This window comes from Taudactylus pleione, unplaced genomic scaffold (assembly GCF_031769625.1).
Source record: "Taudactylus pleione unplaced genomic scaffold, aTauple2 ptg000094l, whole genome shotgun sequence".
Taxonomy (NCBI): domain Eukaryota; kingdom Metazoa; phylum Chordata; class Amphibia; order Anura; family Myobatrachidae; genus Taudactylus; species Taudactylus pleione.
The window spans coordinates 166,736-238,824 of NW_028284496.1; the positions used below are offsets into that span (position 1 = coordinate 166,736).

Genomic DNA, 72,089 nt, shown 5'->3' on the forward strand with positions numbered 1-72,089 from the left:
TTTACTGAGAAGGGAAAGCCCTCATAACCAAGACTCCACCTGATACCCTGCACACCTCCTTCTGACTTATATAACCTTGCCTAAACCTATTCATCCCCACTCCAGGCTGTTATAAACGGGCAGAAGCGAGTGGTTTTGTAATCTGCAAACTGCTGTATCTCCTATAATTTCCCCTGTATAAACTATTATGACCATAAGATTTCCCATAGTTGCTATGAGAATCCCCCATAAACTTCCGACCAATCTTTCTTACTGATAAATGCCCCATGCTTATTCCAAGTTCAATCATGTTCTTGCTTTACAGATCCACATGTTCTCGTGCTTCTTATTGACTAAGCTATGTCAATTAACATCTGATCTCACAATGATGTACATGGTAACTCACTGAAAAAGCAACATTTGCATGGATGTAATTTTCTACATCATTTATTTATTATATAAATGGAGGAATGCACTTACAGTCAACACAGTATAATTACCGTATAAATATACTGTATAGCCTAAAGGCTTTAATTTTAACTGTTTTAAACTTTGACTTAACTGTTTTACTGTAAATCAACTAGACCCACTGAAGAGAAAATGTGAATACTTTCTGAACAGTTTTATATTGTCTTGTGTTAACTGGCTCCACCCATCCACTGCTCTGCCAAGCCTCACCCCTTCCCTATACACTGCCCCTCCCTGTCTTGCTGCTTGGTCTTGCCAACCCCCCACACGCAATCAGTACTGCACCCCACCAACATCCTCATTACCACTCCCATGCTCACACAGTTCCCTGTGACTAGTCCTCCTCTTAGGGGCATATTCAATCAGGGGCCTGGTTTAGCGAGGTAAAAAACCTTGCGCCCCTCGAGACCAATTTTGGTTTACCATGGGTATGCTTGCTCCCGATACCCGTGGTAACCAAGTAATAAAAGTGGTCATGGGGTTTTCAGAGCTGAAAACCCCACCAAGGCTCCCAGTGGCCGCCTTTTCATCTTACCATTGGGGAGGGGGCTTCTGGGAGTTCCAGGGGCTCCTGGGAGGCTCCGGGGGCTGGTGGGAGGTGCAAGGGCTACTGGGAGATGTAGTTCTCAAAGCATTGGCTATACACTGACGTGGAGGGGTCACTCACACCGGGGGTCACTCTCACACACACTCATGCACACACACACTCATACAAACAAACACTCACATACTCACCCTGCTGCAGAAGACCCGGCTTCCGACGCTTGATGCAGAAGACACCGATTCTAAAGGTGAGTAATTAAGGACTAATTAAGCTAATTGGAAACTTCAAATTGCTTAATTAGTCCTCATTGGGGGTGCCGCCAGGGTCCCAGAACAAGTTCCATTGATTTTTCCTAATATTAAGGATTTTAGGAAAAATCAGACTTGTTATGGAGGTGCGAGAAAAATTTTCTAGAAATCACTGTTTCCCATTTTCAGTCACCTAATTGAATAGCAAAGCCCAGCAGCTGTGGGAAAACCTCTCTGTGCTGCAGGGTTTTTTAAAAAGCCCGCCCGCAATTGGATTCCCTCCATAGGCTAGTTCTGTACCATTTCCCTAGCAGTGGGAACCATTGAGGCTGATGCCCAAGTCCCCCTGTGCTTGCATGTTGGAGATGGGAGAGACCTTACTGAATTATTTTATGGATATAGACAGTCATCATGCAGAAAAGTGAGCTGTAACCAAATACTGTAATAGTAAATCACTGAAAGTACAGTTAATCAGGAGCAAAGTAAAATATACCACCAGTATTGTAATATTCCACATTTATCCCACATCTCCCATCCTCAGACATGTAATTAAGAGAATCACTGTCTCTCACTCCTGCATACTGATGGATGGGTTTCTTCTTGCCAGATTCCTTCATGCAACTTGCTCAGCAATAAACAAAGTAAGTCTATAAATATTAAATAACTTGTCTTAACATCCAAATATATTTGAGATAATAGACCATGATAGGACACTTATGAAAATATTTGATGATAATATTACAATTGAACAGTGTCATAAATATTTTGGTGAATTGACCATCAGGAGATGCTCTCGACCCCTACCTTCAGTGTTGTGCATCAATTATCCAAACTACATTAAAAAATCTGTCAATAGTCCAGACTGTCTTCCTTAAATCAGAGCCGCAACTAGGGGGGGCTAAGGGGGCACGTGACCTGGGTGCCGGACTAGAGGGGGTGCCAGGGAGAGGCTGCCGGGAGGCTAGGTTGCTGCTCTTGTGATTTTGGAGCCACATTCCGGCCTTGAGAGGCATAGAGACACTGTCAGTCTAATGTGGTGCCGGTCACAAGCCAATCAGTGCTTGCGGACTGGCAGCCAATTAGCAGAGGCTGTCAATCCGTGAGCTCCAATTGGTTCATTCCCCTGCGTGTGGCAGCCCCGATCATCACCACCCCGAGCTCACCCACCACACAGCCCTGGCAGGTAAGAGAAGGGAGATGGGGTCTTAGTGCGGCTTAATGTAAAAGAGGCCTTATTGTGGTATAATGTGTAAGGAGCCTTAGTGTGGCATAATATAAAGGGGGCCTTACTGTGGCGTAATGTAAAGGGGACCTTACTGTGGCATAATGTATATGGGTCATTACTGTGGCCTAAATGTATAATAAACATTACTGTGGCATAATGTATAAGGGGCATTACTGTGGCTTAGTGTATAAGGGGCATTACTGTGGCATAATGTGTTGTTTAGGGGCATTACTGTGGCAGAATGTGTTGTAAGGGACATCACTGTGTTGCATAATGTGTTGTAAGCAGGGTCGAATTATAGGTGGGGAGGACGGTGCGGTCATCCTGGGGGCCCCACACATAGAGGGCCCCCATACACTGACACACTCACCCACTACAATGGAGGCCAATTCCGGGATCTGGGGGATCCCAGGATTTTAGGCCAAAAACACTGGGTTTGACCTGCGCATTGCGCAGTTTGGCCAGGCAGGGTTAAGCACTTTGCTTAGAGCGTGCTGCCCGGTCCTCGGCGGCAAACATGCAGTGCGGTGTGCAGGCTGTGTGTGGCTGAGTGGGTGTGACTTCAGAGGTCACGCAGCACACTGTGCAGCCCTACTACGGCCCGCCCCCTCAGCGGCTGCAGAGGTGAGAAGCACTGCAGATGGACTGGGAGTGGGGACTTAGGGGGCCCGAGATGGAATACCGCGGCCGCCTCCTTAGCTGGACTCCGGACTGTCGCCATCGCTACCACTGCTGTGTGAAGAGGATGAAGGAAAGGATTGACGAGCAGAACGTTCTGTGGCCTGCACTGCCTGGAGTTTAATGTTGTTTTTTTATTAGTGTGGTGCTGGCTGGGGCTGCCATAAAAGTAGTTTTATTTCTGTGGGGGGCCCTAAAATTTAGATTTTTTTTTTTTGGTCCTGTGGGCCCCCACAAGTTTGTTGCCCAGGGGCCCCCACAGACCTTAAACCGGCCCTGGTTGTAAGGGACATTACGGTGGCATAATGTGTTAAATGAGTTATAAGGGTCATTAATGTGTGGCATAATGTGTTATAAGGGGTTTTACTGTGTCACAAAACCACACACCCTTTTCATCCAAATGATGTATTTTTTTTAATTTTTTTGGGGGGGGCGCCAAATTATGGCCTTGCCCCGGGTGACAAAAATCCTAGTTTTGGCCCTGCTTAAACTGTCATCAACAGAGAGTAGAGCAGTATATCTTCAAAACAAATACCATAATTTTAAAGAAGCATTAAAACTAGAGATGAATGGTTCGGTCTTGGTTCAGATCTTCCCGCCAAGTTTGGATCTCAGAACGAGGCAAAACTTAATCTTTCATGGACATCTCAGCACAGTTCTTGGCGAACTTGACAGGAGAATCCAAGCCAAAACCAAACCACTCATCTCTAATTCAATTAGAATACAATTTGTCAGGTTTACAGAAGCAAGTAAAAACACCACTAGCGCTCAGAATTTGAGATACCGTTATTTAACATTGTATACATTTGATATGAAGCTTATTACAAACAAGGGGTATATCTATAATGGGTGCAGGGTGTGCAGTGCACATGGGCCCCTGGGTCCAGGGGGGGCCCACTCCACGCACCCTGCACCCATATTATCTACTGTATAACTTATCTCTCCGAGGGCCAGCCTCGGGTCTCTTAGCACTTCTCAAAAAGCCGGAAAATGGCAGCCGTGGCCATTTTTCTGGCGTTTTGTGCATGCGCTGTGAGGAAATCGTCAGGAAAGTGGTGGCCGCACCATTTCCCCGGTGATCTGCACATGCGCAGTAGAGTCTGAGCACACTCTAGTGTCCAGAGTCTACTGATTCTGCGGTGGCCGGCCAGCCGCGTCAGTCGATTGTCAGCCGCCGGGGTGAGAGGATGCACACGGGGTCCCTCCTCTCTAAAGACACCCCTGCTACAAACTATTATTCCCTGCTATTAATTCAAGATTAGGATAAACTTATTACACTGTTTATTGGGTTACTGGAATGTCAGTTCTGATTACCCCAAGTTAAAATAAACAACATTGCAAAAGGTGGGAGTTCATGAACATTAATCCAAAAATAGTCAATGTCACTTTTCTTTTATTTTCCTCTTTAGTTTTTGTTTTTGTTTCTTCGTTTTCATTTTTACCTCGGTTATTGTTTTTTTTTTTCCCTTCAGACTGACCTCCCTTCTCCTTTGTTCCTTTTTTCAATCTATTTGTTAAGCTCAGCTAATAATATTATATTGTTATATGTTTGGAACAAGAAAAGAAAAATAACATCAAAATTCACATTTATTCATATATATGTTATATCACTAATAATTTTGTCAATTCTTGAGATGTTTCAATAAAATGCTTTTTAAAAAAAAATACAAAAATAGTCATATTAATTTCTAAATAACCAAACATTGGCCCTCATTCAGAGCCGTTCGCTATTTGCGGTCGTTCGTTTAAAAACAAGGGGTGGCTATTCAAATGATCCGTACGCACATTGCAGTCTGTTCACACCTCTAAGTCTGAACGAACGAGCAAAACATACGCTCGTTTATTTGTTAAAAACTCCCCCTGGCCGCTCGCATCCTACGTCATGTCCGCTATTTATTAGATTAATCGAGTACATCGACAAGGGTATGAACTGCTCGCTATTCTTGTGGTTGGTGTTTGCTACCACAAATTTGCGAGCAGTTCTGGCTCTAAAATAACCCAGTGACGTGATCAATGACGCTGCTGTTTTAAATATACACACCCATAAAACGCCCGTTTTGACCTTTAAGCACGCCTGCGTTCGGATCTCCACTCCCCATTTTCAAGCACCTTCCCCTGTTACCACCCACATACGCCTCATTCTGTCACTCAAAATAGCAGGCACTCGCTATATAGCGTACAAACGATTTTCGGCCGCACTGACTGGTTCGCGCATGCGTACTAAAAAGCGTACGCATGCGCAGATGTGCAAACATCGCTCGGAACGAGCGTACTGCCGCTAACGAGCGGCTCTGAATGAGGGCCATTGTTTTAATAAACTATGTAGATGTAGTAATACATTGTAAAGTCTATTATGAAACTTAAAATACAATAAAACATACATTAGTAGAATATACTACAAAACTGTTTAGACACAGCCACCTTGTGATCACAAATGTTATAAGCAGTAAGGGACATATTTATTAAAAGGAAATTTTGTGGGAAATCTCCCAAAAAACAACAGTTAAGTAAGAACTTTATCTCCAGGTTCTACGAAGGGGCAAAAGCAGCAGTATTCTCACTATCTGCTGCAATCCCTCCATTGTAATTCGTAATGAAGCCCCGATAGGTTTCTATGGTGGTTGATAAGTTGTGAAATTTACCAAGCACAGGAAAGTGTAGCAATCACTTTACTTTTTACGCATTGCGGGTGTAGGCTCATATTGGAGCCCGCGTCCCTGCATGTGGTTTTTGGTAAGTTCCATCTTATTGCCGCACTATACAGCAATAAGAAATTATAATTATCAGGACCAATTCCTGAATATAGGTAAATAAGCCCAGAAAAGAGTACATAGAATGTTTTTAAATATTATCACAAAATAATTTTTTTCTGTAAGACACAGATTATATAGAAAAATTCAAGCCCCTAGTTATAAATGTAAATGTGTGACAATTCAAATGAAACCCTATTTTACAGTATACACAAATCTTATTAATAAATCAATCTGACCGTTGCCTCTAGAGATGTTCGGTTTGGTTCTCCACAAATCCGTATCCACCTGAATTTTGAGAATCCAGATAAATCCAAGTACGGTTCTGAATCTGGAGGAGATCCAGATAAATCCGAATTTCGGTTCTGATCTCCTGAGGATATCCGGATAAATCCGAGTTGCGGTTTTGATCTCCTGAGGTTATCCGGATAAATCCGAGTTGCGATTTTGATCTTTTCGCGGTTCGGAATTCAGATTTTAAATCCTAATTTTGGGGTTTGGATTGTGTAAATTACATGATATTAGCTGTTTTAAAAAAAACATTTTATCAATTAAAAAAAAAACAGATCCAAAATCAAAACACAAAGATGAATCCATACACAAAACCAAAACAGGGGGGTCAGCGCACTTCTCCAGTTGCCTCACATGTTTACTCTGTGCTGTTGGATGGCACTTCTCCATCCAATATCTAATTTTAAGTTAGTGGCTTCCTATGTTCCATTAGGTCCTTCACCATAATCATACAAGGTGGAAAGATGCCCCCACCACACATCCTTTATGATAAGCATAGTCATCTCCAGAAATACTCTAAATAACTATAAACATAACCAATGAGCAGGTGATGAAGGCTGGATATAATTAGGTTTGATGCTCGTAAAATGGGATCGGTATGAAAGACTGCCGGACCTACAGTACTGTAGATCTGGCGGTACAAATCCCGAAGTCAGAAGACTGGCAGCAGTGAAGATCTCGACAGGTAAGTTTATTAACTATGGAAAGGGAAAACGAGCGCTTGTTAAAACTAGATCAGGGAAAACAAAAAAAAATGAAACAATAAAAAAAAAAAAATGATATGGACAAACAAACAAACAAATGAACAAACATAAAACACTGAAACCATATGTTTAAGCTCTTTTAGGAAAAATTGATGGCAGGTCCAAGCAAGCGTGCAGTGGTATGTTAAATCCAATGCGACCTAGCTGTCCCTACCTTAATCTGTGGCTTCTAGTGCTGGCAGCGTGTTGAATTGCCTGCACTGCACAGGAAGCTGCACAAAGTGTAAGTGGGGTAGCGGTGGTTGTGAGCAGCGGCACAGGATGACGTCAACAAGTCAGGAAGATCGTCAAGTTGTAGTCCAGTAATGCTCCACTGTTCTTCCTCCACACTATCTCCGGGGTCCAACGCGTTTCGTACCTGCCTAGGTACTTTTTCAAGGATAGTTTCCTTCTCTCTGGACCCCTGAGATAGCCCACTTACACTTCGTGCAGCTTCCTGTGCAGTGCAGGCAATTCAACACGCTGCCAGCACTAGAAGCCACAGATTAAGGTAGGGACAGCTAGGTCGCATTGGATTTAACATACCACTGCACGCTTGCTTGGACCTGCCATCAATTTTTCCTAAAAGAGCTTAAACATATGGTTTCAGTGTTTTATGTTTGTTCATTTGTTTGTTTGTTTGTCCATATAATTTTTTTATTTTTTTATTGTTTCATTTTTTTTGTTTTCCCTGATCTAGTTTTAACAAGCGCTCGTTTTCCCTTTCCATACTTGATGTTTTTTAATTGAGCAGCTGTATAGACATACCTAGTGCAGTTCATTTATTTTTATTCTTGACAAGTTTATTAACTATGCCGAACCTTCCCCCCCTAACCCTAACCCTCTCTTACTAACCTCCCCCTAGTGCCTAACCCTACCCTCCCCCTAAGTGCCTAAACCTAACCCCCGTCGGCTTCCTGACTGCATACCTCGTAAAATGCACATTAAAAACTCCACAATAAAAATATTTTAGATATTTTAGCATACATTTGTTTTTGATAAATGGTTAATATACACTGACTTCCTGTCATTGATTCTATGGCCCTGTTTGCAGGTCTGGTAAGTTTTGGTGCATGGGGCAAGTATAAGTAAGTGAACAACAGTGGCACCATCTACATTTTTAGAATAACAATGACCTGTAGTTCCAATGCAAAACCTGGACACTTTTTCAAAACTTGACCCATATATAACAGCTCATCTAGAAACAAAAACAAACTTCTACATGTTCCAGTTGTTTTACAGTACGTTCCGAAGTGGCAAAACTGATACTGATATTCTTTGTTTTAAAGTAAGTTTATATCTCAGGCATAAATATCCAACAGTTAAAGATCCAGATTATCAAAAGCAACTGTAGCCGTATTACTCAGTAAAATATTTAGCAATTTCCTCAAAATTCATTTAGCAGTGTTCAGAATATATTGTGTGTAACCACTGTATAAATCATGTATACAAAGATTTTCATTGCAAGTGTCTAGGCTCAGTCAGGTGAAGTGAGACTCTTGTCTGAAAGATATCTAGACTTTCCCTGGCTGTAATTGGTTCTACCATGGTCCTCACTAAATGCGCTTTCAAAGGCAGAAAGTATGGACCTGCGCAATGATTCTTTGAAGTCCCTTCCGAAGAAGACATAAAGGAATGGGTTTAAGCAACTGTTGAAGAAAGCCAAGCTGGTAGCTAGAGGACTTCCAATGAGAACGGCAGATTTCAATCCCTTGTTGTCCCAGTGGTGCATGATGACCTCCAGTACAGAAAGGACGTGATATGGAAACCAGCACAGAAAAAAAGAAGCTATGACAGTGGCCATGACCCTGAAGGGCCGGCTGGACCATGAAAATTTACCTCTTCTCAACTTCAAAGCCATCAAAGAATAAAAAACAAGGATAAGCCCAAAAGGGAGCAAGAATCCAAAAAGAAAGCGCACAGATATCATCACCTGATGCCTCATGGACCTGAGGGCTACGACCTCCATGTCTTCAAAGTCACTTGAGAAGGCATAATTATTATAGCAATGTGTCACGTTGGTCTCAGTATCTCTAATAGTGTCTCTAAATGCCATGTATGGTGAGCAGAGGCAAAAAGCAGCCAGCCAGATGGAAACCGCAATTATTGAGGCCAGTTTGGGGGTCCTATGGTTTTGGGCCCACACAGGTCTCACTACAGAGACGCAGCGGTCAGCACTTATAATGGTCAGCAGGAAGACACTGGCAAACAAGTTGAGGAAAGCCACCGTACTGTTTAATTTGCACAGTAGGACACCAAAGTGCCAATCAAATCCAAGTGCTGTGTATGTAATACTTAAAGGTAAGAAAAAAGTAAAGATGAAGTCTGCAATGGCAAGGTTTGAAAACCACACAGTGTTGACGGTTCTCTTCATCCTAAAACCAGCAATCCAAATCACCAGGCCATTCCCGATTGTTCCCAGCAGAAAAGCTATGCTATAAATTATAATGGACAGATAACGGAGTGCGGTATCCAGCTCTGAGTTTATCTCCTCGGTTGGTACATATTCTTCCTCCTCCCATTGCAGTCCCAGAGGGTCTGGTGAGTGTAGAGATGAGGTAGAGGTTTCCATGTCCTGAAAAAACATTGTGCACTAAGAATTAGTTATTGCTGAGAAGAAAAAAGAACGATCATAGACTTTGGCCTAATGTAGATCATAATTTGGGCCACACCACTACCATAAATGACATAAAAGTAATCATAGTAGTTAACATATGTACAGTAAAACTGGTTCTTCTAAAGGGATGTAATCCCATATGCGATCAGGATGCCAGCGGTCAGAATCCCGACAGCAGTCTGAATCCCAGCTCCAGAGTCCCGACCATTGACATCACGACGGTGAGTATTAGGGTTAGGTTTAAGGTTAGGGTAAGGCACTAGGGGGAGGGTTAGGGTTAAGCTGCAGGGGGAGGGAGGATTAGAGTTAGGCTGTGGTTGGGTTAGGGTGAGGGTAAGAGTTAGTATATTTACAAAATTCTGTTTGGATTCTGATTGGTGAGATGCCGCTGTCGGTATTCTGACTGTCAGCATCCTGACTGCCGGGATCCCTTACCCAACCTGTCGGCATCCTGACTGCCGGAATCCCATACCCAACCCCTTCTAAAGCAATCAAAGTACTGTAAGAAAATCGGGTGCCGCTCCCGGGAGGGAGCAGGTAGGTCCGCTTAGCAGGGGGACGAGGCCAGCAAAAAAAGGGGGCGTGTCCGGGGACATGGCAAACAATTTAGGGGTGGAGCCACATACTCGTGTCATTTTGGCCCCGCCCCGGTACAGAATGCTGATATTTCCGCCATTGTGGAGCAGGGGGCGATGTCATGATGACGCGATTCAGTGAGAATCGCGTCATCATTCCCACTGCTGCCGGTGTTTGGGGATGCATTGTGGGGGGAACTGGAGGGGCCATGAGGCTTGCCTACTTTCCGGGGGGCCGGGAGCAGCAAATGCAGCATGGAGCAGGGGCGTATCTATAATGGGTGCAGGGTGTGTGGGGGACACGGGCCCCTGGGTCCAGGGGGATCGCACCGCACACCCTGCACCCATAATATTACTTACCTCTCCGGAATCCCACGTCGGAGCGGGGGTCTCACCGCGGCCATTTTCCCATCATTTGCGCATGCGCAGTACAGGGAAAATGGCCACCGTGGCCATTTTCCTGGTGACCTGTGCATACTCTATAGACTCTGGGCTCACTCTAGTGCCCAGAGTCTATAACTCTGGTGCTGGCCGCGCACAGCTCAGTCCGCTGCCGTCCGCTGGATGGAGAGGAGGGGGCCTGTGTTGGAGACTGCACACGGGCCCCCTCCTCTCTAGAAACGCCCCTGGCATGGAGGTGTCTGGCATTTGCATCTGAGATGGATGGATTTGCACAGCAGCTTGTGTGCGGCTCTGCAAATCTGTCCATTTCTGTATCAGTCCTAGTGTTTGTTATAGTTACAGCTTTAAAGGTCCAGACACGTGGACCATTGGCTCTGCTCTGCCAAAACAGATTCTGAGTTGGGAACTAAGAACAAAAATGCAAGTAAATTTGCACCTGGAGCAAACCATGTTGCAATGCAAAGGGTGCAAATACTGGCTGCTTTTGCATGTACCCCGCCAATGCTGGACAGCTTTATTTTTGCAATCAATTTAGATAAGCTTGGACAAGCCCCTCTCAAACCTCAATCCGACTACACATTTAAAATTTTCAGCACCTGCAGTGGAATGGGATCGAAATGCCGGCGGCTTTTTAAATCCCGGCAGCGGCTGCCCGACAAGATCAAGATCCCGACAGAGGCAGGTAAAAACCCTAACCTTCCCTATCCCCCCTAACCCTCCCTTAGTGGTGCCTAATCCTATCCTCCCCTCTAGTGCCTAATCCTAACCCCCCCCTTACCACTCCCTAAAGCTAACCCTCCCGGGGGGGGTGCCTAACCCTAACCTCTCCCTGGGGGTGCCTAACCCTAATCTCCCCCAAATCTAACCCTTGCCCCGCTAGACTGCCTAATCATAACCCCCACCCCCGCGGCTAATGCTAAGGGCGCCTCGGACATACCATCATTCGGGATGTCATCTTTGGCGTTCCGGCATTGAGATTATGATAGGCGTTGGTGTTTCCATGCCTATCATAACTCCCTAAACCGGCATTCTGCTGTCGGGATTGTGACCTCACATAACTAAATCATACATGCCTACCTTCCCGGTTTTCGCGGGAGGCTCCCGATTTTTCGGGTAACCCCCCCGCACCCCCGGAAGGGTAGGCATTTCTCCCGCATTCTGCACACTTCCTAGTGAAGTGGGCAGAATGAGGAGAATACCCGCGGCGATCGCGGGTCTCCGTGAAGGGGGCGGGGCTTAAGATGTGATTCTGCATGAATCACAGCATTTGGCCCCGCCCCTATGTAAATTCCACCCAATTGCGGCAGTTTTGCCACGAGGGGGCGGGGCTTAATCATGAGATTCGTTAGGCCACACCCCCATCGCCCCCCTGCTGCTTCTCTTACCCGGGCTTCTCCCGGGAAGAGATTCTGAAAGGTAGGCAAGTATGAACTAAATCCCCCTGCAGCACAAGATGGTTTTACTAAGGTGCAAAGTTACTGGCTCTTTTTGCATTACTTCCAGCTCAGATTCAGCTCTTATTAGGGGTGAGCGGGTTTGGATTTCTGAAATCCGAACCCCCCCGAGCCCCCCCGATCCGAGTCCGATCCGAATCAGGCTCGACTTTTCCCGCCTGACTCGGATCTGAAATCGAGGCAAAACGTCATCATCCCGCCTTCCGAGTCTCGCGGGTTTTGGATCCTATATAAGGTACCCACGTCGGCGCCATTTTCTCACTCGGCTGTGGACAGTGAAGAGGGAGGGTGGGAGTTAGGGCTGTGTAGTGTAGTGTAGTGTAGTGCTGCTGTTGTCCACTACTTCAAAGTCCATAGGGGCTGGCTGTGTTGTGCTGTGCTGCTGTTGTTAATAGGGGCTGTGTCCACTACTTCAAAGTCCATAGGGGCTGGCTGGACTGTGTTGTGCAGTCAGTTCTCCATAGGGGCTGTGTCCACTCCAAAGTCCTGTGCAGTGTCCCAGTCCTAAAGGAGTGCTGCAGTGTTGTCCAGGGGGTGCTCTGTCCATCAGGGGTGCTCCCCCCAAGTGCTAAAAAAATAATATATTTTCTGTGTTTGTGAATTGTGTGCGCAGTAGCCGCACGTGCATCAACAAAGTAGTGCCAAGCGTGCGCCTGTGTCATAAGTAAAGGGCCGGCTGGCTTGACCGTTAAGGGTGCTGTAACCCCCGAAAGTACACTCCAGTCCAAACCAAAAAAAAAATTATTTTCTGTGTTTGTGAATTGTGTGCGCAGTAGCCGCACGTGCATCAACAAAGTAGTGCCAAGCGTGCGCCTGTGTCATAAGTAAAGGGCCGGCTGGCTTGACCGTTAAGGGTGCTGTAACCCCCGAAAGTACACTCCAGTCCAAACCAAAAAAAAAATTATTTTCTGTGTTTGTGAATTGTGTGCGCAGTAGCCGCACGTGCATCAACAAAGTAGTGCCAAGCGTGCGCCTGTGTCATAAGTAAAGGGCCGGCTGGCTTGACCGTTAAGGGTGCTGTAACCCCCGAAAGTACACTCCAGTCCAAACCAAAAAAAAAATTATTTTCTGTGTTTGTGAATTGTGTGCGCAGTAGCCGCACGTGCATCAACAAAGTAGTGCCAAGCGTGCGCCTGTGTCATAAGTAAAGGGCCGGCTGGCTTGACCGTTAAGGGTGCTGTAACCCCCGAAAGTACACTCCAGTCCAAACCCCAAAAAAAATTATTTTCTGTGTTTGTGAATTGTGTGCGCAGTAGCCGCACGTGCATCAACAAAGTAGTGCCAAGCGTGCGCCTGTGTCATAAGTAAAGGGCCGGCTGGCTTGACCGTTAAGGGTGCTGTAACCTCCGAAAGTACACTCCAGTCCAAACCAAAAAAAAAATTATTTTCTGTGTTTGTGAATTGTGTGCGCAGTAGCCGCACGTGCATCAACAAAGTAGTGCCAAGCGTGCGCCTGTGTCATAAGTAAAGGGCCGGCTGGCTTGACCGTTAAGGGTGCTGTAACCCCCGAAAGTACACTCCAGTCCAAACCAAAAAAAAAATTATTTTCTGTGTTTGTGAATTGTGTGCGCAGTAGCCGCACGTGCATCAACAAAGTAGTGCCAAGCGTGCGCCTGTGTCATAAGTAAAGGGCCGGCTGGCTTGACCGTTAAGGGTGCTGTAACCCCCGAAAGTACACTCCAGTCCAAACCAAAAAAAAAATTATTTTCTGTGTTTGTGAATTGTGTGCGCAGTAGCCGCACGTGCATCAACAAAGTAGTGCCAAGCGTGCGCCTGTGTCATAAGTAAAGGGCCGGCTGGCTTGACCGTTAAGGGTGCTGTAACCCCCGAAAGTACACTCCAGTCCAAACCAAAAAAAAAATTATTTTCTGTGTTTGTGAATTGTGTGCGCAGTAGCCGCACGTGCATCAACAAAGTAGTGCCAAGCGTGCGCCTGTGTCATAAGTAAAGGGCCGGCTGGCTTGACCGTTAAAGGGTGCTGTAACCCCCAAAGTACACTCCAGTCCAAACCAAAAAAAAAATTATTTTCTGTGTTTGTGAATTGTGTGCGCAGTAGCCGCACGTGCATCAACAAAGTAGTGCCAAGCGTGCGCCTGTGTCATAAGTAAAGGGCCGGCTGGCTTGACCGTTAAAGGGTGCTGTAACCCCCGAAAGTACACTCCAGTCCAAACCAAAAACAAATTATTTTCTGTGTTTGTGAATTGTGTGCGCAGTAGCCGCACGTGCATCAACAAAGTAGTGCCAAGCGTGCGCCTGTGTCATAAGTAAAGGGCCGGCTGGCTTGACCATTAAAGGGTGCTGTAACCCCCAAAGTACACTCCAGTCCAAACCAAAAAAAAAATTATTTTCTGTGTTTGTGAATTGTGTGCGCAGTAGCCGCACGTGCATCAACAAAGTAGTGCCAAGCGTGCGCCTGTGTCATAAGTAAAGGGCCGGCTGGCTTGACCGTTAAAGGGTGCTGTAACCCCCAAAGTACACTCCAGTCCAAACCAAAAAAAAAATTATTTTCTGGGTTTAGCCGCACGTATATATTAAATCGATATAACATAAATGGAGGACCAAACTTTCTCCGATAAAAATAAAATAGAGAAAGATCAAGAACCACTTCCTCCTAGTGCTGAAGCTGCTGCCACTAGTCATGACATAGACGATAACATGCCATCAACGTCGTCTGCCAAGGCCGATGCCCAATGTCATAGTAGAGGGCACATACAATCCCAAATGGCAAAGTTCAGGAAAATGACCTTGAAAAAGACATTTAAATCAGCTGAAGAGAAACGTAAACTTGCCAATATGCCATTTACGACACGGAGTGGCAAGGAACGGCTAAGGTCGATCCCTAGTATGTTCATGACTAGTGGTTCAGCTTCACATGACGATGGAAGCCCTCCTCCCACTAAAAAAATCAAAAGAGTTAAGCTGGCAAAAGCACAGCGAAGAACTGTGCTTTCTAAGAAGATATCACAAATCCCCAAGGAGAGTCCAAGTGTGGTGGTGGTTGCGATGCCTGACCTTCCCAGCACTGGACGGGAAGAGGTGGCTCTTTCCACCATTTGCACGCCCCCTGCAAGTGCTGAAAGGAGCACCCACAGTCCACTTGCTGATATGCAACTTGAAGATGTCACTGTTGAAGTACAACAGGATGAGGATACTGGTGTAGCTGGCGCTGAGGAGGAAGTTGGCGAGGAGGATTCTGATGGTGATGTGGTTTGTTTAAATCAGGCTCCGGGGGAGACAGTTGTTGTCCGTGGGATGAAAAAGCCCATCACGGTCATGCCTGGGCAGAAGACCAAACATTCCACCTCTTTGGTCTGGCAATATTTCTATCCAAATCCGGACAACAACTGTCTTGCCATATGTACCATATGTAAAGGTGAAATAAGTAGGGGTAGGGACGTCAACCACCTAGGAACATCCTCCCTTATACGGCACCTGCAGCGCGTTCATAAAAAGTTACTGTCAAGTTCAGAAACTTTGGCTAAGACCGTAAGCAGTCCAGGGACACCTAAATCCTGTTGTCCTGTTGTATCCAAGCGCCTGCAAACCACACCGTCAACTCCCTCCTCGTCAATTTCCTCCTTAGTCAGGATCGGAAGTAGTCCTGCAGGCCATGTCACTGGCATGACTGACTCTCCTATCCGGGATTCCTCTGGAGGATCCTGCATTGCTACGCCTACTGCTGCCGCTGCTGCTGTTGCTGCTGCTGGGAGTCGTTCATCATCCCAGAGAGGAAGTAGGAACACCACTACTTTTACTAAACAATTGACCCTCCAACAGTCCTTAGCGAGGAGGATGAAGTACGACAGCAGTCATCCTGAAGCAAAACGTATAACTGAGGCCTTGACTGCTATGTTGGTGTTAGACGTGCGTCCGGTATCCGCCATTAGTGCAGTGGGATTTAGACAATTGATGGAGGTAGTGTGTCCCCGGTTCCAAATCCCGTCTAGATGTCCTGAAAAATGCCGTTGTACACAATGTCCACTTAACCACGGACATGTGGACAAGTGGAACAGGGCAGACTAAGGACTATATGACTGTGACAGCCCACTGGGTAGATGTATCACCTTACGCAGCAACAGCAGCAGCGTCACCAGTAGCAGCATCTCAGAAACGCCAGCTCGTTACAAGGCAGGCTACGCTGTGTATCACCGGTTTCAGTAAGAGGCACACCGCCGACAACCTCTTAGAGAAACTGAGGGAAATCATCGCCCAGTGGCTTACCCCACTTAGACTCTCCTGGGGATTTGTGATATCTGACAACGCCACCAATATTGTGCGGGCATTACATCTGGGCAAATTCCAGCACGTCCCATGTTTTGCTCACACAATAAACTTGGTGGTGCAGAATTTTCTGAAAAGCGACAGGGGCGTGCAGGAGACGCTTTGGGTGGCCCGAAAAATTTCTGGCCACTTTCGCCATTCAGCGACTGCGTGCCGAAGACTGGAGCGCCAGCAAACACTCTTGAACCTGCCCCGCCATCACCTGAAGCAAGAGGTTGTGACGCGGTGGAACTCAACCCTCTATATGCTTCAGAGGATGGAGGAGCAGCAAAAGGCCATACAAGCCTATACATCCACCTATGACATAGGCAAAGGAGGGGGTATGCACCTGACTCAAGCGCAGTGGAGAATGATTTCCGTGTTGTGCAAGGTTCTCCAGCCCTTCGAACTTGCCACACGTGAAGTCAGTTCAGACACAGCCAGCTTGAGTCAGGTCATTCCCCTCATCAGGCTTTTGCAGAAGCAGCTGGAGAAAGTGAAGGAGGAGCTAAGACGGAGCGATTCCGCTCGGCATGTGGGACTTGTGGATGAAGCCCTTCATTCGCTTTGCCAGGATTCCAGGGTGGTCAATCTGTTGAAATCAGACCACTACATTTTGGCCACCGTGCTTGATCCTAGGTTTAAAGCCTATGTGGTGTCTCTCTTTCCGGCCGACACAAGCCTGCAGAGGTGCAAAGACCTGCTGGTGAACACACTGTCAGCTGAAGCGGAACGTGACACGTCAACGGCTCCTTCTTCATTTTCTCCCGCAACTGGGGCTGCCAGGAAAAAACTTAGGTATCCTAAGCAACCCGCTGGCGGTGATGCAGGGCAGGCAGGACCAAGTTTGGACATCTGGTCCGGACTGAAGGACCTGGCAACAATTTCTGACATGTCTACTGTCACTGCATATGATACTGTCACCATTGACAGAATGGTGGAGGATTACATCGGTGACAGCATCCAAGTAGGCATGTCAGACAGTCCATACCTGTACTGGCAGGAAAAAGAGGCAATTTGGAGGCCCCTGTACAAGCTGGCTCTATTTTACCTGAGTTGCCCCCCCTCCAGTGTGTACTCCGAAAGAGTGTTTAGTGCAGCCGGGAACCTTGTCAGCGAAAGGCGTAGGAGGTTGCTTCCACAGAATGTGGAGAAGATGATGTTCATCAAAATGAATTATCAGCTCTTCCAGGGAGACCAGCCTCCAGAAGGTACAGAGGGACCTGTGGTGGTGGATTCAAGTGGGGACGAGTTAATACTTTGTGAGGATGAGGATGTACACACTGAAGAGGGTGAGGAATCGGTGGATGAGGAGGATGAGGATGACATCTTGCCTCCGTAGAGCCAGTTTGTGCAGGGACACATTAATTGCCAGCTTGTTTTGTGGGGGCCCAAACGAACCAATCATTTCAGCCACAGTTGTGTGGCAGACCCTGGCGCTGAAATGATTGATTTGTTAAAGTGTGCATGTCCTGTTTATACAACATAAGGGTGGGTGGGAGGGCCCAAGGACAATTCCATCTTGCACTTCTTTTTTTTCTTTGCATTATGTACAGTTTGGGGCCTAGTTTTTCTAACTGCCATCCTGTCTGCCACTGCAGTGTCACTCCTAGATGGGTCACGTGTTTGTGCCGCCCACTCGTGTCGCTTAGCATAGTCATCCAGCTACCTCGGTGCAACCTTTTGGACATGAAAACACTATTGTGAGGTGTGAGGTGTTCAGAATAGACTGGAAATGAGTGGAAATTAAGGTTATTGAGGTTAATAATAGCATAGGAGCAGAGAAACCAACAAATTCTGTGATTTTAGCTGTTTTTATGCTTTTTTAAAAAAAAATACAGATCCAAAACACAAAACCCAGAACCCAAAACACGGAAGGGTGGTTTTGGCAAAACCAATCCAGATCCAAAACACGAAGAAAGATCCAGATCCAAAACCAAAACACAAAACACGAAAAGTGGCCGGTGCACACCCCTAGCTCTTATGACTTTTATTTTTGTGTAAAATGCACATGTCTGTGATACACAGGTACATGACAAATGGTTACACAAAATTACTGTATGAATATTCAGGCACATCTGACACTGACAACGCCTTATGAGGTTTTTTAATCACACTCATAAATAGTTAAACATATCCTGTACCACATTCCTGGCTTCATATTATGTAAGTATGACATAAGTTCCTCAAATCTGTCCTGGAATAAAAATAAATGCTGATGTTCTTTGTTCCTCATTTTGCAACCAGTCATACAACAGAGACAATATTAGTCCTTACATGAAATTAGAGAGCTATCATACTAAGGCAGAGTTGAATGCACTCCTATTTTCGGCACATCTCACGTTTTTGCAGCACAATAGCTGAGCGTCTGCAAATATGGACGAGGCAGAGTTATATCCTCTTTAATCGTAACCTATCTATAATAGGTGCAAGGTGTGCATTGCACAATGGCCCCACAAACACCACTCCCGGAGCTCACACTGCACCCGGCAAGTAAGTCCCTCTGCAGCTGGTGCCATCTTTCTGTGACATCTCTGGAAAGTTGGCCACACGCACTGAAAGCAAGGCCTTTGGTATCTTCTGCACATGCAACATCTTCCTAAATATCAATGGAAAGATGGTGATGGCCACAGAAGGTGGGAGGCTGCTAAATGGTGAAGGGGGAGGGTGCAGCAAGCGGGCCCCTCAAGCTGTGGAAACATCCCTGCTGAGGAGGTGTAACTGGGATATAACAGGATGTTCTGATGTAGACACAGGGCCTGATTCAGAGCCGGACGCTCTGACAGCGCTCGCTCTGAATCAGGGCCGTCCTTCTCTTTTTTTAGAGCGGCCTCCTGCTCGCTCGCATAGCTGTGGGTGACCACCCACAGCTATAGCGAGCGGCCAGGAAGATGGTCATGATGGTCAAGACCATCGCGACCATCGGGCTTGCGAAGAGACCCTTGCAGTAGGGTCTCGTTGCCGCAAGCCCAAGAGTGCTTTTGGCTCTATCAGAGCCAAGAGCACTCCCACTGACATCACTTGTGATGTCAGTGGGGCCGGCCCCAGACGGTAGGCGTTCCCATGGGAACACCTCCATCTGGGCAGACACGCTCCTGGCCTGCCCACCAAAGGGGGCGTGCTGTCACTCAACATCGACAGCACGCCCCCTTTGTAACGAGACCCGGAGTGACGGCTTCCCCATCGCTATCCGGGTCTCGCGCATGCGCACGACGGGGCCGGCTCCGTCGTGCGCATGCGCACTGGGCCACCATTGACCCGCTTGCAAGCGAATAGCGCTCGCGAGCGGGTCTGAATCAGACCCAGTTCATTGAGTGCATGTCAACACAACTGCAGCCTGCAGCCCTAGGCCGAATCATGGGGGGACTGTCAGGCCCAAAGTCCCAGGCCCGGAGAGAGCAGAGGCCCAGATATGCACTGGCAGCCAGGGAGAAACAGAGCTGCCACCAGCACTTCAGATATATGGCGCCTGCCGCGAGCAATCACAACTCGCACAAGCAGCCAATCAGGAGCATCCACTCCTAATTGGCTCACGGCCGGCACCATATATCTAAAAAGTGCCGGAGGCAGTGCTGTTTGTTTCTACCTGCTTGCCGGCATATACTGCACATCTGCCCTCACAGTCCAGCCAAGTTGCGCTTGTTGCCATGTCCGGCGTCATGGTGGAGTACCGGGAGAGCCCCCTGAGCAGTCAACCCGGTACTTTGAGCAGACGCTGCAACAGCAGCTGCTGCAGGAGCAGAGACAGGTGCTCAGGGTCCGGACCAAGAGGGAATTCCAGCTCAAGCTCAATAACCCCATAGGATGGGCCACATGGTGAGGAGGGGGCCACACTGGGAGGATAACACTGAGGAGGGGGGTGGAAGGAGGGGACCACACACATACTGAGGAGGTGAGGTAGGGGTCACACTGAAGGGGAGAGGAGGGGGCATCACACTTAGTGGGGTGGAGGGTAGAGGGGGAGAGAAGACAGTAATGTGATGATGGGACCTGGGGCGGCCCTGCCCTGACTATTTTGTCAGTATCGGGGCCCACAATTTCTGGTGGCAGCCCTGAAGACACCTATTTCTGGGCATATCATTTGCTCTAAATATGCACATGCACAGTGGTGGTGATGATGATGATGATGATGACAATGACAGCGAGTATCAAATCAAGCTAACTGTCAGTGGGTGGGCACACTGCAAAATGCATACAACGCTACATACAGGTGAAAATGCAAATGTATTTCCGTGCGCCCAAAGCGGCAGAACATATTGGTGATTTGCTTTCAACTCTGCATCCGGTTTTCTGTGTGATGTTTTTCATTGTATTTAGAGCAGTACTTATCATCTCTGCTCCTGAAGTACGCCAGCAGGTCATGTTTCCAGGATTTCCATAAATGTATTCACGTGACACAATCCATCTGACCAGGTCAGCAATTAGTAAACGGATTCTCACACTTTAGAGATTCTCAACAAATGAGCATTATCAGGTGTATAAAATGTTTCTTCATCTATGTTCAGAGGTGCCCTAAATGGTTAAAAAAAATTAATGTAGAAATTCATGTCCTTTTACACTATCATGAAGTAGCAATTGCAGACCAAAAGAGCCACAATATAGTGTGAAGGCGCCCACTGCTCTAGAACCTTGACAGGATATCCCCAGTACAGTATGGGGGAAGAATCAACAGCTCTTATATAAAGGCAAATCTTATGGGTACAATGGCTTCAACTGAACTCAATGCTGATTATCCTCTGTACGGTATGTTGCCTGGTTATAATAATGCCACACATATCAAATGATTTGGTTGGTGAAGTATTTTGTTCTTTACAGCTACAGGAATAAATCCATAAGATATATCCAAAATCACCACAAGAACTTTAAAAAAATTATCACAATCCCCCCCCCCTACGTACCCCCCCCCCCTCAAAAAAAAAATCCTTTATTGCAAATTAACAATTGTGGTTATAGACATAAACCTGCATCTATTGCTGAGTCTAGCATGGGTTAATTATACTAATATTAAATGTCTGTGGAGAGAGTATGGTGTGGAGTATTTTCCAGATTAGCTGCACAGAAGCTCTACTTCCCATGCTGCATAGAGGGCCAGCCCTTTGAAAACTTAGATACCGCTATACTTAGTGACATTAACCACAAATGTGCATTATGGCTTAGATTCCAGGAGATTACCCAGACATATACAACAATTATAAATGCTGTAGTCTAAATGGGCTTTTTGTGATGCAACGCATAATATGAGCAAAAATTAACAACAATGCAGATTATCTGATAAGCATTGTTTTATTTAGAAGCTAAATAATGCCTTTAAGTCCAATTAAAAAATAATTAATCCTAAAAACATGCAGGGGGAGTTGTATCAAGCCTAGGAGAGTGATAAGGTGGGGAAGTTGCACCAAAGCAACAAATCTGCTTTATAACTGTCATTTATTTAGCACAGTAGAATTGACAGATGCTGATTGGTAGCTCTGGGTAACTTCTCCACTTTATCTCTCTCCAAGCCTGGACACATCTCCCCTGCAATGCTAAAAGATTATTCACATAAATTGTGTTTTGAAAAGGGGAGAAGCATTCAGTGCCATAGAGGGTGCCATCTGATTGGTAGGGATTCAAGCACCTCTACCTTCTAGGGCACTAAATGCCTCTTCATCTTCAAAGTAGGGGTGTGCACCGGCCACTTTTTGTGTTTTGGTTCTGGATCTGGATCTTTCTTCGTGTTTTGGATCTGGATTGGTTTTGCCAAAACCACCCTTCGGTGTTTTGGGTTCTGGGTTTTGTGTTTCGGATCTGTATTTTTTTTTTAAAAAGCATAAAAACAGCTAAAATCATAGAATTTGTGGGTTTTTCTGCTCCTATGCTATTATTAACCTCAATAACCTTAATTTCCACTCATTTCCAGTCTATTCTGAACACCTCACACCTCACAATAGTGTTTTTATGTCCAAAAGGTTGCACCGAGGTAGATGGATGACTATGCTAAGCGACATGAGTGGGCGGCACAAACACGTGGCCCATCTAGGAGTGACACTGCAGTAGCAGACAGGATGGCAGTTTGAAAAACTAGGCCCCACACAGTGCATAATGCAAAGAAAAAAAAAGAGGTGCAAGATGGAATTGTCCTTGGGATGTTGTATAAACAGGACATGCACACTTTAACAAACCAGTCATTTCAGCGCCAGGGTCTGCCACACGACTGTGGCTGAAATGATTGGTTCGTTTGGGCCCCCACAAAACAAGCTGGCAATTAATCTGGCCCTGCACAAACTGGCTCTACGGAGGCAAGATGTCGTCCTCATCCTCCTCATTCACTGATTCCTCACCCTCTTCAGTGATGTGTACATCCTCATCCTCATAGAGTATTAATTCGTCCCCGCTGGAATCCACCACCACAGGTCCCTCTGTACGGTCTGGAGGCTGGTCTCCCTGGAAAAGTTGATAATTCATTTTTATGAACATCATCTTCTCCACATTTTGTGGAAGCAAACTCCTACGCCTTTTGCTGACAAGGTTCCCGGCTGCACTAAACACTCTTTCGGAGTACACACTGGAGGGGGGGCAACTCAGGTAAAATAGAGCCAGTTTGTACAGGGGCCTCCAAATAGCCTCTTTTTTCCTGCCAGTACATGTATGGACTGTCTGACATGCCTACTTGGATGCTGTCACAGATGTAATCCTTTAACAGACAGACGCACGCTTGTCGCTGCTGCTTTAAGGATGCAGGTGAAGCTAGAGCCCACAAATTTCAAAAAGACAGAAAAAAAAAGAATTTTTTTATTGTTTGTGGAGCACACTTTGAGGGTTACACCACCCTTTAACAGACAGACGTATGCTTGTCGCTGCTGCTTTAAGGATGCAGGTGCGGCTACAGTCCACGCATTTCACAAAGACAGAAAAAAAAAGAAGAATTTTTTTATTGTTTGTGGAGCACACTTTGAGGGTTACACCACCCTTTAACAGACAGACACATGCTTGTCGCTGCTGCTTTAAGGATGCAGGTGCGGCTACAGCCCACACATTTCACAAAGACAGAAAAAAAGAAGAATTTTTTTATTGTTTGTGGAGCACACTTTGAGGGTGTCACCACCCTTTAACAGACAGATGCACGCTTGTCGCTGCTGCTTTAAGGATGCAGGTGCGGCTACAGCCCACACATTTCACAAAGACAGAAAAAAAGAAGAATTTTTTTATTGTTTGTGGAGCGCACTTTGAGGGTAACACCACCCTTTAACAGACAGACGCACGATTGTCGCTGCTGCTTTGAGGACAGTATCATATGCAGTGACAGTAGACTTGTCAGAAATTGTTGGCATGTCCTTCAGTCCGGACCAGATGTCCAAACCAGCCCTTGACTTATGACACAGGCGCACACTTGGCGCTGCTACTGTATTGATGCACGTGCGGCTACATCGCACACAAGTCACAAACACATAATAAAAATAGTTTTTTATTTTTTGGAGCACTTTGAGGGTTACACCACCCTTTAACAGACAGACGCACGCTTGTCGCTGCTGCTTTGAGGATGCAAGTGTGGCTACAGCCCACACAATTCACAAAGACAGAAAAAAAGATTTTTTTTATTGTTTGTGGAGCGCACTTTGAGGGTTACACCACCCTTTAACAGACAGATGCACGCTTGTCGCTGCTGCTTTGAGGATGTAAGTGCGGCTACAGCCCACACAATTCACAAAGACAGAAAAAAAGAAGAATTTTTTTATTGTTTGTGGAGCACACTTTGAGGGTTACACCACCCTTTAACAGACAGACGCACGCTTGTCGCTGCTGCTTTGAGGATGTAAGTGCGGCTACAGCCCACACAATTCACAAAGACAGAAAAAAAGAAGAATTTTTTTATTGTTTGTGGAGCGCACTTTGAGGGTTACATCACCCTTTAACAGACAGACGCATGCTTGTCGCTGCTGCTTTGAGGATGCAGGTGGAATCTAGACGGGATTTGGAACCGGGGACACACTACCTCCATCAATTGTCTAAATCCCACTGCACTAATGGCGGATACCGGACACACGTCTAACACCAACATAGCAGTCAAGGCCTCAGTTATACGTTTTGCTTCAGGATGACTGCTGTCGTACTTCATCCTCCTTGCTAAGGACTGTTGGAGGGTCAATTGTTTTGTAAAAGTAGTGGTGTTCCTACTTCCTCTCTGGGATGATGAACAACTCCCAGCAGCAGCAACAGCACTAGGAGGAAGTGGTTCTTGATCTTTCCCTATTTTATTTTTATCGGAGAAAGTTTGGTCCTCCATTTAAGTTATATTGATATATACGTGCGGCTAAGGCGCACACAAACACAGAAAATATTTTTTTATTTTTGCTGGAGAGTAGTGCACTTTGTGGGTTACACCACCCTTTAAGAAATGAGCCAGCCGGCTCTTTACTTATGGGACACAGGCGCACGCTTGCGCTGCTCCTTTGTTGATGCACGTGCGGCTACAGTGCACACAATTCACAAACACAGAAAATATTTTTTTATTTTGTTTGGAGTGCCCTTTGGGGGTTATAGCACCCTTTAACGGACAAGCCAGCCGGCCTTTTACTTATTGGACACAGGCGCACGCTTGCCACTACTTTGTTGATGCACGTGCGGCTACTGCGCACACAATTCACAAACACAAAAAAATATATTTTTTATTTTGTTTGGAGTGCCCTTTGGGGGTTACAGCACCTTTTAGCAGTCAATCCAGCCGGCCCTTTATTTATGGGACACAGGCGCACGCTTGGCACTACTTTGTTGATGCACGTGCGGCTACTGCGCACACAATTCACAAACACAAAAAAATATATTTTTTTATTTTGTTTGGAGTGCCCTTTGGGGGTTACAGCACCCTTTAACGGACAAGCCAGCCGGCCTTTTACTTATGGAACACAGGCGCACACTTGGCGCTGCTCCTTTGTTGATGTACGTGCAGCCACAGTGCACACAATTCACAAACACAGAAAATATATATTTTTTTGTAGCACTTGGGGGGAGCACCCCTGACGGACAGAGCACCCCCTGGACTACACTACAGCACCCCTTTAGGACTGGGACACTGCACAGGACTTTGGAGTGGACACCGCCCCTTTGGACAACTGACTGCACAACGCAGTCCAGCCAGCCCCTATGGACTTTGAAGTAGTGGACACAGCCCCTATGGACAACAGCAGCACAGCGCAGCACAACACTACACTGCACTACACTACACTACACAGCCCAGCCAGCCCTAACTCCCACCCTCCCTCTTCACTGTCCACAGCCGAGTGAGAAAATGGCGCTGACGTGGGTACCTTATATAGGATCCAAAACCCGCGAGACCTGGAAGGTGGGATGATGAAATTTTGCCTCGATTTCAGATCCGAGTCAGGCGGGAAAAGTCGAGCCTGACTCGGATCGGCCTCGGATGGGGGGGCTCGGGGGGGTTCGGATTTCAGAAATCCGAACCCGCTCACCGCTACTTCAAAGGTTTCCTGGTGCAACACTAACAAAAACAACTGTCTATGGTCACTTTATTGACGTTCCTGGAATCATTACACTTATTGTTGGGGTTTTAATAAAACTCGGGTATGCTTTTTTTATATAAAAAAATACTCACAAAAACAGCTTTTGCTGAAAAACAACATAAAAAAGGACTAAAAAACTTCTGTGTCCTACTGTAAACAGAAAACGTTCTAATTCCAAGTGGTTCCCAAAAGCAAATTTGCCCCAACCTGTGGTCGTGCACCCACTTTTCCCAGCTTTACTTTCATTACTTTTAGGATTGGAGAGACACAAGGTCCAGATCTGCTTTTTTTTTTTTTAAATCATTACAAAAAAACTTTGAGGTCTGGCAGGTTTTGGCTTAAAGACAATGCGACTGTACCAGCTGACTTAAATGAGGTGAGAAAGTGCACATAATGAAATGTCAAGTGAGTATTAAAGTGGGATTTGTGTATGGGTCAGAATAGAGATGTGCGGGTCCGGATTTCTGAAATCCGAACACACCCGAATTTAGGGTAGCCGAGTAGAACCGGGTCCGGGTTCGGATTCACTTTTGTGATCCGGTTCGGATCTGTTGCCGGTTTCGAACTCTTATTTAAAAACCAAACTCAGTTTTTGGATTCGAACATTGTAGCTGTTTTCATCAATTTGTAGAACCGGGTCAAAGTTCGGATTCACCTTTGTGATCCGGTTCGGATTCACCTTTGTGATCCGGTTCGAATCTGTTGCCAGTTCGGAACTCAGATTTAAAAACCAAACTCAGGTTTTGGATTCGAACATTGGAGCTGTTTTTATAAATTTTTTATAATTTTTATTACATTTTTATCATTTTGAATCCAAAACCAAAACAGTTGAGGGTAGTTTTGCAAAACCAAAACATCAAGATGAATCCAGATCTAAAACCAAAATGCAGGGGTCTGTGCACATCTCTAGTTCAGACCTAAGTCTAAAATATGAGCCTACAGTATATCAAAAACAATAACCTGACAAACTATGGGCCGGATTCAATTAGCCACGATAAATCACGATATTATCACACTAATCGCCCATTTTTTACATGATATTCTCGCCTATTTCGGCAATGCGCACTCCCGTTTTTCCCCAAATCCTATTGTAAAACAGGCGTAAACGCATACAGTATGTGCAATAATTTTTCATGGCGAAAATTTCTCTACATTTAGGGAAATCAGTCTGTACCCCCAAAAAAAGTCTAACTGATATAGGCAATCAATCTAGAAGTGTATTAATGGCCTTAATACAAGTATTTTGGGTTATTAAATTGGGTCAATTGGCTGTTATCTGCATATTTGCATAATTACATGATAAAAAGCAATATTATTTTGGAGAAAATAACTACTGGACTTTTATTGGGGGTGCATTAAATGGGTGCTAGTATATTCTTGTGTCTATAAAGTGCACTTTTAAAATTTTTTAAAAATACACAGCTACCTGCAATGTTTTAAACACCTGTCCCATCCATACATCTTCCAAAAATACCAGGCCCACTACTTTAAATCCATTTTCCACTACTTTTATTTTTTTCAACTTAAAATTGACATGCCATTTTTGCACAAATGACACTAATTAAGCACAACTTTTTGGCTATTTTATCATTAAGGGGGGGGGGGGATCCAAAGGGTTCTGAAACAAATCCCCAATTTTTAGCCAAAAATAGAGATTTTGCAATTATTTTCACCTGCCCCGAGGTGGTGAAAACTTTTTGGCGGTTTCTGTCTATGCAATTATAGCACATGTGAGAACTGAATTATGCGATCGCGAAATTATCGCGTCACGATAATTTATCGTGAAAACGGGACTTATCGCGTCTAATTGAATCCGGTCCTATGTAGTCACATGAAGCAGTGTTTTCGACACTCCGACATTACAATCCAGGTTTTAGGGATATCCAAGCTGGAGTCCAGATGGTTAAATCAAATTGACTGAGGTATTAATTAAGTCACCTGTGCTCAAGCCTGGATATCCTTAATACCTGGACTGTAATGGCGGAGTTTGGGAACCTCTAAAGAATAAATATATACAATATATACCGATAAAGATTCAGTGACCAGCAGCGCTATAGAGACTGGTGACAGCAGCACCATCACCCATCACTCACACCAATGTCACTGTGTGCCCTGTACACAGACTGCTGTGTAGCCTATCCTATTCTAGTGACTGTGGGCACAAAGCATCTACCCCCCCCCCCTTCCCTTACCGGCCATGCGCCTGGTGTTGCACCTATGTTTTTCTTCGATGTTGTCAATAAATTTAGTTTTTGCTATTGCTCAGCTTTAACTTAACAGTTGATGGAGATGATACAAAATGCAGGTTATTTCTAGGAGTTTCCACTTCACAATGATGCAGTTTTCATGAAAATCATTTTTTGTGCCAAATTGGAAACAAACTGACAGATACAACGTTCTTATAATATTAGTATTGATTCACACAGAGCCGTAACTAGACTTTTTGGTGCCCTGTGCCAGAAAGAGCATTGGCGCCCCCCTCATTTTTCAAAGGGACATAGGCGGTCGTAGGATGCAAGTGGTTGTTCTGAAACAGGGGCACCAATCCTGGCCGCTTGCATCCTGAACGGCCGCCTCCATGTCAGTCGTTAGGCTGTGGGTTAACACCCACAGCTCTAACGACCGCTAAAGGTGATGGTCGCGATGGTCAAGACCATCGCAACCATCAGGGCTTACGACGAGACCCTAAGGTAGGGTCTCGTCAACCTTAAGCCCCAGGGAGCTACCTGCTCTGTTTGAGCAGGAAGCTCCCCACTGACATCACTGATGATGTCAGAGGGGCCGCCCCCAAACGGCATGCGTTCCGACAGGAACGCCTCCGTTTGGCCGGGCATGCACCCGGCCCGCCCAGCAAACGGGGCGAGCTGTTACTCAACATCGACAGCTCACCCCGTCTGCAACGAGACCCCTAATGATGGATCACCTGTCGTTAGCTGGGTCTCGCGCATGCGCACGACGGAGCCAGCTCCGTCGTGCGCATGCGCACTGGAGCAACATCGACCCGGTCGCGAGCTCATAGATTTAACGACCGGGTCTGAATAAGCTCCATAATGCACCCAAAAAAGGGCCATGGCTTCATGGGGAAGGGCCAGGGAAGAGATAGGGGAGGCCAGGAGAAGCTGGGGATAAAATAAGAGGAAGCTACAAGCAAGAATGATAATAAACAGAAATTTGACAGGTCCAAACAGCGCCCCCTGCCCTGTGGTGCCCTGTGCGATGGCACTGGCCGCACTACCCTAGCTACGGCCCTGGATTTATACTATAGAACACATATATTGCAATTGTAATAATTGCCAGCAAAATGTAATTTCATTTAGAAATAAGATATGTAGCATTTTTAAATGAATTTACTATCTTATATTGCCTGAGACAGCTGCGACAGGATACATCACTGTAGACAGAGTTTTGGTCATAGTCCAAACACATGCAGAGTAAAGTTATTTGTGAACAGCAACGATTGTTCTCTGGCCTGATACCTATCCTGTTCTCAATGGAAATTATGTTGAATGGGTGTTCAGAAAATAAACTAGAGACAGATGTGTTTTTATTAAGGATTCAGCAGAGTAATCTCTATGGGGGAGATGTATCAAAACCTTGGCGAGCGAAAAAGTGGGGGAGTTGCCCAAAGCTTCAAATCAGCTTCTGTCATTTATCTAGCACAGTCTTTTATATGACAATTAGAAGCCAATTGATTGATTTGTGAACTACTCCACTTTTACTCTCTCCAAGACTGGATACATCTCCTCTTAAGTATCAAAACCTCAGACTTGCTCTTTCATAAAGTATAGTTCTTCTATCATAGAGCATTGCTCTTTCAGATTATGATGATTAGTTAACAAACTGTTCAAGAAACCTGCATATTATTCAGGGTTGGGTATGATATCCCAACTGTCGGGATGCAGTTGTTCAGAATACTGACAGCCAGAATCCCGACACCTATAGGAAGGCACGTAAGTATTTTCCCTACCCCTACTCTAACCCTCCCTCCCTGGTGCCTAAAACTAACCCCTCCTTCCTAGTGCCTAAACCTAACCAACCACTTCCCACACCCTAAACCTAAGACCCCCTCCCCAGTGCCTAAACCTAACCTCCCCCCTTCTGCCTAAACCTAACCTCCCTCTCCCCACACCCTAATCCTAACACTCCCTCCCCGGTGCCTAACCCTAACCCTTCCCCTAATGCCTAACCCTAACCACGCTAGCTAACGCTAACCTCCCCCTAACACCATGATACTTACCTTCAGGATGCCGACGGTCCAGATACTGGTGCAGGGATCCCAACCTGTCGGGATTTCGGTGCCGGTATTTGGACAGTTGTCATCCCACATGCCGGGATGCCGATTACATCCCTGTTATACTGCAGCTTTTATTGTTTAGTATATGACTTGTATATTGTTTGGACACAGCCCATAGAGTCAAACGTGTACACTTTATCACTAGCCAAGGTTTGATACATTTCCCTCTTATACCTCTTTTCCACCAGAAACCCGTCCGACTTGGGTTTTCAGTCATGGGTCCAACCCAGGTCAGACACCGTTTACACAGCACCATCGATCTTGGTTATTCTCAGGTCAGCCCCGTTCACACTGAACCTGGGTCTGCCCTGCTAAACTTGTGAAGTCATAAAAAGGGGGAGGTGACTGCTCCACAACCACCAATCAGCTCATTTTAGGCATGACTCAGGTCAGATAACCCGGGTTGCGCCATTTACACTGCACCATTACCCTAGTCCATCCTGGGTCCGACAGTGGTAGCTACCTGGGTTGGATTGCAGGGTAACTTGACCCAGGTTATTCTTCAGTTACCCTTTTACACTGATCTGTGACCCGGGTAGACCCAGCAAAAACCCATATTTTTGCTCTGGTGTAAAAGGGGTATTAGAAATACTCTGCTGAATCCTTAGGAAAAACAAATCTACTTGTATCACAAGGACAAAACCATCAACATAATCTGTGCACCTAGTACATTACGCTTCTCCTCTCAACTTCAGACTTATTTTGTTGTAGTTACCTGGACTGACTGACTGAATGAATACATTGATGAGTAGGGTGTTTAATAACATAATGTAGTGAATTTTGCACAGCATACAGGTGGAGCGTGACTATTTTACCCAGCATCTGTGATTGCCGAGTTGGAGGGGTTATGATGGATGGTTTGTGTTATCTTTAAAGATTAGCTCTAATCACTGCAACTGCCACAAATCACTACAACTGCCACTAAACTACAGCGTATCCTGAATGGTGCCTGAGCGACAGCTGGAAATAGCCTGATGACAATCTAGTATATTTGTCAATTGTTCTGAAATAATATAACAAATCTACATATAAATACTATGTTTCCAAGATATACTGTAGATCAGGGTGTCAAACTCGTTGCCATCCAGCTGCTGTGGGACTACATATGCCAGCATGCCTTGCCACAGTTTTAGCTTGCCTTAATAGCAAAACTGCAGCAGTGCATGCTGGGATGTGTAGTTCCACTGCAGCTGGCTGGCCACAAATTTGACCCCACCTTTGCTGTAGATGTACAGTATGCATAGTATCCAACTGTTGCAAATGTCTAGAAATTGATCAATGATCGAAACATTTCTCACTTAGGAGATGTCTGATTTTTCAGTGTGAACCAACAGCACAATAAAGTCACGCTTTGTCTGCATGACCCCTGTGTTTTGGTTTTTGATCTGGATTCACTTTTGTCAATTAAAATAAATAAATAAACAAGATCCAAAACCAAAACGGTTTTGGATCTTATTTTTTTTTTTTTAATTGATAAAAATTTTTTAAAAACAGCTAAAATCATGTAGATTTTGCAATCCAAAATTCAGTTTTAAAATTCAAATTCCGAACCACAGGAAGCTCAGAATCACGACTCATACATGTGCGGATTCACAGAATTAGGGTGGATTCAGATTTCTGGAGAACCGAACCGCACATCTCTAGTTCTTGCTATCTAATCCTATGCTCTAGGCTTAAAAAAAGGGAGCATTTATTGAAAGCAGTATTTACAACCCATAAAAGTCCATGATTATCACATTCATTACACTTGAAGTGACAGGGATTATAGTGGCACAAGCTCCGATAAGAAAGTATTCAGCACAATCTGATGATGAGATTGAGCCCCCTGAGAATATGTTGACAAATCTGGATTACGTTATCTTTTTCTAGAAACCAGTTCTATAGAGTCAAGAAAACTGGAGAGAGAAACTAGCTTGGTCATTTTATCTTATACATTGTACCAAGTATTTCCTTCCTGTAATTACTGCTAAACAGTACAATGAGAAGGGGATTGCCAGGGGTTGTGTGGGGAAATATGGAGATAACTAGTAAAAGTGTATTAGTGGTGCGCCAAACCACAAAACATAACTCTTATTTAGAAAACCACAAGTGACATGAATCCTCATTTATTAGATCCCTTAATTGTTTTGTATATGTGTTTTGTTTGCTTAGTTTCCCATTTTTTTGGTAAGAGGAATCCAAACAAGTCATTAACACTAATTGTTTGACTAGAAAGCAAGAAAGATATGATTATCCTTAAAGCATCACGAGATAAAGGTCACAAGTGGCTATAAAAAGACTGTCCTGGGGCCATAGGAGACACGCAAGGTGTAAATAAGTCTTGATGTCAAAGTGTTAGCAGCAGATTCCATACCTGTTGTGTAAGTGGATTTGTCTCTTTCTCCCCGGCTCCCTGTATCTGATGCTCCTGCTCTCAGAACAGCTGGAATATCCACAGCCAGTGACTCAGAGCTGCACTGCCTCTTCCCTCTGTAACCCATTATCTCCTGAAAGGAGCACAAAGAGGCTGGAAAACTGAGGTTACTGGAGTCTGACTCACTCTGTGATGTGGGAATTGGTGGAGGAAAGACATTGCCGATAAGCTAAAGCTCATATAAGGGTAAAAGAATATGGAGTAAGAAGCAGCTATTTAAGCTTAAACTGCCCAGCACCCCTTTACTAAGCAGCCTACTCACAGCTTTATGCAATATCAGGATCCAGCATAAACTCCATTTACAACACTCTGAAACACAGACGCCAGCAACGGGGATAGTATGTCAACATAAGATTATCAACATGGTTGTAATGTCGACATGCTTGGTGTGTTGACAATGATCATGTAGAAATTCATCATGCACCATGCACGTGGCCGGTAAAGGGTGGGGGCAGAGGTGCTTTGGGCCTGTCACGTGAATAGGATAGGCTACATAGCAGTCTGTGCACAGGGCACACAGTGACATTGGTGCGAGTGGCGAGTGAAGGTGTTGCTGCCACCAGTCTGTATAGCTCTCCTGGTCACATGGGTCACTCCCACGACAGGGCCCCTATGCAAAGCCATACAACTAGAACACATCAAATAAAAACAATGTTGACAGAAGCAACTTCATCATGGGCGAAGCCGCATGCAAACCTAAAACTAGAAATTTGGTTTTGAAATTCGATTTCCGCACTGCGGGAAGATCTGGACTGGGAGCTGGATCGATTGGTACTCCAAAGTGACACCGAACTCAGACTCGGTTCAACTTGGAACCTCTAAATTTGGTTGTTGTCGTTCTCTGAGAACATCTCTATTTTTAAATATTTAGACAACATTGCTCAATGTGCTATCTCTACACTTGCACCCAGGTCAACGGTGTAACTACCATGGGTGCAGAGCGTGCAGTGCCAGGGTCGGACTGGCCCACAGGTGTACAGGTCAAATCCCCAGTGGGCCCCACTGTCTGTGGGTCCCTTTCCCTTCTCCTCCTTGGGTTAGATTCTAGCTTGTACACTTAACTTATGAATTGTTACTCTACTACAGGGTTGGAACATGGGTGCTTGGTATGTTTCTATGGAAACTAGATAAAAATTAGCTCTCCTGCCAATCAAAGTGGGTGTTTCTGACCTACCCATGTCCCCCTTCTTTATAAAGGGGCCATGTGTCTTGCAGGCAATGTAGGTTAATAGTTCAGCAACCGGTATGAAGTCCCGGCTTCCGCATGGCCCGGGAGTTCGATTCCCGGCAGCGGCAGCCCGACAAAACAGCAGAGGCCGGCAGCAGAAGCCCGACAGCGCTGGAAATCCCGATCGTCCTTCAGGTAAGTATATTCTAACCTAACCCTAACCCTCCTTTTGGGTGCCTAACCCTAACCTCCCCCCCCCCAGGTACATACAGTCAGGTCCATAAATATTGGGACATTGACAGAATTTTCAGATTTTGGCCTCTATTCACCACTACAATGGTTTTGAAATGAAACAAACAAGATGTGCTTTAACTGCAGACTTTCAGATTTAATTTGAGGGTAATTACATCCAAAAGAGGTGAACGGTGTAGGAATTACAACAGTTTCAATATGTGCCTCCCACTTTTTAAGGGGCCAAAAGTAATGGGACTATCAACTCAAAAGCTATTTCATGGACAGGTGTGAGCTATTCCCTCGTTATTTCATTATCAATTAAGCAGGTAAAAGGTCAGGAGTTGATTCTAGGTGTGACATTTGCATTTGGAATCAGTTGCTATCAACTCTCAATATGAGATCCAAAGAGCTGTCACTATCAGTGAAGCAAGCCATCATTAGGCTGAAAAATCAAAACAAACCCATCAGAGAGATAGCAAAAACATTACGTGTGGCCAAATCAACTGTTTGGAACATTCTTTAAAAGAAAGAACGCACCAGAGAGCTCAGCAACACCAAAAGACCCGGAAGACCACGGAAAACAACTGTGGTGGATGACAAAAGAATTATTTCCCTGGTGAAGAAAAACCCCTTCACAACAGTTGGCCAAATCAAGAACACTCTCCAGGAGGTAGATGTATATGTGTCAAAGTCAACAATCAAGAGAAGACTTCACAAGAGTGAATATAGAGGGTTCACTACAAGATGCAAACCATTGGTGAGCCACAAAAACAGGAAGACCAGATTAGAGTTTGCCAAACAACATCTAAAAAAGCCATTACAGTTCTTGAACAACATCCTATGGACAGATGAGACAAAGATCAACTTGTACCAGAGTGATGGGAAGAGAAGAGAAGGAAAGGAACTGCTCATGATCCAAAACATACCACCTCATCAGTGAAGCAGGGTGGTGGTAGTGTCATGGCGTGGGCATGTATGGCTGCCAATGGAACTGGTTCCCTTGTATTTATTGATGATGTGACTGCTTACAAAAGCAGCAGAATGAATTCTGAAGTGTTTTGGGCAATATTATATGCTCATATTCAGTCAAATACTTCAGAACTCATTGGACGGCGCTTCACAGTGCAGATGGACAATGACCCGAAGCATACTGCAAAAGCAAACAAAGAGTTTTTTAAGGCTAAAAAGTAGAATGTTATGCAATGGCCAAGTCAATCCCCTGACTTGAATCCGATTGAGCATGCATTTCACTTGATGAAGACAAGATGAAGGGAAAATGCCCCAAGAACAAGCAGGAACTGAAGACATTTGCAGTAGAGGTCTTGCAGAGCATCACCAGGGATGAAACCCAGCATCTGGTGATGTCTATGCGTTCCAGACTTCAGGCTCTAATTGCCTGCAAAGGATTTGCAACAAAGTATTAAAAAGTGAAAGTTAGATTTAGGATTGTTTAGTTTGTCCCATTACTTTTGGCCCCTTAAAAAGCGGGAGGCACATATAGAAACCGTTGTAATTTCTACACCGTTCACCTAATTTGGATGTAATTACCCTCAAATTAAATCTGAAAGTCTGCAGTTAAATCACATTTCAAAGCCATTGTGGTGGTGAATAGAGGCTAAAATATGAAAATTCTGTCAATGTCCCAAAATTTATGGACCTGACTGTATACATAAAATGAGTGGTCCACAAGCGCAAAGTTCCTCTAACACTTTCCGGTCCTGATAATCCTCTTGTCTGAAATTCCTCACCATCTCAGAAAGAGAAAAAAGAGGATGAAATAATCTATTATGTTCACATATCCTTCTAGAATATTCAGTTTATGAGGGTGTTCTTCCCTTTGAAAACTCACCTCACGCCAATGAGATGAGTGCCTATAAAGGTTTCTTTTATATCCCGTCTGGTCTGATCAGCATAGGTATTAGCCACATATACCAAGACCCCTCTTATATAAAAGCTTACCTGGGAACAGGTATCGACTTTCACATAAAGGTATCTTTAATATCCACTCAAGAAGCTACTTCTAAGTTCACCATATGGGAACACAAATTTCACCAGCAAGTCTTTGCACCTCTGCAGGCTTGTGTCGGCCGGAAAGAGAGACACCACATAGGCTTTAAACCTAGGATCGAGCATGGTGGCCAAAATGTAGTGGTCTGATTTCAACAGATTGACCATCCTGGAATCCTTGCAAAGCGAATGAAGGGCTTCATCCACAAAGTCCCACATGCCGAGCGGAATCGCTCCTTCTTAGGTCCTCCTTCACTTTCTCCAACTGCTTCTGCAAAAGCCTGATGAGGGGAATGACCTGACTCAAGCCTGCAGTGTCTGAACTGACTTCACGTGTGGCAAGTTCGAAGGGCTGGAGAACCTTGCACAACACGGAAATCATTCTCCACTGCGCTTGAGTCAGGTGCATACCCCCTCCTTTGCCTATGTCATAGGTGGATGTATAGGCTTGAATGGCCTTTTGCTGCTCCTCCATCCTCTGAAGCATATAGAGGTTTGATTTCCACCACGTCACAACCTCTTGCTTCAGGTGATGTCGGGTGCATGTTCAAGAGTGTTTGCTGGTGCTCCAGTCTTCGGCACGCAGTCGCTGAATGGCGAAAGTGGGCAGAAATTATTCGGCCCACCCAAAGCGTCTCCTGCACGCCCCTGTCGCTTTTCAGAAAATTCTGCACCACCAAGTTTATTGTGTGAGCAAAACATGGGACGTGCTGGAATTTTCCCAGATGTAATGCCCGCACAATATTGGTGGCGTTGTCAGATATCACAAATCCCCAGGAGAGTCTAAGTGGGGTAAGCCACTGGGTGATGATTTCCCTCAGTTTCTCTAAGAGGTTGTCGGCGTTGTGCCTTTTACTGAAACCGGTGATACACAGCGTAGCCTGCCTTGGAACGAGCTGGCGTTTCTGAGATGCTGCTACTGGTGACGCTGCTGCTGTTGCTGCATAAGGTGATACATCTACCCAGTGGGCTGTCACAGTCATATAGTCCTTAGTCTGCCCTGTTCCACTTGTCCACATGTCCGTGGTTAAGTGGACATTGGGTACAACGGCATTTTTCAGGACACTGAGGACACTTTTTCTGACGTTTCTGTACAGTCTCGGTATCTCCTGCCTAGTGAAGTGGAATTTAGATGGGATTGGAACCGGGGATACACTACCTCCATCAATTGTCTAAATCCCAATGCACTAATGGCGGATACCGGACGCACGTCTAACACCAACATAGCAGTCAAGGCCTCAGTTATACGTTTTGCTTCAGGATGACTGCTGTCGTACTTCATCCTCCTCGCTAAGGACTGTTGGAGGGTCAATTGTTTAGTAAAAGTAGTGGTGTTCCTACTTCCTCTCTGGGATGATGAACGACTCCCAGCAGCAGCAACAGCAGCAGCGGCAGCAGGAGGTGTAGCAATGCAGGATCCTCCAGAGGAATCCCGGATAGGAGAGTCAGTCATGCCAGTGACATGGCCTGCAGGACTACTTCCGATCCTTACTAAGGAGGAAATTGACGAGGAGGGAGTTGACGGTGTGGTTTGCAGGCGCTTGGATACAACAGGACAATGGGATTTAGGTGTCCCTGGACTGCTTACGGTCTTAGCCAAGTTTTTGAACTTGACAGTAACTTTTAATGAACGCGCTGCAGGTGCCGTTAAAGGGAGGATGTTCCTAGGTGGTTAACGTCCCAACCCCTACTTATTTCACCTTTACATATGGTACATATGGCAAGATAGATGTTGTCCGGATTTGGATAGAAATATTGCCAGACCAAAGAGGTGGAATGTTTGTTTCTGCCCAGGCATGACCATGATGGGCTTTTTCATCCCACGGACAACAACTGTCTCCCCCGGAGCCTGATTTAAACAAACCACATCACCATCAGAATCCTCCTCGCCAACTTCCTCCTCAGCGCCAGCTACACCAGTATCCTCATCCTGTTGTACTTCAACAGTGACATCTTCAATTTCCATATCAGCAAGTGGACTGTGGGTGCTCCTTTCAGCACTTGCAGGGGGCGTACAAATGGTGGAAAGAGCCACTTCTTCCCGTCCAGTGCTGGGAAGGTCAGGCATCGCAACCACCACCACACTTGGACTCTCCTTAGGGATTTGTGATATCTTCTTAGAACGCACAGTTCTTCGCTGTGCTTTTGCCAGCTTAACTCGTTTTATTTTTTTTGTGGGAGGAGGGCTTCCATCATCATGTGAAGCTGAACCACTAGTCATGAACATAGGGAAAGACCTTATCCATTCCTTGCCACTCCGTGTCGTAAATGGCATATTGGAAAGTTTACGTTTCTCTTCAGATGATTTAAATGTTTTTTTCAAGGTCATTTTCCTGAACTTTGTCATTTGGGACTGTATGTGCCCTCTACTATGACATTGGGCATCGGCCTTGGCAGACGACGTTGATGGCATGTTATCGTCTATGTCATGACTAGTGGCAGCAGCTTCAGCACTAGGAGGAAGTGGTTCTTGATCTTTCCCTATTTTATTTTTATCGGAGAAAGTTTGGTCCTCCATTTATGTTATATTGATATATACGTGCGGCTAAGGCGCACACAAACACAGAAAATATATATTTTTTTTTGTTGGAGACTAGTGCACTTTGTGGATTACACCACCCTTTAAGAAATGAGCCAGCTGTCCCTTTACTTATGGGACACAGGCGCATGCTTGGCGCTGCTCCTTTGTTGATGCACGTGCAGCTATAGCCCACACAATTCACAAACACAGAAAATATTTTTTTATTTTGTTTGGAGTGCCCTTTGGGGGTTACAGCACCCTTTAATGGACAAGCCAGCCGGCCTTTTACTTATGGGACACAGGCGCACGCTTGGCGCTGCTCCTTTGTTGATGCACGTGCAGCCACAGTGCACACAATTCACTAACACAGAAAAATAATTTTCATTTTGTTTGGAGTGCCCTTTGTGGGTTACAGCATCCATTAGCGGTCAATCCAGCCGGCCCTTTATTGATGGGACACAGGCGCACGCTTGGCACTACTTTGTTGATGCACATGTGGCTACTGCGCACACAATTCACAAACACAAAAAAAATATTTTTTTATTTTGTTTGGAGTGCCCTTTGGGGGTTACAGCACCCTTTAACGGACAAGCCAGCCAGCCTTTTACTTATGGGACACAGGCGCACGCTTGGCGCTGCTCCTTTGTTGATGCACGTGCAGCCACAGTGCACACAATTCACAAACACAGAAATTTTTTTTTTATTTTGTTTGGAGTGCCCTTTGGGGGTTACAGCACCCTTTAGCAGTCAATCCAGCTGGCCCTTTACCTATGGGACACAGGCGTACGCTTGGTGCTGCTCCTTTGTTGATGCACGTGCAGCCACAGTGCACACAATTCACACAATTCACATACACAGAAAAAATATTTTTTTTTTGCACTTGGGAGCACCCCTGATGGATGGAGCACCCCCTGGACAACACTACAGAACCCCTTTAGGACTGGGACACTGCACAGGACTTTGGAGTGGACACAGCCCCTATGGACAACTGACTGCACAACACAGTCCAGCCAGCCCCTATGGACTTTGAAGGAGTGGACACAGCCCCTATGGACAACAGCAGCACAGAGCAGCACAGCACACACAACACTACACTGCACTACACTACACTACACAGCCCAGCCAGCCCTAACTCCCACCCTCCCTCTTTACTGTCCACAGCCGAGTGAGAAAATGGCGCCGACTCGGGTACCTTATATAGGATCCAAAACCCGTGAGACCTGGAAGGCGGGATGAAGATGTTTTGCCTCGATTTCAGATCAGAGTCAGGCGGGAAATGTCAAGCCTGACTCGGATCGGGGGGGTTCGGATTTCAGAAATCCGAACACGCTCACCCCTAATATATATATATATATATATATATTTATACACACATACATACACATATACACAAGTACACACATACATACATATTCACACATATACATGTGTGAGTGTGTGTGTATGTATATGTATATATATATATATATATATATATATATATATATATACAGTCAGGTCCATAAATATTGGGACATTGACAGAATTTTCCAATTTTTGCCTCTATTCACCACTACAATGGTTTTGAAATGAAACAAACAAGATGTGCTTTAACTGCAGACTTTCAGATTTAATTTGAGGGTGATTACATCCAAATCAGGTGAACGGTGTAGGAATTACAACAGTTTCAATATGTGCCTCCCACTTTTTAAGGGGCCAAAAGTAATGGGACTATCAACTCAAAGCTATTTCATGGACAGGTGTGGGCTATTCCCTCGTTATTTCATTATCAATTAAGCAGGTAAAAGGTCTGCAGTTGATTCTAGGTGTGACATTTGCATTTGGAATCAGTTGCTGTCAACTCTCAATATGAGACCAAAAGAGCTGTCACTATCAGTGAAGCAAGCCATCATTAGGCTGAAAAATCAAAACAAACCCATCAGAGAGATAGCAAAAACATTACGTGTGGCCAAAACAACTGTTTGGAACATTCTTAAAAAGAAAGAACGCACCGGAGAGCTCAGCAACACCAAAAGACCCGGAAGACCACGGAAAACAACTGTGGTGGATGACAAAAGAATTATTTCCCTGGTGAAGAAAAACCCCTTCACAACAGTTGGCCAAATCAAGAACACTCTCCAGGAGGTAGATGTATATGTGTCAAAGTCAACAATCAAGAGAAGACTTCACAAGAGTGAATATAGAGGGTTCACCACAAGATGCAAACCATTGGTGAGCCACAAAAACAGGAAGACCAGATTACAGTTTGCCAAACAACATCTAAAAAAGCCATTACAGTTCTGGAACAACATCCTATTGAGAGATGAGACAAAGATCAACTTGTACCAGAGTGATGGGAAGAGAAGAGAAGGAAAGGAACTGCTCATGATCCAAAACATACCACCTCATCAGTGAAGCATGGTGGTGGTAGTGTCATGGCGTGAGTATGTATGGCTGCCAATGGAACTGGTTCCCTTGTATTTATTGATGATGTGACTGCTGACAAAAGCAGCAGAATGAATTCTGAAGTGTTTCGGGCAATATTATGTGCTCATATTCAGTCAAATGCTTCAGAACTCATTGGACAGCGCTTCACAGTGCAGATGGACAATGACCCGAAGCATACTGCAAAAGCAACCAAAGAGTTTTTTAAGGCTAAAAAGTGGAATATTATGCAATGGCCAAGTCAATCCCCTGACCTGAATCCGATTGAGCATGCATTTCACTTGATGAAGACAAAACTGAAGGGAAAATGCCCCAAGAACAAGCAGGAACTGAAGACATTTGCAGTAGAGGCCTGGCAGAGCATCAGCAGGGATGAAACCCAGCGTCTGGTGATGTCTATGCGTTCCAGACTTCAGGCTGTAATTGCCTGCAAAGGATTTGCAACAAAGTATTAAAAAGTGAAAGTTAGATTTAGGATTGTTTAGTTTGTCCCATTACTTTTGGCCCCTTAAAAAGTGGGAGGCACATATAGAAACCGTTGTAATTCCTACACCGTTCACCTGATTTGGATGTAATTACCCTCAAATTAAATCTGAAAGTCTGCAGTTAAATCACATCTTGTTTGTTTCATTTCAAAGCCATTGTGGTGGTGAATAGAGGACAAAATATGAAAATTGTCCCAATATTTATGGACCTGACTGTATATATATCCCCATTTTTACATAGTATTTATTTGGAAGTAATAGCAAAAGAAGTATCAACAAAATTAAAGTAAAAAACAATAGGCTATTTCACCTCACAACAGTCTATTGGTGAAGGCTCAGGCTGCTGATTTGCCAGTCACTCTGGCTCCTGGGGGAATCTGACATCCAGGGAAGGTGTTTGTAGGAGAGATGCAGGCCTGCAGCTTTATGCCGCCATGAATTTTGACCGGGGGGGTCGGCACCGACGGTTACTCCCTGCTCTGTGGCTGCAGTCTTGCTCTTCTAGCTTTACTGGGGGCCGGCGCCTGGGACAGCATCATGCGTGATGACGTAGCGCATCGTGACGTCATCCATATACCCACTGCCCAGACTACCGGACCAGACCAAGTGACAGTACTGGTAAGGGGGAGGTGTTGGGGCGGCATAATACATTTTTTTGGCCTATTTGTGCAACCGCTGTTCGGGCAGCTGGACCATTTAGTTTGCCAGGGCCCCATTATGTGCCCCTGAACCTCTGGACCCCTCTAAACATCAGGGCCCGGGACGTGTGTAGCCCCCTGTCACCGGGCCTTCTCCTGGTCCTGGAGCTGGCACCCATCAGGCTGCTTCGCCTGCCGGAGTTTTCAGCTAGCCAGCCCAGCAGCGCAGTGCACTGTGTGCTATTTGACACTTCCTGTGGAGCGCCTGATCCCCAGTTAATATCCTCCACACAACCCTGGCAATGGGCCCCCTGGGAGCCGCCGGGCCCTAGGCGGGTGCCTTTGTTGATGAGTGGGAAATCCGGCCCTGGTCGCGAGCGCCGATGAGCTCGCAACTGACTCGATGGTAAGGTCTGCGCATGCGCAGTGGCCGCACTGCGCGTGCGCAAGCCCCGGAGCAAGAGAGAAACTCTCTCGCTACGGAGCTCACTACTAAAAGGCCGGCTGTCGATGTTGATCGACAGCTCGGCCCGTTTGTAGGTGGGGCGGGGGGGTAGTTACACAAACAGAGGCACTCCCATGCGAACGCCTGCCATTTTGTGGGTGGCCGCACTGGCATCATCAATGATGTCAGTGGGGAGCTTCCTGCTCAAACAGAGCAGGAAGCTCCCTGGGGCTTACGAGTGCCGAGACCCAACCTTAGGGTCTCGTCGTAAACCCCGATGGTTGCGATGGTGATGACCATCGCGATCATAACCCTGGTCGCAAGCTAAGCTGTGGATGGTAACCCACAGCTTAGCTTGCGATCAGGAGGCCGCACTATAAAAAAGGCATTGCACACCCTCATTCATAGAGAGCGATCGCTTCTTGCGATCGCCTCTGAATGAGGGTCAGTGTTATTTTATATGTATAGTCCCAGAGTAGTAAATATTTTAATTAAAACTTCTACATTGAGAAACCCTTTCATTACAATCAATTGTAAATCATATTTTTATTGTTCTTGTTTGTTTGTTGTTTTTGTTTATTTTATGTTTTTTATTTATCCTAACTGGTATCCGGGGTCTTTTTACCTGTCTGCTACACTTGTGCAAATTAAGACATTTCCTGGCATAAGTACAGTGTTTAGTATGTGTACTGTACCTCTCATCAGTTCCTGGGGATCCGCAGTGTCTAATTTCCGGACCCAGGGGGTTAATGCTGAATGATTCACTTTTACTGAATGTTGAAAGAGCAAGACATAAAAATTTCTGTGTGACTGAGAGGGGCCCACTAGGCTTTGTAGTAAACCTCCGGTACATTATAAGACCCTGCAGCCACACAATTCAGATAAAACCACAGGCACAGCACAGGCACAGCACAGGCACAGGCACAGCACAGGCACAGGCACAGCACAGGCACAGGCACAGCACAGGCACAGGCACAGCACAGGCACAGGCACAGGCACGGGCACAGCACAGGCACAGGCACCGCACAGGCACAGCACAGGCACAGCACAGGCACAGGCACGGCACAGCACAGGCACGGCACACGCACACCACAGGCACAGTCACGGCACAGGCACAGCACAGGCACAGGCACAGCACAGGCACAGGCACGGCACAGGCACAGGCACTGGCACAGGCACGGCACAGGCACAGCACAGGCACGGCACAGGCACGGCACAGGCACAGCACAGGCACACAAACACAGCAATAATGAAGAAACTTTGGCCCTCATTCAGAGCCGTACGCTCTGAGCAGAGCGCACGCTCTGAATGAGGGCCGCCCTCCATAAAAATGGAGCGTCCTCCTGGACGCTCGTATAGCTGTGGGTCACCACCCACAGCCTATACGAGCGTGCATTTTGATGGCCGCGATGGTCATGACTATCGCGACCATCGAAACTGCGAGCCGGAGCCTGCGGTTGAGGTTTTCAACCGCTAGCTCCGGAGTGATTTTGGCTCTATCAGAGCCAAAATCACTCCCACTGACATCACTAGTGATGTCAGTGGGCCGGCTTCTGACGGGAGGCGTTCCCGTGGGAATGCCCCCGTCAGGGAGGCGCGCCCCCGGCACGCCCACCAAAGGGGGCGTGCTGTCAATCAACATTGACAGCACGCCCCCTTTGATCAGACACAACGAGCGAAGGACTTTCCTTCGCTTGTCGCGTCTGGCGCATGCGCACGACGGAGCTCCCTCCGTCGTGCGCATGCTCAGTGCAGAACATCGACCCACTTGCGAGCGGACAGCCGCTCGCGATTGGGGAACTGAATCAGGGCCTTTGTCTGGTCTTCTCACAGAGTAATGTGTTAAATTGATGTTTATAAAGCCCTGAAATTTCAGTGACCCCTGCAGAAAATGTTTATTATACTATTTATAACCAACCTTAGAGGCTAAGTAAACAGACAACATATTTTTAGTGCTAAGTAAATCCACTTTCAGCACCAGATCTACCTTAGGGTGGGTACACACTATACAGATACATCTGCAGATGATGGTCGTTCAGTCATACACACTAAATGGCCATCATCTGTGTCTTGCTGCGGGTCCCGCCGACCAGGGGGCGTGTCGGGGTAGTATCCACCACGCTGCTGCCGCTGTCTGTGTACGGGCTGTCTGCAGATGGACAGATATGTCTACAGACCGCCCGTACACACTTGCTGATGGACAGATATGTCTGCAAACATAAAAGGCAGTAGCAGTTAACTATTGATTTGATTTGGATGCCAGGCTGAGTCATATAGGAATGCATAGTACTTTCTAGAGAATGGAGGCTCCATCTTATTTTATATGTATGCAAAGAACTAGTATATTTATTCATGGATTTTGCGAAAAATTTAATAAGCGGCTGGTTCTAAACCCCGGCGGTTTGGTGGTGGTGGTGGTTTCTAAATGACAGCCCTATTTTATTCTATTCTAAAATTTGTTTTGACGTCAGTTTTGCAGTGGTTTTGGCCTTAGAAAATCTGCGGATAGCAAATCCGCCGCCAAACCGCCACCAAACCACTGCGTTTTAGAACCCGCTGTTTAAATTTGCACTTAGATCTGTATTCAATTAGTTTCGGTACTTTTTCACCTGCCTGACTTTTCGCTTACATTGCGTATTTTATCCACAGAAACTTATCGCGCATGTCCCCGCAATTTGCCCTATTTAATTTCAAAACACGTGAAAACGCAACCTGGCTAATGCAAACCAGGCGTAAAGTTCTGTCGGAATTGATCAATGTACATGTTCCCAAATAGGCCTAATAAAGCTATATGAGGTACTTAAGGTGTGTCAATTTCTTCTAATTAGCGTCCTTGCACAAGTGGTGAAGAATAGCATTAAGCAGTTTTTTTAAGGAGAAAATAAGTAGTCCTGTTAAATTTGCAGTGCTTGAAAATGAGTGTAAGCATATTTAAAAGTCGCTAAATTGAAGTTAGAAGAAACATAAAAAACACACCTTCAGGCAACACCTGCAATCAAAAAAACACCTCACCCATGCTTGCAGACCCCCCAAAAGTCTATTTCGCTAGTTTTTAACTTTGTACCCCCACTTTGCACTTTTTCGCCCCCATTTTCAAAGTGCATTTTTGCAGTGTTCCTCCATTTTTTTTAAAGATTTTTGACACAGTTATTCCTTGGGGGGCTGTCTCAAGGGTGCTGAGTGGTTTCCCCACCTTTGCACCCCAAAATGGTGGTTTTGCACTTTTTTTCTCCACCATAGGCGAATCTTTTTCGCCTATTACATTGCATTGCATTTTCACGTACACAAAAAGTGTTTGCATTGAATATAGAGAAGTCGAAAACTCGCAATCGTTGATACTTTTTTGTGGATTCCGACTTTTCGCGGCTAATTGAATACGGGCCTTAGTGTTAGAGTTAGAACTGATTTACTAAGCCTTGTACTGATTTACTAACATCAAGATGTCACTTAACAGGTTTGGTAGACGTACTAAGCCTTGGACAGAGATAACGTGGAAAGAGATAAAGTACCAACCTATAAACTCCTGTCGTTTTTTTCAAACACAGCCTGTAAAGTGAGTTAGGAGCTGATTGGTTAGTACTTTTTCTCTCTCCACTTTATCTCTCTCCAAGCCTTAGTACATCAACCAGACCTGTTACTGTAAGTTACATCTTGAGGTTACTGTATGTGTTTGTCACGACCAGGGTTTCCCGGCATAGGGGGCGATGGGTATTACCTGTGAGGGGATGTAGTTTGGAAGCCGACGGTCTAAATTCCACCAGCCGGCTCCCAGACTCTCTAATCCCGGCGTGGTACTAATGACAGGCATTGAAAACTCGACGCCTGTCTTTAACCAGATGCCGGAAGACCGACGCCCGGCATACCGAACGAAGGTAAGCCGGGCACAGGGCACAGGCATCTGCGGGGGGCAGGGTTAGGTTTAGGGCTCCCGGTGGGACTTAGGGTTAGGCAACCCCCTGGGAGGGTTAGGTTTAGGTTAGGGGAAGGGGGGTTAGGTTTAGGCACTTAGATGGGTGATTGGGTTAGGCACTTGGGGGGGAGGTTAGGGTTAGGCACCCCTAAGGGAGGGTTAGAGTTAGGGGGGAATTAGGTTAGCGATACGTACCTAAGGGACGATAATGATTTTCACCCTTGCCGGGCTGCCGCTGTCGGGATTTGAACTGCCGGCCCTGCGTCCGGCAGTAATACCTACTACACCCCCTGTGAGGGCGCTGTGGCGTGGTCCTTCCGGTGGAGGGGCTGGTGTCTTGTGGCAGGTGTTGGCTGTGTGAGGTGTTCCGCGGGCACTGTGTCATTCTGGCTGGGGTGGGCCTGGTGGTGTTTCCATTCCACTCTGGTATGGTCACTGCCATCTTGCCTCTGGTCATCTGACTTAGCTGCGCATGTCACATGCACTCTCTGACCTATCACGATTCTGCACTGGGTGCTTAAGGGAGTCCAGAGTTTCCCATAGTTGCCAGTGCAATGTGTATCACAACGTATGCTGTGAGAGAGTTCCTGTGCTCCAGTAAAGCTGTCTGTTTTCCTGTGCTCCAGTAAAGCTGTCTGTTTTCCTGTGCTTCAGTAAACTTGTCTGTTTACCTGTGCTCCTGCTGGATCCCAGCTTCCAAGCAGCCTGCGTTGCTCTGCCTGCTCCCAGTCTCCTGTTGGAACCACCCTGCACCTTCCATTAACCCTCTCCCTGACTAAAGACCTGAGTGTGCAGTTAACCCTGTTCCTACACTACCTTCATTTACCTAGCTCTCTGCAGCTATCTTGTTTCTACACTGAGCTATCTATCTCAGTGCTACTCATCAGTTATTCAACTACTCCATAAACCTCTCTGGATTTCATCACACCAGAATCAATTTGTAACCTGATATCCAGTCTGCAGCCTCACAGTAACCATTTGGATTATAAATACTTTTTATTATTTCTGTCACTACCTGGACATTACCCACTCTTGCTTCACTTCAGTTTCAAGTCATCACCTCCCCATCTCTATTCTGGACTTTATATTATCAGTGTACATGTCTTCAAGTTCACCCATTAAAAAAAACACTTTTCAGTTTAAATCTGTTCTGGTGTCTGCTCCTGTTACCACCCCGGGTCCACAACAAACTCAGATCCTAACAGTGTTACTGTATGTGTTGCTGTATGAGTTACTGTCTGTTACTGTATGTGTTACTGTACTGTATGTGCTACTGTATGTGCTATTCTATGTTACTGTATGTGTTACTGTATCAGTTACTGTATGAGTTACTGTATGTGTTTTTGCCTCTGGATTTTTTTAAATGATCATTACTTCAAACCAAAATCAACATCAATATGTTGGAACACTCGACCTTAGTTATGAACATATTTGATGGTATCCCTTTCTACAGACTTTATTTCCTGAGACAGCAAAATCAAAGCATCATGAGTTCTGTACAGTCTTATGGGGTAAATTAAAGCTGGTCTGTTCTTTCCTTCACTTTTTTTTATTTCTCTCCTCTTAAACCAACAGCTATTTCTAAATTTGTACAGTGTCATCATCACTGAACCTTACACGGAATGTTATACTGTAAGTAACATAGAAAACAAGGGAGGAGACCCCGCATCAGACTAGAATATACAAAGGCATTCATCCCTAATAATAAAACAGCCTCAAATAGTTGTATTATCTGTAGGGAGTTCTACCTACTGACCTATTCATAGCAGTACAAATACAGAAGAAGAAAGAATAGCAGATTTCTTATAATGTGGTGCACATACAGTACTGTATAGCTGACAGTGGTTGGGTAATGGGATACCGGAGTTCAGGATCCTGGTACTCATAATCCCGATGCCGGCATCCCAACTTGGTTACAATGTCGATACCTACCGGTAAGTAGGCTTACCCTACTCCTACCACTACACCTAACTGCCTCCCCCACAGTCTAAACCTAACCCTCCCACAGCCTAAACCTAACCCTCCTCCCCTGCAGCCTAACCCTAAGCCCTAATCCTCCCCCCGCAGCCTAAACCTAACCCTCCCCTTAAAAATAAACCTTCCCACAACCTAAACCTAACCCTTCCCCAAGCAGCCTAAACCTAACACTCCCCCACAGCCTAAACCTAATACTCCCACTGCAGCCTAAACCTAACCCTCCTCCCCTGCAGCCTAAACCTAACCCCACTGCAGAATAACCTTAACCCCTAATCCTAACCCCCACAGCCTAAACCTAACACTCCCCCACAGCCTAAACCTAACACTCCCACTGCAGCCTAAACCTAACCCTCCTCCCCTGCAGCCTAAACCTAACCCCACTGCAGCCTAACCTTAACCCCTAATCCTAACTCCCACAGCCTAAACCTAACCCTCCCTCGAAACCTAAACCTCCCCACAACCTAAGCCTAACCCTCCCCCCAGCAGCCTATCCCTAACCTTACCCCCAGTGCTTAACCCCTAACCCTAACCCTCTCCTAACTCCCAGGATTATCAATGTGAAGATATAGGGCCCCATTTATTAATGAATGTAAATACCAGCAGCATTTTTTGTTTAGTATCACTGTGGTACTACTACAAACTAATATACCACTAGTATTTACCAATACTTACCCCTCCGTTGAGGTCCAGCGAAGTCCCCCTCATCTGCGAGGTCCTCTGCTCGGCAGCTGGCAGCGACGGGCTTCTGTGTAATGCGCATAAGCAGCGGTCCGTCTGCCCATATGCATGACATGGGGACCCGGCAGTGCCTGTAAGGCTTCGCTGAAGCTTGAATGGCAGCGCTGGGTCTCTATTACCACCCCATTGTACCATGCTGTGACTAACAGCGGTAATCTTAGATTACTGCTGTCTGTTAAATATAGAAAGGACGTCATAACCCCAATAGCGAGCGCTAAAGGGGTTTTGCTTCCTGGATGGTTAATAAATGGTTGTATATCACAAACTGTAGGTCACTATAAGTACATTGCTAACAGCATTGCGGCTGAAAATTAAGTCAGATTTCTGCTCACACCTCAGTTATGTGCGAGCAGAAATCTTATAATTATTCATATAAACAGCGCTGTCAATTGAAAAGCTCTGGGGACTCCTTCCCGGTGCTATTCACATCGCACTGAATTAAATCGTCCTCATAGTGTTGAGGAGAGGTAAACAAAATATAGAATAAAGGCTGCAGGCATTATCAAATCTATGAGCGTGTCATATATAAGTCGTTTTAGACGGAACATACCAACACCAGAAGACCAAAGGAGACAAATCCCGACTGGGGTTGGTAAGGACACTAACCCTCCCCCTACCCTACCCTACCCTAACCCTCCCTTAGTGGTGCCTAACCCCCCCTTTCCCTACCCTAACCCTCCCAGCGGGGTACCTAACCCTAAGTCCTCCCGCGGGTCCCTAAACCTAACCCCCCCCCACGCGGCTAGAACCTAAGACACCCGGCTTACCTTTGTTCAGTATGCTGGGTGTCTGGATTTCATAGTGGAGCTAATGATAGACGTCAGGATTTCGACACCTATCTTTAGTCTCATGTCGGGCTTGCAGTGTCGGGATATCGGTGGGTGGGATAGCGCCTGCCGGTATCCTGACTGGATAAAATAGTCAAGATTATGTCATTATGGCAACTCAGTGTGTTGTGCTGAGTTATACCAAGGGGCTGTAAGCAGCTGTTGTTATTATCTGACACATAATTATTTTAATAATAGTTTCAATATATGTATTTGTTTATGTCTCTGAATTGCAACAGTTGCTGATGGCTGTCATAATTTAATTTTTTTTAGATCAGATTTTAGATCAAAATCATCTCATCAATTATAGGGACCTCCTCTATGATACTTTCCCATTCGTTATAGCTTCATATTCTTTACTTCAAACTTAACTGACTTCTAATCTATATACACTTCATTAGGAGTGAATAGAATCTGATGGAAGGGTGCCTGCCAAGTATTAGAACCAGGTATTGTAGTCAGCTGTAGCTAGTAATCAGGACCGGGAAGGATTTATAGTCAGCTGTACCTAGTACTCAGGACCAGGAATTGTAGTCAGCTGTAGCTAGTACTCAGGACCAGGAATTGTAGTCAGCTCTACCTAGTACTCAGGACCAGGAATTGTAGTCAGTTGTACCTAGTACTCAGGACCAGGAATTGTAGTCAGTTGTAGCCAGTAACCAGGACCAGGAATTGTAGTCAGCTCTACCTAGTACCAGCCCCGTAGCTAGACGGCAGTGCACCCAGTGCAGCACTGCCGCCCCTCTCACTCCCCTTCCGCCCTCCCCCCGAGCGCTAACCCTACCTTCCGGCAGTAGGAAGGCGGGCGGGATCTCCCGGAGTTTTTTCACTGTCCAGCGCGCACCAGCCGGAGGTCTCTCTCTGCAGACTTCCGGCACAGAAAAGTGTGTGGCCGGTGCCGCTGCAGGATGGCGCCCGGTGCACATGACCCCTCAGCCCCCCCCTAGTTGCGGCCATGCTAGTACTCAGGACCAGGAATTGTAGTCAGTTGTAGCCAGTAACCAGGACCAGGAATTGTAGTCAGCTCTACCTAGTACTCAGGACCAGGAATTGTAGTCAGTTGTAGCCAGTTACCAGGACCAGGAACTGCAGTCAGTTATAGCCAGGAATCAGAACCTGGAATCATAGGGCCTGCTTCAGATATGGACGCAATGCTGATATTTACACATTTTGAGTGATCGTTTGCCATTGCACAAGCGTGTAAGCCACACTGAGCACACACAGCAATTGAGATCATGCTCGCACAGAGGATTTTTGTTTGAAAAGTGGGTGACAGGTAGTCAGTGTTTGGTAACGGTGTGGCTAGAAAAATGCAAGTGTTTCAGACCATTTAAGCACTGTTTTCTGGGCATCCATAAATTATCAACTGCACCCCTGCGCGCAGCAGGAGAGGCCTCTGTGTGTCTGGAGCCCACCTATGTTTGTGGCAGCTTAGACTTAAGGTACCCATACATCAGCGACTGTTTGTCACGATCCGGCAATGCGATGGGAATTGCCGGCGTTTTCTGGGTGGAAACACCGATCCATCGCCGGATCACAGACATTCATCATGTTACATGTCGGCGATTTGACAATTGCAATAATTTTTTTGATCGCAATCATCAAATCGCCGAAATCCAACATGTTGGGTTTCTGCGACCCTGCGATGCTGGGTTGCAGCATCGCGGGATCGCGGCAATTCATTGCAGATGGATGGGGCCCATTTCTCAGGAGGTTGATGGATACCGTATTTCCGGTTTTGTGCGTGAGCGGCAGATGTGAAATGTTTTCAGTGGGCGTCTCTAATCCCCCTCCTGTCCACGTATACAGGTCTCAATTATATACAATTACCTAGGCAGAGGCAGCGCAAATCTGATTGTTAAAGTTGCGTAAGTGTAAACTACACATTTAGCACTTCCTAGTAGTACAAAATATATATGTACAAAGTGTATTTTCCTTTGTATGTGTTTGTGTTACCCTTTAAAAGTTGTATGTGGTAAACAGACCAAGAATAAAATGCCCAATTATTTTTTGTTAGCATCAAAACAACAATCTTTTATTCTTATTAAGCTTCAGGGACCAAACTATGTAGAAAATGTAATTACAAGGGAGTGGGTTTTGGTGGCGCCATGTAACCACGTATATATAAACATAGTATTTGCAAACATTGAGTGACTTTCCCAGTAAAACATACAAGGCTAGGCCAGAATCTTGGTCAGACTGGGAAGAAATAAGAGCTCCGGCATACAAAATACGCTGATCGAGAGCTGTGTATCCAGTGGTGAGGAGATCAGACAATATTAACAATAGAATAAACAATGAGGCATGCCAGTCTTTCTGGCACTTATCAGTCCTAAGCTAGGTACTGTACACACTTATACAATCATCGGACAGTTCTTTTGATTCCTGACCTGTTCACAGGGCCGGCATCAGAAATCTTGGGGCCCGGTACACTGATGTCTCCTGGGGCCCCACCTTCTCACCACCCACCACCCCCAACCCTAACATCCCTCCCCTGCATGTGTGATATGTGAAGCATGAGAATGTTAACTGAAAGATATGCAGCCTTTAAAGTAAAAATACACTATGACTTACCACACTGTCTCTCTGTCAATGATGATGCTGGCTGTAGTTCTTGTCTGCCGTCTCTTGCAAGGTCTTCTTGATGACAGTGCTGTAGATACCTCAGGGTTAGGAGGGATGGTGTCTGCAGCCAGCTATCCACAATACTCATCATCTTCCTCAAATTCAGCCTCTCATCACCATTCTCAGCCCAGAAGCCCCCATCACCTTCCTCCGTCCCCAGCCCCCTTCACCTTCCTCCGTCCCCAGCCCTCATCACCTTCTGTCCCAGCCCCATCAACATTCCTCTGCCCCCTTCACCACCCTCCGTTCTTAGCCCCCATCACCTTTCTCCGGCCCCAGCCCCTATCACCTTCCTCTTGTAACAGTTGTAACCCTGTTATAAGGGTGACCGTTCCGTTTAGTGCCTCCACCCAAGCTAAGTGTAATAATAAGATAGTTTTTAAAGTGGGCCTGCTTGGGTAGGCCCCAATGATCCTATAAATGATCAGATTATTTATTTCACTAATATAGGCTAATAGCTAACTAAAACCTTAATGCTGTTTATTCTTTTACAGGTCTTACACATCACATCTCTCTGTCTATCGTTGATCCTGGTATTCAGGATGAGTTTCAACTTTGTAAATTTAATATACTGAATAAATGTAACTATTTCTTCAACATTAGCCATTAAACATTAGGTCAACAAATAATTCAATTTCCCTCAATACAGTATATGGTGCATAAAACTATTATAACATACGACATAACATTGAACGCCTTTCTATTCAATTGTTAATACAGCAGAGCATCACATGCAAATATATCTATCACACACATGTAGGTTATTATCACACACCCTCTCCCTTTCTCGCACGAAACCATTACATAACATTTAAAGCATATGACATCTGTTAGCAGTTCAGTTCTGTCTGAGCAAAAGTTGCAAAAGGCTATTGGTTATCAGTCTGTGCTCCTCAATGTGGTCCCATTGGTTGCAGGGTGCCAAGTAATCTAACCTTTATGTTTGGGTTTTCTTTATACAAGTTCCTAGGTTTGATCTAAGGCCCACATTCAGAGCCGGACACTCTGAGCAGAGTGCACGCTCTGAATGAGGGCCGTCCTCCATAATTATGGAGCGTCCTCCAGGACGCTCGTATAGCTGTGGGTCACCACCCACAGCCTATACGAGCGTGCAGGTTGATGGCCGCGATGGTCTTGACCATCGCGACCATCGCCACTGCGAGCCGGAGCCTGCGGTTGAGTTTGTCAACCGCAAGGCCCGGAGTGATTTTGGCTCTATCAGAGCTAAAATCACTCCCACTGACATCACTAGTGATGTCAGTGGCCGGCTTCTGACGGTAGGCGTTCCCTTGGGAACGCCCCCGTCTGGGAGGCACGCCCCCGGCACGCCCACCAAAGGGGGCGTGCTGTCAATCAACATCGACAGCACACCCCTTTGATCAGACACAACGAGCGAAGGAAAGTCCTTCGTTCGTCGCGTCTGGCGCATGCGCAGTGCACACCATCGACCCACTTGCGAGCGGACAGCCCCTTGCGAGTGGGTCTGAATCAGGCCCTAAGTCTCAAGAGTCCAGTCTCACTCTGTTAGACTTTAGGGCATTAGTTGCTGTTGGACAAACGATTTGTTGCTCCAAGGGTAAATGCCACTCAATTATTGATGGCAGGGACTCTGGGTCTCATTCAGACCCGGTCGCAAGCACCAATGTGCTCGCAACCGGGTCGATGGGTAGCCCTGCGCGCGCACAGCGGCCGCACTGTGCATGCGCAAGGCCCGGAGCGAGAGAGAAACTCTCTCGCTCCGGAGCTTGCTACAAAAGAGGCGGCTGTCGCCTACCGTTTTGTGGGCGGCTGCACTGACATCATCAGTGATGTCAGTGGGGAGCTTCCTGTTCCATCAGAGCAGAAAGCTCCCTGGGGCTTGCGGTTGCCGAGACCCAACATTAGGGTCTCGTCGCAAGCCCAGATGGTCGCGATGGTGATCACTATCGCGACCATATACCTGGTCGGTCGTTAAGCTGTGGGTGGTAACCCACAGCTTAACTAATGACCAGGAGGCCGCACTTCAAAAATGAAGCGGCCGCCCTCATTCAGAGACAGTGATTGCTTCTTGCGACCGCCTCTGAATGAGGGCCTCTATTCATAAGAACCTGTATGTTTAAATAGCTATCTTCTCTAAACAATCCTAAACTATAAGACCAATTGAAGGTGGATTATAATACCAGTGAGTGGTTTATAGGGTAAGATAAACCTAGACCAATTCTACCCCTTCACATTTAATTATCTACTCTTTGTATAGTAATTTCCTCTTCCTCTCCTGATATTAGGTGATGTGACAAAGAGCCTAATTCAGACGCGCTCGTGAGCGCAGGACACTCGCAAGCGGATCGATGGTGCCCTAATGCGCATGCGCACGATGGAGGGAGCTCCGTCGTGCGCATGCGCGAGACCCACATAGCAACAGCCAAGCTGTCGCTATGGGTCTCGCACCAAAGGGGGCATGCTGTCGATGGTGAATGACAGCACGCCCCCTTTAGTGGGCGTACTGGGGGCGTTGCTGCCCAGACGGAGGCGTTACCATGGGAACGCCTTCCATCTGGAGCCGGCCCCACTGACATCACTAGTGATGTCAGTGGGAGTGCTTTTGGCTCTGATAGAGCCAAAAGCACTCATGGGCTTGCGGAAGCAAGACCCTACCGCAGGGTCTCGTCGCAAGCCCGATGGTCGCGATGGTCTTGACTATGCTCCCTCTCTCCCATATGCCCCTTCTAGAATATTCCCATTGAAATGAATTGAATGGGGGCATTTTTAATCACCCTCTCTGGGGATACAATCCACCCTCTTACATAGAGTATGATACACATAAGGATATATACTCACATATATATATATATATATTGTGATAGGATCATTGGTAAAGTGGTCTGTGACAGGTACATTTGTCCCAGATTCCTGTCTTATGTGTTTTAAACCTCCAGGAGAAAGTCTGCAGTGTAGCAGGCTTGAGTCTCGGCTTTTTGAAAAGCCGGTTTGGGACCTGGGGGTTGTGGGTGAGAGGAGAGGGAGGGCTCCACCCACGGCCACTCCAGGTTTTGGTTCTCTTAGCCTGGTAACAGGCTTGTTAGGGTTTCCACCTGAGAGTGGCCAATATAAGCCTAGTGTGTTGAGGGCTGATTGTCTCACCTGGGAGAGCAGACAGGGAGTTTGTTCAGAGACACTTGAAAACCTAACTGTGAGTGTTGTGCTGTGCCTTGGTTGCTGGTGAGGGCATTAGGCCCTGCCAGGTTCTGGTAGTGAGGGAACTACCTGTGAAGTTAGTGCCCCGACAGGGCTAGGATTTATGTTTATGTTTTCTTTATGTTATTTCTGACATTGTACAATAAAGACTGGCGCCGACCAGCTTGTACTTGCATCCAGACTGGTGTGCTGCTTCCCTGCTGCTGTGGGTTTGTGCAAGAAAGGAGTCCTTCTACCCAGGAGAGGGACCCCCTAACCTGACTGTGTCACAATATATATATATATATATATATATATATATATATACATACATACATACACATTCACCTGGGTTACACTCTAACCCCATAATCTCCCTCTGCCCCCTGCACCTTCCTCTGTCCCCTTCACCTTCCTCCATCCTTAGCCCCCATCACCTTTCTCTGCCCCCAGCCCCTAACACCTTCCTCTGCCCCCTGCCTTTTCTCCATTCCCAGCCCCTTTCACATCCTCTACCCCAATCACCTTCTTCTGTCAGCAGCCCCATCACCTTCCCCTGCCCCCTGCACCTTCCTCTGTCCCCAGCCCCATAATCTTCCTCTGCCCCCAGCCCCATCACCTTCCTCTGCCCCCCTGCACCTTCCTCTGTCCTCAGCCCCATCACCTTCATCTGCCCCCTGCACCGTTCTCTGCCCCCTGCCCTTTCTCCGTCCCCAGGCCCTATTACCTTCCTCTGCCCCATCACCCTCCTCTGTCCCCAGCCCCATCACCTTCCTCTGTCCCCAGCCCCATCATCTTCCCCTGCCCCAGCCCCTATTCCTCTACAATCCCCAATCCCCTCAACACCGCAGCGGCGCAGCCTGCCTGACATGCGGCGATGTGAGCTTTGATGTCATGCCTCTGATTTGCTCAATTAAAGGTCAGACCGGGCTGCAGCTGAGCCACCTGAAAAAGCCCAATGCTGCCTGGGCCAGGCTACAAGGGACTCAGGCCCTCATTCAGAGGCGGTCGGAGGATGCAAGCGGTCGCTCAGAAACTGGGCGGCCACTTGCATCCTGACTGGCCGCCTCTGTTTCGGTCGTTAGGCTGTGGGTTTACACCACAGCTCTAACGACCGCTAGGGTGATGGTCGCAATGGTCATAGACCATCGTGACCATCGGGGCTTACGATGAGACCCTAGGGTAGGGTCTCACTTGTCGTAAGCCCCGGAGAGCTTCTGGCTCTGTCAGAGCCGGAAGCTCTCCACTGACATCACTAGTGATGTCAGTGGGTCCTCCCCCAAACGGCAGGTGTTCCCATGGGAATGCCTCCGTTTGGGCTGCCACCCCCCCGGCCCGCCTTCCAAATGGGGCGAGCTGTCAATTAACATCGACAGCTCGCCCCCTTTGGAAAGAGACCCGCTATGACCGGCGCTGTCGGTCGTAGTGGGTCTCACACATGCGCACGAAGGAGCCGGCTCCCTCGTGCGCATGCGCACTGGACAAACATCGAGGCAGCCGTGCGGTCGTAGACCGTAAGGCCGCCACTGAATGAAGCCCTTAGAGCTGTGGCTGGGTGGCGGTGGTCGTAATCATGTTTTATCGGAATAAAATTTGTCACATGTAAAGATCAGAGTTTATGGACTTACTTATATTAATGTTGGCACAATATCAGACAACATTTGAAGTGTGTACACACTTTCCACAGTTCTGTCAATATTTCTGCCGATAATCCTCCAGCAGTGCATACAGAGGGCCTGATTCAGACCCGCTCGCGAGCGCATAGCACTCGCAAGCGGTTCAATGGTGGGCCATTGCGCACGTGCAGTGCTCGCACCACGCGTGCGTGAGCCTCGGAGCGAGTGAGAGATCACTCGCTCCGGGGCTCGCTGCAAGACGGGGCGGCTGTCGATGTTGATCGACAGCTCGTCCCGTTTTGTAGGCAGGGAGGGGACGTGGCTGCACAAACGGAGGCATTCCCAAAGGAACGCCTGGCGTTTGTTGGCAGCCCTACTGACATCACCAGTGATGTCAGTAGTGGGCTTCCTGCTCTATTAGAGCAGGAAGTCCACTCGGGCTTGCGAGACCTGAGACCCTACCACAGGGACTCCTCGCAAGCCCGATGGTCGTGATAATCATGACCATCGACCAGGCCACACACACACGCTGTGGGTGGTCACCCACAGCTGTGCGAGTGGCTTGGAGGCCGGTCAAAAAAAAAAAAGGATAACCTGATTCAGAGCAAGCTTACGCAAATAGCGTGCGCCTCTGAATCAGGCCCAGAGTCACAATATTTTCAGCTGATGGTTTTCAGAGATGAGGATCAAGGATCCGAAGTTAGATGGTAAAGGTGTGTATGCATGAATCGGCACATCGATCGGGAATTGTAATCGAAAGATGAATCGCATCTGAAGCATGATAGTACATGTAGCTAGCTTTACTATATTACTAGGGTAAAGTGTAATGACAAAATAGACTAAGCCATTAATTTTTCTTGTCCCATTGAGCCACATCACACAGCAATCATAACTAAAGCTTTTAGCTGTCCTGATTAGCTTATATTTATTGAGTTTTACAAGTCTGCCAAACTCGAGGTTCTCTGCTGCAGTGTAACATACACAGACAACATGACGCACAGAAAGAAGCAGTGTATATGCATGCATAGCCTTTTGCTGGAGAAAACACTCGCTTTGCACATTTTTCCACATACATCTTGTTGACATTCATAATGTCGACAAGCAGTATGTAGACTCTGGAACGCCGGCACCGGGAGACTGACAGGTGTGAGTATTTTAAAGGTGCTGACAGTACAAATAAACCTGGTGGTTAATCGTCATGTGTCACAGACGTGGGATTTAGAGGCTGTGTTCCCGGACTGGGCCTTGGACCTGTACTAGTTGGCGCAGACGCTCGCTGGAGGAGACTTGGTTTAACAAAGTTCCTCCGCATGAGAGGGAGCAGTGAACTGATGGGGAGTTTGAGTAGTGTAGAAGTAGTGTGGTAGCTTGGAAGCCACTTGGAAAGACTGGATAGCCTTGAGTGGACGTTAGGAGTTGGGAAGCTATGTGGAGCGGCTGGATAGCCGTGAGTAGACGTTGGTAGCTGGGTGGCTACATGGAACGGCTGGATAGCCGTGGGTAGACATTGGTAGCTGAGTGGCTACGTGGAGCGGCTGGAGAGCCGTGGGTAGACGTTGGTAGCTGGGTGGCTACGTGGAGTGGCTGGATAGCCGTGGGTAGACGTTGGTAGCTGAGTGGCTATGTGGAGCGGCTGGAGAGCTGTGGGTAGACGTTGGTAGCTGGGTGGGTACGTGGAGCGGCTGGAGAGCCGTAGGTAGACGTTGGTAGCTGGGTGGCTACGTGGAGCGGCTGGATAGCCGTGGGTAGACGTTGGTAGCTGAGTGGCTTCGTAGAGCGGCTGGATAGCCGTGAGTAGACGTTGGTAGCTGGGTGGCTACGTGGAATGGCTGGATAGCCGTGGGTAGACGTTGGTAGCTGAGTGGCTGGAGAGCCGTGGGTAGACGTTGGTAGCTGGGTGGCTATGTGGAGCGGCTGGAGAGCCGTGGGTAGACGTTGGTAGCTGGGTGGCTACGTGGAGCGGCTGGATAGCCATGGGTAGATGTTGGTAGCTGAGTGGCTACGTAGAGCGGCTGGAGAGCTGTGGGTAGACGTTGGTAGCTGGGTGGCTACGTGGAGTGGCTGGATAGCCGTGGGTAGATGTTGGTAGCTGAGTGGCTACGTGGAGCGGCTGGAGAGCCATGGGTAGACGTTGGTAGCTGAATGGCTACGTGGAGCGGCTGGGGAGCCGTGGGTAGACGTTGGTAGCTGGGTGGCTACGTGGTGCGGCTGGAGAGCCGTGGGTAGACGTTAGTAGCTGAGTGGCTACGTGGAGCGGCTGGAGAGCCGTGGGTAGACGTTGGTAGCTGGGTGGCTACGTGGAGTGGCTGGATAGCCGTGGGTAGATGTTGGTAGCTGGGGGCTACATGGAGCGGCTGGATAGCCGTGGGTAGACGTTGGTAGCTGGGACGCTACTAGGAGCGGCTGGGTAGCCGAGTCGAGACGTTGGTAGCTGGGACGCTACGTGGAGTGGCTGGGTAGCCGAGTGGAGACGTTGGTAGCTGGGACGCTGCGTGGAGTGGCTGGGTAGCCGAGTGCAGACATTGGTAGCTGGGATGCTACATGGAGCGGCTGGATAGCAGGAAACACCTTTGGAGCACAGTGGGAAGGCTCACTTAGTAAAACTAAGAGACTAGTTGCACTGGCAACTTGTGTCAGCATTTGGGATCCTTTTATAGTAGACGCTGAGAGCTGACAGGCTGAGAGAGAAGGAGAAGATTCCTCATTGGTGGAATGGAGTCACATGGGCAATCCAAGATGGCTGCGCCCATGGACCAGAGGACAGCGCTTCTTGGATGTAACCAGCGGAGACCAGCGATCAGCAGGAGCCGGCGTGGAAGCAGCACAGCAACGGGACCCTCCAGAGGACAACAAAGGAGACCGCCCTGAGAGAGGAGTACGGCGCGGGAGACGGAAGACAGCGCGGGTCAGCACCCGCAAAGGTAAGCGGCGGGGTCTGATTCTGGGGTCTCCAGGGCAACGTGTGACATCATGTTTACAATTGTACTGTCTACATGTGTGAGATATGCTTTAAGGGGATACAGTCAGTATCCCGGCCGACCGTGATGCTAACGTTGATATTACCGGCTTCGGTATCCCGACGCCTCTCACAATACCGACGCGGCATCCTGACCGCCGGGATGCTGAAGGTCTAAAAGTCTTTGATTGGAGCACTGGTCAGATGGGTTTGGCAGCTGTATTTGATGATAGCAGCATTAAACAGAAATAAAATCATATATTTCATTGGCTATATAGAAGAACACCTGCATTAGACAAATCTTGCCTGCACAATTGTCAACACATCAATGTTTACATTGAAGGCCACAGACAGGAGATCTCTGGGCTACTTGCTTGTGTTTGCTCCAATGCCACTCTTGAGCAAAGCTTGCCAGCCTGAGCTCGCTAGTGGTCACTGTAGCCTGTGATTGGGAAGCATAAGCATTATTCTCACATGGTTGTTCTTTGTCTAAAGCAGCCAAAAGCTACAATTTTTAATAGCAGAGATACATTTGTTAAATAGCATGCACATGACTGAATGATTTATTCTTTACATACTGCAGGGTTACATGGACCTGAGGTTGCTGATTAACTGTTCTCTGTAATCAGTGCCTGAAATCAATAGACATCCAACCCTTTCCTTTCCGCTGTAAGATAGCAGGAGGCCAGATGAGCAGTTTATTGTACACTGTATGACACATTGTTAATCACACTCCACCCTGACATTTTGCTATGTAGGAGGATAACAGTCTAACCACATGATTGTTTGCAATACTGACTTTCCTTCACAATGATCTCTGTTTGTCAGCCACAAAGATGCATCATTGAAATAAAACTACATTTACATTTACTGATGTTTTGTGATCTCATTACATTTTTTGACCACCTCACTGCTGCACGTGTTCAGGGCCGTAACTAGGGTAGTGCGACCAGTGCCATGGCACAGGGCACCGCAGGGCAGGGGGCGCTATTTGCTCCTGTCAATTTTCCTGTTATTGCTTGTAGCTTCCTCTTCTTTTATCCCCAGCATCTCCTGGCCTCCTCTATCTCTTCCCTGGCCCTTCCCCATGAGGCCATTCCCCTTTTTCAGGTGTCCCTATTTAATAAATGGGAAGGGGGGGGGGCGCCAATGCTCTCTCTGGCATAGGGCACCAAAGAGTCTAGTTCCGGCTCTGCACGTGTTGACCCTAGTTTGGCAAATTCACATTGCGATTTCAGTATCAGTGATTTTTCTAAGCCGTATACACAGAACTGGTAAAGTGCTGTTTTCTAATTTTTATTTTTTTTACTATTTATTTTTAATATATTTTTTTTAATCAGAAAATGCTACCGTCTTCTTTACAACTCAAGACTATTAGAACAGGCAGTAGTATTTTACGGAAAGTGGGGCGGCGGTGGAACCCAACGTGTTTTATCTTTTTTTTTTTACAAACATTTGTAAATAAGGTGCTATCATAACTTTCTGAATAGCGGCAGGTCTGGAATCTCATTTATATTGGCTGACGTTGCCTATATGTACTTGGCACCCCCCTATGCTAATATCAGTTTTTGAGCTATTTATTTATTATTCCCCCCCAAAAAAAAAAATAATAATAAGACTTGATTGCATGGTGCAGGTCATATAGGCAAATGAAAGCAACAGAACAGGTGGGGAAGGAATACCATTTAGAAAAATATTAATACTACCACATTAAATCAGGGGTCATCAGGGTAACTCAAGCATTGAAGGCACAATAGTTTCCAGGAGGTGTTTCACATTTTTAATTTAAACTAAATGTATGTTGGGTAGACAGTAATTAAAGAGTGACTGAGCTGCTGGACTAGAATGGTGCGCCATCATATCAACTGAAATACGTAGCATCAAGGTGCGACAATATGCTCCTACCAGGGGCAGAACTATGGGAGACAATGGAGGTGCCTGCCACCAGGTGCCAGCACTGAAGGGGCGCCTCCTCCATTGCCAACAATATTTTCACCCCACTTAAGGCTATTTTATATTAGTGTTTTTGTGCATATGTAATAAATAGATAGATAGATAGATAGATAGATAGATAGATAGATAGAGAGATAGATATGAGATAGATAGATAGATAGATAGATAGATAGATAGATAGATAGATAGATAGATAGATAGCTATGAGATAGATAGGTATGAGATAGATAGATAGATAGATAGATAGATAGATAGATAGATAGATAGATAGATAGATATGAGATAGATACAGTCAGGTGCATAAATATTGGGACATTGACATAATTTTCATATTTTGGCCTCTATTCACCACCACAATAGCTTTGAGATGAAACAAACAAGATGTGCTTTAACTGCAGTCTTTCAGTTTTAATTTGAGGGTAATTACATCCAAATCAGGTGAACGGTGTAGGAATTACAACGGTTTCTATAAGTGCCTCCCACATTTTAAGTGACCAAAAGTAATGGGACTATCAACTCAAAAGCTATTTCATGGACAGGTGTGGGCTATTCCCTCATTATTTTATTATCAATTAAGCAGGTAAAAGGTCTGGAGTTGATTCTAGGTGTGACATTTGCATTTGGAATCAGTTGCTGTCGACTCTCAATATGAGATCCAAAGAGCTGTCACTATCAGTGAAGCAAGCCATCATTAGGCTGAAAAATCAAAACAAACCCATCAGAGAGATAGCAAAAACATTAGGTGTGGCCAAATCAACTGTTTGGAACATGTCACGGCCAGGGTATTTCAGCATGGCGCTAGGCGAGTGTTACCTGTGAGGTAATTGTGGCGCGGGCTGTCTGGTGGCGGAGCTGGTGTCTGGCGGGGGGCTTTGGCTGCACGCGTTGTTGTGCGGGCCTGTTGTCACTCTGCGCTGGTAAGGCCTGGCGGCGTCTCCATTCCGTTTGGCATGGGCGCTGCCATCTTGCCTTCTGGCCATGTGATGCGGCTGGCCAATCCTGGTGAGTCACATGTTCCCTCTGGCAAGTAACAGCACGGCATGGGGTATTTAGGAGGGGTCAGTGCCTTCCTTCTTTGCCAGTGCAACGTGTATCTCAGCCTAGCTGAGAGGGAGTTCTCTGTGCTTTCCTGTTCCTGTGAATCCACTGTCTGCCAGTCTGCCTGTCAGCTCCTAGTTCCCACTGGACTACCCCGCTACCTCCATCACCCTTGCCCATACCTGAGTGCCTGAGCCTGCTGACATCCTGCGCTTCAGTTCACTACCTGCAAACCTGGCTTGTTTATTTTTCAGTTCACTACCTGCAAACCTGGCTTGTTTATTTTTCAGTTTCACTACCTGCACACCTGGACAGCTCTAATTGTTTCTACCTGGACATTAACCCTTTTGCTACCACCACAGAACTCTTGTGCACATTTATATTTTCCTGGACTTTTATTTACTGCCACATTATATGTCCACTCGAGCACTTATTAAAAATCCTAGTTTTATTTACAAATCTGCTTCTGTGATCGCTCCTGCTACCACCCCGGGTCCACAAATAACCCAGAACGTAACAGTTTGCACTGGCCCCATGGAGCCGGCCACGGATCAGGAGTCAGGAGTGGATTTGTTCAGGTGCATTTCTGGTCGATTAGAAAATCTGGAAAACATGCAGCATCAGATGGCTAAATTTCTGCAAGAGATGTCCAAGCGACAGGATAGTTTGCAAACTTTCTTTTCTACCCCTGAAGTACCAGCAACTACATCCGCATCAGCGTCTGGGAATACAGGAGGCAGATCATCTCCCCGCCTACGTCTTCCTTTACCAAATAAATTTGACGGCAATCCTAAACTCTGCCGAGGATTCCTAAATCAGTGTGACATACATTTTACCCTGCAGCCTGACAACTTTCCAACTGCAAGAACTAAAGTGGCTTATATAGTCTCTCTGTTATCCGGTCAGGCCTTGGAATGGGCTTCCCCACTCTGGGAGCGCTCAGATCCACTGCTGGATAATTACGCAGGCTTTGTGTCATCCTTCAGGAGGATTTTCGATGAACCTGGGCGTACTGTATCAGCATCATCAAACATCATGACACTGAGGCATGGGGTCCGTCCTGTCAGTCAATATGCCGTGCAATTTCAAATTTTAGCATCAGAGCTCAAATGGAATGAGGAAGCCCTCACCTCGGCCTTCTGGCATGGGTTGTCAGACCGACTAAAGGATGATCTAGTCACTCGAGAGCTTCCTACTAATCTGAACAACATGATTTCATTGTGTATCAAAGTTGACCTACGCTTCAGGGAACGTCAGGCTGAAAAAAACAGAACTGACCGGCAAAGGTCATTTACCCCCTCCATTTCTACCCGTCCCATTCCTTCTCCCACTGAAGAGGAGCCTATGCAGGTGAATCATACACACCTCTCCAAAGAAGAACGTCAGAGAAGAATGCAAAAGAACCTCTGTCTGTACTGCGGAGAGTCTGGTCACCTGCTGATCTCCTGTCCCCGTAAACCGGGAAATGCCAAATCCTAACTGACCCTGGAGACATCAAGTTAGGAGTTATGAACCCGTCTCCAAAAATTAAAGATTTCACGATTACCCTAGCCTTGGATCTTAAACCCAAACCTGTCTTTGCTACTGCTCTAATCGACTCAGGAGCAGCTGGAAATTTCATAACGTCTAGTTTCATTGATAAATTTCAGATACCTTGTTTGACTCTCAACCATGCTATCTCTCTTTCCTCAATAGACGGACACCCTCTGACTAACGGGATAGTCACCAAAGAGACTCAACCTGTATTGGTCCGAATTGGGGCACTTCATTCTGAGTCCTTAAAATTCCTGGTGATATCAGAGGCCTCTCAAGAAATTGTTCTTGGTCTACCCTGGTTACGTAAACATAATCCCAGGATTGATTGGAGTTCTATGCAGATTCTGTCATGGGGTATGGACTGTCAGAAATCCTGTCTTCCAAAAATTCGACCTGTGAGAAAGACAGTTTCATTAGTTTCTTCTGCCATTCCCAAGGAATATCAGATGTTTGCCGACGTTTTTTCTGAACAACAAGCAAATATCTTACCCCCTCATAGGGAATGGGACTGTCCAATTGAATTGATACTTGATAAGATGCCACCTCGTGGTCGTACCTATCCGCTGTCCTTGCCTGAGACTCAAGCCATGACCGAGTACATCCGGGACAACCTGGCAAAGGGGTTCATCCGCCCCTCTACTTCACCTGCCGGAGCTGGGTTTTTCTTCGTTGGCAAGAAGGACGGTGGTCTAAGACCATGTATCGATTATCGAGGCCTTAATGACATTACTGTAAAAAAATCGATACCCTCTTCCCCTGATTACTGAGTTGTTTGATAGGGTCAAGGGCTCTGTCATTTTTTCTAAATTAGATCTAAGAGGGGCTTACAACCTCATTCGTATCCGAGCTGGCGATGAATGGAAGACCGCTTTTAATACCAGAGATGGACATTTCGAGTATTTAGTAATGCCTTTTGGATTATGTAACGCCCCTGCTGTCTTTCAAAGTTTCGTTAATGAGATTTTCCGGGATCTGTTATATGTTTCGGTTGTTGTCTATCTGGATGACATACTGATTTTTTCACCCTCTGTGGCTAAACATCAAGAACATGTTAAGGAGGTCCTGACCCGTTTGAGAGAAAACCACCTTTACTGCAAACTGGAGAAGTGCGTCTTTGGAGTGCCCAGTGTACCTTTTCTCGGCTATGTAATATCTGGCTCCAGCTTAGAAATGGACCCCAAGAAGGTACAAGCAATTCTGGATTGGACCCGACCTCAGACACTGAAGGCCATCCAGAGATTGTTGGGCTTCGCCAATTATTATAGACGTGTCATTAAGGGATTTTCTACACTGCTGGCTCCCATTACAGCCTTGACCCGCAAAGGTGCTAATCCTGCCCAATGGTCACCTGAGGCAGAGTCTGCCTTTCATCTTCTAAAACAGGCCTTCATCTCAGCACCAGTCCTTCGACAACCAGATCTGGACAGGCCTTTTTTGTTGGAAGTAGATGCATCATCTGAAGCTGTGGGAGCAGTCTTGTCTCAACGTTATGAGGACAACCGAGTCCATCCGTGTGGGTTCTTTTCTAAAAAATTCTCTCCTGCCGAAAGGAACTACGCCATAGGTGAGCAAGAACTACTAGCTGTAAAGTTGGCGTTGAAAGAATGGAGATATTTGCTAGAAGGCGAGAAGTTTCCATTTACTGTATTTACGGACCATAGAAATCACCTATTTCTCAAAAACCTCCAATGTGTGAGTCCTCGTTTGGCCCGCTGGGCAATATTCTTTGCCAGGTTTCAGTTCACCCTGACCTTTCGGTCTGGTGCACTTAATCTGAAGGCTGATGCCCTATCGAGATCTCTCCTCTGTGATGATCAATCTGAAAATCAAAGCAATACCCCTGTCTTGGAATCAAGAGTTTTCGCCGCATTACAACTTCAGCCTCCTACGGGAAAATCATTTGTGGCCCCGGAATTAAGGAAGCAGCTTCTCACTTGGGCACATTCCTCTCGCTTCGCAGGGCACTCAGGCACTCGGAAGACCTTGGAGTTCCTGAAAAGACACTATTGGTGGCCTTCTATGAAGGCAGACATAATGGAGTTTATCTCTTCCTGCTCCTCCTGTGCCCAGCATAAATCATCACGACAAGCTCCAGCTGGGGAATTGCTTCCATTACCTACTCCATCACGTCCATTGACGCATCTCTCCATGGATTTCGTCACAGACCTGCCAGTCTCTCAAGGTTTCAACACTATCTGGGTTGTAATAGACCGATTTTCTAAGATGGTCCACTATATACCGTTGAAGAAGTTACCTTCTGCCCCTGACCTGGCACAGTTGATTGTCCAACACATATTTCGTCTACACGGCCTTCCTGCTGAAATTGTCTCTGACCGTGGTGTGCAGTTTACTGCAAAATTCTGGAGGGCTTTGTGTTCTGTTCTTCAAGTGAAGTTAAACTTTTCCACGGCCTACCATCCGCAAAGCAACGGCTCCACCGAGAGAGTTAATCAAGATCTAGAGACTTTCTTAAGAATTTTTATGTTATCTTCCCAGGACAATTGGGCTGCCTTGCTGCCGTGGGCTGAGTTTGCACATAATGCTTCCTACCACTCGTCAACTAACCAAACACCATTTCAGGTTGTATATGGCCTTCATCCTCGTGTTCCCGAATTCCGAAGCCTGCCTGTTTTCGATGTTCTGGCCGTGGAGGACACGGTGCAGAATTTTGCTGCCATCTGGACTCAAGTACGGTCTGATTTATTGAAGGCATCCTCTCGCTATAAGACCCAGGCCGATAAGAAGCGTAGAATAGTTCCACGCATGCAAGTTGGAAGCCAGGTCTGGTTATCCACCCGGAATCTTCGTCTGAGGGTTCCTTCTATGAAATTTGTACCACGCTTCATCGGTCCCTTCTCCATAACAGAAGTCATTAATCCAGTGGCCTATCGTCTACAGTTACCCCCATACCTAAACATCCCTAATTCCTTCCATATTTCCTTATTGAAGCCCCTGGTCCTGAATAAATTCCATAGTGCTCTACCTGCTTCTCCTCGAGTCCAGACGGAGAGAGGAGTTGAGTTTGAGGTCGCCCAGATCTTGGACTCTCGTCTACGCAGAGGTCATCTACAGTATTTGCTGGACTGGAAAGGTTACGGTCCAGAGGAACGTTGCTGGACCGATGCTCGTGATGTCCATGCTCCCACGCTCATCAGGAGATTCCATTCTGGCCATCCGGAGAAGCCTGGTGAGTGTCCTGAGGCCACCCCAAAAGGGGGGGTACTGTCACGGCCAGGGTATTTCAGCATGGCGCTAGGCGAGTGTTACCTGTGAGGTCATTGTGGCGTGGGCTGTCTGGTGGCGGAGCTGGTGTCTGGCGGGGGGCTTTGGCTGCACGCGTTGTTGTGCGGGCCTGTTGTCACTCTGCGCTGGTAAGGCCTGGCGGTGTCTCCATTCCGTTTGGCATGGGCGCTGCCATCTTCCTTCTGGCCATGTGATGTGGCTGGCCAATCCTGGTGAGTCACATGTTCCCTCTGGCCAGTAACAGCACGGCATGGGGTATTTAGGAGGGGTCAGTGCCTTCCTTCTTTGCCAGTGCAACGTGTATCTCAGCCTAGCTGAGAGGGAGTTCTCTGTGCTTTCCTGTTCCTGTGAATCCGCTGTCTGCCAGTCTGCCTGTCAGCTCCTAGTTCCCACTGGACTACCCCGCTACCTCCATCACCCTTGCCCATACCTGAGTGCCTGAGCCTGCTGACATCCTGCGCTTCAGTTCACTACCTGCAAACCTGGCTTGTTTATTTTTCAGTTCACTACCTGCAAACCTGGCTTGTTTATTTTTCAGTTTCACTACCTGCACACCTGGACAGCTCTAATTGTTTCTACCTGGACATTAACCCTTTTGCTCCCACCACAGAACTCTTGTGCACATTTATATTTTCCTGGACTTTTATTTACTGCCACATTATATGTCCACTCGAGCACTTATTAAAAATCCTAGTTTTATTTACAAATCTGCTTCTGTGATCGCTCCTGCTACCACCCCGGGTCCACAAATAACCCAGAACATAACAGAACATTGTTAAAAAGAAAGAACGCACCAGAGAGCTCAGCAACACCAAAAGACCCGGAAGACCACGGAAAACAACTGTGGTGGATGACAGAAGAATTGTTTCCCTGGTGAAGAAAAACCCCTTCACAACAGTTGGCCAAATCAAGAACACTCTCCAGGAGGTAGGTGTATATGTATCAAAGTGAACAATAAAGAGTAGACTTCACAAGAGTGAATATAGAGGGTTCACCACAAGATGTAAATGATTGATGAGCCACAAAAACAGGAAGACCAGATTAGAGTTTGCCAAACAACTTCTAAAAAAGCCATTACAGTTCTGGAACAACATCCTATGTACAGATGAGACAAAGATCAACTTGTACCAGAGTGAAGGGAAGAGAAGAGTATGGAGAAGGAAAGGAACTGCTCATGGTCCAAAACATACCACCTCATCAGTGAAGCATGGGGGTGGTAGTGTCATGGCATGGGCATGTATGGCTGCCAATGGAACTGGTTCCCTTGTATTTATTGATGATGTGACTGCTGACAAAAGCAGCAGAATTAATTCTGAAGTGTTTCAGCCAATATTATTTGCTCATATTCAGTCAAATGCTTCAGAACTCATTGAACGGCGCTTCACAGTGCAGATGGACAATGACCCGAAGCATACTGCAAAAGCAACCAGAGTTTTTTAAGGCTAAAAAGTGGAATGTTATGCAATGGCCAAGTCAATCCCCTGACCTGAATCCGATTGAGCATGCATTTCACTTGATAAAGAGAAAACTGAAGGGAAAATGCCCCAAGAACAAGCAGGAACTGAAGACATTTGCAGTAGAGGCCTGGCAGAGCATCACCAGGGATGAAACCCAGCATCTGGTGATGTCTATGCATTCCAGACTTCAGGCTGTAATTGTCTGCAAAGGATTTGCAACAAAGTATTAAAAAGTGATAGTTAGATTTAGGATTGTTTAGTTTGTCCCATTACTTTTGGCCCTTAAAAGTGGGAGGCACATATAGAAACCGTTGTAATTCCTACACCGTTCACCTGATTTGAATGTAATTACCCTCAAATTAAATATGAAAGTCTGCAGTTAAAGCACACCTTGTTTGTTTCATTTCAAAGCCATTGTGGTGGTGAATAGAGGCCAAAATATGAAAATTCTGTCAATGTCCCAATATTTATGCACCTGACTGTAGATATGATATAGATATGAGATAGACAGGTATGAGATAGATAGATAGATAGATAGATAGATATGAGATATATAGATATGATATAGATATGAGATAGATAGACAGGTATGAGATAGATAGATAGATAGATAGATAGATAGATAGATAGATAGATAGATAGATAGATATGAGATAGATAGATAGATATGAGATAGATAGATATGAGATAGATAAATAAATAGATAGATAGATAGATATGAGATAGATAGATGAGATAGATAGATGAGATAGATAGATAGATAGATAGATAGATAGATAGATATGAGATAGATAAATAGATAGATATATATGAGATAGATAAATAGATAGATAGATATGAGATAGATAGATATGAGATAGATAGATAAATAGATAGATAGATAGATATGAGATAGATAGAGACAGATAGATATGAGATAGAAAGATAGATATGAGATAGATAGATATGAGATAGATAAATAAATAGATAGATAGATAGATATGAGATAGAGATAGATAGATAGATAGATAGATAGATATGAGATAGATAGATAGATAGATAGATAGATAGATAGATAGATAGATAGATATGAGATAGATAGATATATAGATAGATAGATATGAGATAGATAGATATGAGATAGATAGATAGATATGATATAGATAGATAGATATGAGATAGATAGACAGGTATGAGATAGACAGATAGATAGATAGATATGAGATAGATAGATATGAGATAGATAAATAAATAGATAGATAGATATGAGATAGATAAATAAATAGATAGATGAGATAGATAGATATGAGAGATAGATAGATAGATAGATAGATATGAGATAGATAGATAGATAGATAGATAAATATTAGATATATTGATAGATATGCGATAGATAGATAGATAGATAGATAGATAGATAAATAGATGGATAGATATGAGATTGATAGATAGATAGATAGATAGATGGATAGATATGAGATAGATAGATAGATAGATGGATAGATAGATTAATAGATAGATATGAGATAGATAAATAGATAGATAGATATGAGATAGATAGATAGATATGAGATAGATAGAGACAGATAGATATGAGATAGATAGATAGATAGATAGATATGAGATAGATAGATAGATAGATAGATAGATAGATATGAGATAGATAGATATGAGATAGATAGATAGATAGATAGATATGAGATAGATAGAGACAGATAGATATGAGATAGATAGATAGATAGATAGATAGATAGATAAATAGATAGATATGAGATCGATAATAAATAGATAGATAGATAGATAGATAGATAGATAGATATGAGATAGATAGAGACAGATAGATATGAGATAGATAGATAGATAAGAGATAGATAGATATGAGATAGATAAATAAATAGATAGATATGAGATAGATAGATAGATAGATAGATAGATATGAGATAGATAAATAGATAGATAGATAGATAGATAGATAGATATGAGATAGATAGAGACAGATAGATATGAGATAGATAGATAGATAGATAGATAAATAGATAGATATGAGATCGATAATAGATAGATAGATAGACAGATAGATAGATAGATAGATATGAGAGATAGATAGATAGATAGATATGAGATAGATATGAGATAGATAGATAGATAGATATTTGATATATTGATAGATATGCAATAGATAGAAAAAATAGATAGATAGATAGATAGATAAATAGATGGATAGATATGAGATAGATAGATAGATAAATAAATAGATGGATAGATATGAGATAGATAGATAGATAGAAAAGAGATAGATAAATAGATAGATAGATAGGTATGAGAGATAGATAGATAGATAGATAGATAGATAGATAGATAGATAGATATGAGATAGATAGATAGATATGAGATAGATAGAGACAGATAGATATGAGATAGATAGATAGATAGGTATGAGATAGATATGAGATAGATAAATAGATAGATATGAGATCGATAAATAAATAGATAGATAGATATGAGAGATAGATAGATATGAGATAGATAGATATGAGATAGATAGATAGATAGATAAATAGATGGATATATATGAGATAGATAGATAGATAAATAGATATGATATAGATAGATAGATAGATAGAGACAGATAGATATGAGATAGATAGATAGATAGATAGATAGATAGATAGATAGATAGATAGATAGATAGATAGATAGATAGATAGATAGATAGATAGA

The 72,089-nt window shown here is 45.8% G+C and overlaps 1 pseudogene across 1 annotated transcript; it reads right to left on the reverse strand.

Moving 5' to 3' along the window:
* Positions 1 to 8,407: 8,407 nt before the first annotated feature.
* LOC148526741 (chemerin-like receptor 1) lies at positions 8,408 to 32,404 on the reverse strand (annotated as a pseudogene). The gene is made up of 2 exons (XR_015878220.1): positions 32,379 to 32,404; positions 8,408 to 9,501 (listed from the first exon to the last, which is right to left on the reverse strand). The product of XR_015878220.1 is annotated as a chemerin-like receptor 1 (transcript).
* Positions 32,405 to 72,089: the final 39,685 nt, after the last annotated feature.